General features: G+C 43.4%; 5 protein-coding genes across 7 annotated transcripts; 3 read left to right on the top strand and 2 right to left on the bottom strand.

The window, feature by feature from the left end:
- Nucleotides 1-27767: 27767 nt before the first annotated feature.
- LOC127335946 (GDSL esterase/lipase At4g16230) lies at nucleotides 27768-31508 on the top strand. Its single transcript, XM_051362680.1, has 4 exons — nucleotides 27768-28068; nucleotides 30101-30237; nucleotides 30327-30831; nucleotides 30921-31508. The coding sequence occupies exons 1-4, from the start codon at nucleotides 27801-27803 to the stop codon at nucleotides 31133-31135; spliced, it is 1125 nt and encodes a 374-aa protein (XP_051218640.1). The 5' UTR covers nucleotides 27768-27800; the 3' UTR covers nucleotides 31136-31508.
- Nucleotides 31509-33670: 2162 nt separating this feature from the next.
- LOC127335950 (uncharacterized) lies at nucleotides 33671-39166 on the top strand. Its single transcript, XM_051362685.2, has 15 exons — nucleotides 33671-33865; nucleotides 34914-35266; nucleotides 35534-35657; nucleotides 35748-35862; nucleotides 35992-36137; nucleotides 36228-36299; nucleotides 36764-36832; nucleotides 36910-36990; nucleotides 37055-37174; nucleotides 37265-37339; nucleotides 37514-37594; nucleotides 37994-38067; nucleotides 38166-38226; nucleotides 38435-38490; nucleotides 38709-39166. The coding sequence occupies exons 1-15, from the start codon at nucleotides 33749-33751 to the stop codon at nucleotides 38785-38787; spliced, it is 1623 nt and encodes a 540-aa protein (XP_051218645.1). The 5' UTR covers nucleotides 33671-33748; the 3' UTR covers nucleotides 38788-39166.
- Nucleotides 39167-39551: 385 nt separating this feature from the next.
- Nucleotides 39552-44220, top strand: LOC127335947 (sucrose synthase 7). The gene is made up of 17 exons (XM_071826668.1): nucleotides 39552-39787; nucleotides 39926-40058; nucleotides 40153-40307; nucleotides 40421-40613; nucleotides 40704-40822; nucleotides 40912-41128; nucleotides 41209-41304; nucleotides 41383-41559; nucleotides 41646-41762; nucleotides 41854-42020; nucleotides 42113-42337; nucleotides 42413-42734; nucleotides 42911-43155; nucleotides 43253-43391; nucleotides 43494-43600; nucleotides 43695-43718; nucleotides 43837-44220. The coding sequence occupies exons 1-17, from the start codon at nucleotides 39687-39689 to the stop codon at nucleotides 43895-43897; spliced, it is 2598 nt and encodes an 865-aa protein (XP_071682769.1). The 5' UTR covers nucleotides 39552-39686; the 3' UTR covers nucleotides 43898-44220.
- Nucleotides 44221-44903: 683 nt separating this feature from the next.
- LOC127335951 (uncharacterized) lies at nucleotides 44904-47375 on the bottom strand. Of its 2 annotated transcripts, none has more exons than XM_051362687.2 (4): nucleotides 46719-47375; nucleotides 45673-45792; nucleotides 45236-45289; nucleotides 44904-45157 (listed from the first exon to the last, which is right to left on the bottom strand). In XM_051362687.2, the coding sequence occupies exons 1-3, from the start codon at nucleotides 47289-47291 to the stop codon at nucleotides 45278-45280; spliced, it is 705 nt and encodes a 234-aa protein (XP_051218647.1). In that variant the 5' UTR covers nucleotides 47292-47375; the 3' UTR covers nucleotides 44904-45157; nucleotides 45236-45277. The 2 variants fall into 2 exon arrangements, with proteins under 2 accessions (XP_051218647.1, XP_051218648.1); XM_051362688.2 differs by having other exon boundaries at nucleotides 44904-45146.
- A 1540-nt stretch (nucleotides 47376-48915) lies between these two features.
- On the bottom strand, nucleotides 48916-53943 carry LOC127335949 (uncharacterized). Of its 2 annotated transcripts, none has more exons than XM_051362684.2 (10): nucleotides 53833-53943; nucleotides 51488-51979; nucleotides 51240-51405; nucleotides 50557-51153; nucleotides 50101-50481; nucleotides 49940-50015; nucleotides 49787-49850; nucleotides 49560-49707; nucleotides 49350-49463; nucleotides 48916-49218 (listed from the first exon to the last, which is right to left on the bottom strand). In XM_051362684.2, the coding sequence occupies exons 2-10, from the start codon at nucleotides 51976-51978 to the stop codon at nucleotides 49153-49155; spliced, it is 2103 nt and encodes a 700-aa protein (XP_051218644.1). In that variant the 5' UTR covers nucleotide 51979; nucleotides 53833-53943; the 3' UTR covers nucleotides 48916-49152. The 2 variants fall into 2 exon arrangements, with proteins under 2 accessions (XP_051218644.1, XP_051218642.1); XM_051362682.2 differs by lacking the exon at nucleotides 53833-53943 and adding an exon at nucleotides 53403-53673 and having other exon boundaries at nucleotides 48921-49218.
- Nucleotides 53944-70753: the final 16810 nt, after the last annotated feature.

The raw sequence follows: 70753 nt of genomic DNA, 5'->3' as shown, positions 1-70753 counted from the left end.
GAGGATTAGTGGACAATAAAAATTAACATGTTCAGAGGTGACACAATCATTCTTAACACTTCTGGACATTGCATAAAGCTACTGGACATTCATGGATCAAAGAAATTCATCCGACATAGCAAAAGAGGCAATGCGAAATAAAAGGCAGAATCTGTCAAAACAGAACAGTTCGTATTGACGAATTTTATCGAGGCACCAGACTTGCTCAAATGAAAATGCTCAAATTGAATGAAAGTTGCGTACGTATCTGAGGATCACTCACGTAAATTGGCATAATTTTCTGAGTTACCTACAGAGAAAACATCCCAGATTCGTGACAGCAAAGAAATCTGTTTCTGCGCAGTAATCCAAATCTAGTATGAACTTTACTATCAACGACTTTACTTGGCACAACAAAACACTAAACTAAGATAAGGAGAGGTTGCTACAGTAGTAAACAACTTCCAAGACACAAAATAAAAACAAAGTACTATAGTAAAAACCATGGGTTGTCTCCCATAAGCGTTTTTCTTTAACGCCTTTCAGCTAGGCGCAGAAAGTGTGTATCAAGTATTATCAAGAGATGGAGCATCGTTATCATAAGCTCCCCCATCCGTAGTGGTACTAAGGGCTTTGTCAATTTTAGGCCTATAATAATACTTCTTTGGTTTAGGCACTTTAGAGACATACATAAACTTTTGCTCCTTACCCACATAAGCTTTCTCCTTATATTTAAGAGAAGAAAAAGTTGAACTCAGGGTTCCCATAGCTTTTTCAAGTTCGTCAATCCTATTGGTTTGATTATCATGGACAACACAAGTTCCTAGGACACTAATTCTTTCATCAATTCCTCCTAAGGATTTATCAAGTTCATCAGTTTTATCAAGTAACATTTCGAATTTAGTTTCAATACTTGGAAAAATTTTCTCTATGGTTTCCAATTTTTTCATAACATCTTCAAGAGAGATTTCAGTTTTAACTTCATCAACAGGGGGTATTCCAAATAGACTCTCAATAATGCAACTAGCTTCTAATGCAGGAGTACTTAGGAAGTTACCTCCCGCGAGACAATCAAGAACATACCTATTCCAGCTAGAGATACCAACATAAAAATTCCTGAGTAAAATAGTGGTGGAGTGTTTCTTAGTGCACCTATTATGGGCATTACTAATTCTATACCAAGCATCTCTTAAACATTCTCCCCCTTGTTGCTTAAACGTACGAACTTCAACTTCAGGATTACTCATTTTAGCAATAGTAAATAAAGCAAACTAGATAAAGTAAATGCAAGTAACTAATTTTTTTTGTGTTTTTGATATAGAGTGCAAGATAGTAAATAAAGTAAAACTAGCAACTAAATTTTTTTTGTATTTTGATTTAGTGCAGCAAACAAAGTAGTAAATAAAACTAAGCAAGACAAAAACAAAGTAAAGAGATTGGGAAGTGAAGACTCCCCTTGCAGCGTGTCTTGATCTCCCCGGCAACGGTGCCAGAAAAAGAGCTTGATACGCGTACAGCACGCGTCCGTTGGGAACCCCAAGAGGAAGGTGTGATGCGTACAGCGGCAAGTTTTCCCTCAGTATGAAACCAAGGTTTATCGAACCAGTAGGAGCCAAGAAGCACGTTGAAGGTTGATGGCGGCGGGATGTAGTGCGGCGCAACACCAGAGATTCCGGCGCCAACGTGGAACCTGCACAACACAACCAAAGTACTTTGCCCCAACGAAACAGCGAGGTTGTCAATCTCACCGGCTTGCTGTAACAAAGGATTAGATGTATAGTGTGGATGATGATTGTTTGCAGAAAAACAGTAGAACAGTATTGCAGTAGATTTATTTTAGTATAGAGAATTGGACCGGGGTCCACATTTCACTAGAGGTGTCTCTCCCATAAGATAAACAGCATGTTGGGTGAACAAATTACAGTTGGGCAATCGACAAATAAAGAGGGCATGACCATGCACATACATATTATGATGAGTATAGTGAGATTTAATTGGGCATTACGACAAAGTACATAGACCGCTATCCAGCATGCATCTATGCCTAAAAAGTCCACCTTCAGGTTATCATCCGAACCCCCTCCAGTATTAAGTTGCTAACAACAGACAATTGCATTAAGTATTGCGCGTAATGTAATCAGTAACTACATCCTTGAACATAGCACCAATGTTTTATCCCTAGTGGCAATAGCACATCCATAATCTTAGAGATTTCTGTCACTTCCCCAGATTCACGGAGACATGAACCCACTATCGAGCATAAATACTCCCTCTTGGAGTTACAAGCATCTACTTGGCCAGAGCATCTACTAGTAACGGAGAGCATGCAAGATCATAAACAACACATAGACATAACTTTGATAATCAACATAACAAGTATTCTCTATTTATCGGATCCCAACAAACGCAACATATAGAATTACAGATAGATGATCTTGATCATGTTAGGCAGCTCACAAGATCCGACAATTAAGCACAATGGGGAGAAGACAACCATCTAGCTACTGCTATGGACCCATAGTCCAGGGGTAGACTACTCACACATCACTCCGGAGGCGACCATGGCGGCGTAGAGTCCTCCGGGAGATGATTCCCCTCTCCGGCAGGGTGCCGGAGGCGATCTCCTGAATCCCCCGAGATGGGATTGGCGGCGGCGGCGTCTCAGTAAGATTTTCCGTATCGTGGCTCTCGGTACTGGGGGTTTCGCGACGGAGGCTTTAAGTAGGCGGAAGGGAAGGTCAAGAGGCGGCACGAGGGCCCCACACCACAGGTCGGCGCGGCCAAGGGGCAGGCCGTGCCGCCCTAGGGTTTGGGCGCCTCGTCGCCCCACTTCGTCTCCTCTTCGGTCTTCTGGAAGCTTCGTGGCAAAATAGGACCCTGGGCGTTGATTTCGTCCAATTCCGAGAATATTTCGTTACTAGGATTTCTGAAATCAAAAACAGCAGAAAACAGCAACTGGCACTTCGGCATCTTGTTAATAGGTTAGTTCCAGAAAATGCACGAATATGACATAAAGTGTGCATAAAACATGTAGATATCATCAATAATGTGGCATGGAACACAAGAAATTATCGATACGTCGGAGACGTATCAGCTGGGTACCCCGTTGCCAGCTCTTTTTGCAAAATTATTGGATAAGCGGATGAAGCCACTAGTCCATTGGTGAAAGTCTGCCCAACAAGATTGAAAGATAAAACACCACATACTTCCTCATGAGCTATAAAACATTGACACAAATAAGAGATAATAACTTTTGAATTGTTTAAAGGTAGCACATGAAGTATTTACTTGGAATGGCAGAAAAATACCATGTAGTAGGTAGGTATGGTGGACACAAATGGCATAGTTTTTGGCTCAAGGATTTGGATGCACGAGAAGAATTCCCTCTCAGTACAAGGCTTTGGCTAGCAAGGTCGTTTGAAGTAAACACAGGTATGAACCGGTACAACAAAACTCACATAAGAACATATTGCAAGCATTATAAGACTCTACACTGTCTTCCTTGTTGCTCAAACACTTCACCAGAAAATATCTAGACTCTAGAGAGACCAATCATGCAAACCAATTTCAACAAGCTCTACGGTAGTTCTTCACTAATAGGTTAAACTACATGGTGCATGAAATTAAACATGATCTACTTGAGAGCTCAAAACAGTTGCCAAGTATCAAATTATTCAAGACAATATGAGGCATTTTCTGTTTCCAACCAAATAACAATGAACGAAGCAGTTTTCAACCTTCGCCATGAACATTAAAAGCTAAGAACACCAGTGTTCATATGAAAGAGCGGAGCGTGTCTTTCTCCCACATAAGCATAGATTTATTCAGAGAATTAAAATAACAAAAACGAAAATAAAAGCACACAGACGCTCCAAGTAAAGTACATAAGATGTGACAGAATAAAAATATAGTTTCACTAGAGGTGACCTGATAAGTTGTCGATGAAGAAGGGGATGCCTTGGGCATCCCCAAGCTTAGACGCTTGAGTCTTCTTGAAATATGCAGGGATGAACCACGGGGGCATCCCCAAGCTTAGACTTTTCACTCTTCTTGATCATATTGTATCATCCTCCTCTCTTGATCCTTGAAAACTTCCTCCACACCAAACTCAAAACAAACTCATTAGAGGGTTAGTGCATAATCAAAAATTCACATATTTAGAGGTGACACAATCATTCTTAACACTTCTGGACATTGCTCAAAGCTACTGAAAGTTAATGGAACAAAGAAATCCATCAAACATAGCAAAACAGGCAATGCGAAATAAAAGGCAGAATCTGTCAAAACAGAACAGCCCGTAAATACGAATTTTTCTGGGGCACTTAACTTGCTCAGATGAAAAAGATCAAATTGAATGAAAGTTGCGTACATATCTGAGGATCACGCACGTAAATTGGCAGATTTTTCCGAGTTACCTACAGAGAATCCTACTCAAATTCGTGACAGCAAGAAATCTGTTTCTGCGCAGAAATCCAAATCTAGTATCAACCTTACTATCAAAGACTTTACTTGGCACAACAATGCAATAAAATAAGACAAGGAGAGGTTGCTACAGTATTAACAACTTCCAAGACACAACAAAACAGTAGCAAAATGAAAACATGGGTTATCTCCCAAGAAGTGCTTTCTTTATAGCCATTAAGATGGGCTCAGTAATTTTAATGATGCACTCGCAAGAAATAAGAGTTGAAGCAAAAGAGAGCATCAAAAAGCAAGTATGGAACAAATTTAAGCCTAACCCACTTCCTATGAAAAGGAATCTTGTAAATAAACAAATTGATGAAGAGAAAAGTGACAAGCATAGGAAGATAAAACACGAGTAACTTCAAGATTCTCAACATAAAGAGGGGAAACTTAATATTATTAAGATGCATATAACTATGTTTCTCTCTCTCATAATAACTTTCAGTAGCATCATTGATGAAATCCACAATATAACCATCACTTAAAACATTCTTATCATGGTTCATATGCATAAAAGTATCATTAATTTTGGCATAAGAAGAATTCTTCTCATTAATAGTAATTGGAGCAGGATCATTATCAAGAATTTGAACATGGTAAACAAGTCGCATACTAAGGGAATTGTTTTTGGCAATCCAATCATAACTATGACAAGTTTCATAAGGATAATTATAACCTATGTCATAGCATTCTTTATAATAATTATCAAAGATTGGAGGCATAGTGTCATCATAAGAAATAGGATAGTTATCTTTCACAGTATCTTCATCTGTAACCATACCATCATTGTTACTAGAGGGAGATGTATCAAACATATAATCATCAGTAGCAAAAGGATTTTCAAACACATCATCCTCAAGCTTAGAGCTTTTTATATCATTATGGGAAGAAGCATGGATAGTACTAATACTATGGCAATTATTAACATCATCATTTTCAGAATTAGTTTTCCAGAGATTTTCAATATCAAAAGTAGTGTGCTCTTCTAAATCATGATCACTAATGTATGTAAAAGTCATAGGAAGATCATTGTATTCAGATTCATTATCATAATAATCATTAGGAGCAACATACTTACGGTTACCTATCGTTATCTCATACACGCGGGGATATGCTGTTACCTCTTTCTTTTTATTTCCCCTCTTCTTCTTCTTATTCTTTGTTCCCTTCTTCTTCTCATTCTCCTCGTTCCCTTCTTTAGGAGGGAGAGGCTTGATGGGAGGCACCTCCACATAACCTGTTTTATTTCCAGAAACAATAGAAGAAACTTGGGAGGATTCCTCCTTTTCATTAATAAGTTTAAAACACATAGCGGTCCTATCATATTTTGGCAAAGTGTCATCTTCTAAAATATTTTGTATGTAAGTATTTGTATGTCAATTATCAATGCAATAAGAAAGACACCCATGCAGGACATCATCAATATCAAGATCATTAATATCTAACAAAGAAATTTTTCTTGATAACTCTTCACACTTCAAAAATAAAGTAAGTTCATCATGCTGATTAGGAGTAATTTCATCATCACAATACAAATTTGCAGCACTCATGGGGTTCAAATTATCATTGGAGGAGCATTGAAAATTAAAATGACCCACTCTATGGCAAAGTTCACAAATAAAAGGATAGAGGGCACAAAAATTTTCACCAAGATCATCTAGAGCCCTAGACCACTTTCTAGTTTTTTTCATTCCTATGATGGATACAATATTCATCTTTGATTTGATTAATTCCACAAGGTCTATGCATTTCACAAAAATTAACATGCTTATAAGAAATAGCATTTTCAGAAGTTTGGGCATGTTTATTGCAATCATTAACAACAATTTCATCCTTCATGCAAGCATCTTTAAAAGGTTCATGATACTTATCAAAATTCTTCCTAGGCAATTCAAAATGAGAGGCAAAAGCTTTATAAAGATTTGCAACAACTTGAGAATCAAGACCATAAGTAGCACTCATATTTCGAATTTTATCAGTATCCATAAAAGTTTCAATGCATTCATAATCATAATTCATACCTGACTCTCTACCTTTGTCGTTCTCCCAATCTTCAGCGTTCTCCTCAATCCGATCAAGAAGGTCCCTTTTAAAATCTTCTTTGTTGCGCGTGAATGATCCAGAACAAGTAGTATCCAGCAAGGTTTTATCTTGAAAAGAAAGTCTTGCATAGAAATTATCAATGATGATATTACCAGGAAGCTCATGAATGGGGCATTTGAGCATTAAAGACTTCAACCTTCCCCATGCTTGGGCAATACTCTCTCCATCATAAGGCCAGAAATTGTATATGTGGTTTCGGTCTTTGTGAATTTCGCTTGGAGGATAGAATTTAGAATAAAATAGAGGCACAATATCCTTCCAATCAAGAGAATCCCCCATTCTTCAGCAATTTATACCAATGCGCCGCTTTACCGGACAGCGATATAGAGAATAGTTTCTTCCTCACTTCATCCATAGAGATACCTGCACACTTGAATAACCCGCATAATTCATGCAAAAACAATAAATGATCTCCAGGATGGATAGTTCCATCCCCTTCATAGCGGTTATCCATAACACGTTCAATAATTTTCATGGATATCTTGAAAGAAGTACTTTCAGTAGGTGGATTTAAAATATCACAAGCATCATTGGAGTTATCGCATATGGGAGATAAAGTATTATCAAAGAAAGTTTTCTCCCATAAAGGTGGGAAGCTAAAAAGATCATAAAAACTAGCTTCCCCAAGCTTAGACTTCTCCATAGCATTAGCAGTGATTGCGTCCATACTAATAACATTGCTACTAGCATGTAAATAAGGTTCCATAGGTTTTTTAATTTTCGCATCACACAATTCATGTCTTATTTCAGGAAATAGATTAAAAAGCTCACTGTTGTTTTCCATTATGCCTAACTAGTGAAAAATAAAAACAAGAAACAAAAAGATGCAATTGCAGGATCTAAAGGAAATAGCTTCGAGCACTCACACACCGGCAACAGTGCTAGGAAATAGCTTAGTAGTCGGAGGATGTGAATACCTTTTACCTTACTTCCCCGGCAACGGCGCCAGAAAATAGCTTGATGTCTACGCACGCTTCTATTTTTGTAGACAGTGTTGGGCCTCCAAGAGCAGAGGTTTGTAGAACAGCAGCAAGTTTCCCTTAAGTGAATCACCCAAGGTTTATCGAACTCAGGGAGGTAGAGGTTAAAGATATCCCTCTCAAGCAACCCTGCAATTAAGATACAAGAAGTCTCTTGTGTCCCCAACACACCTAATACACTTGTCAGATGTATAGGTGCACTAGTTCGGCGAAGAGATAGTAAAATACAAGTAATATGGATGATTGTAAGTAGTAATTGCAATCTGAAATAAAGATGGCAGCAAGCAAACATGGAGCAGAACTTGTTGGAAACGGTGTTTCAATGCTTAGAAATAAGGCCTAGGGATCATACTTTCACTAGTGGACACTCTCAACATTGATCACATAACTGAATAAATAAATGCTACTTTCTACACTCTCTTGTTGGATAACAAACACCATTCATTGTGTAGGGCTACAAGGGCACACCTCAAGCCGGAGTAAACAAGCTCCACAACATCCGGAGTTCATATTAAAGTAACCTCTAGAGTGCATAATAGACCGTTGCAATTTAGACCGAGTACTAACATAGCATACACACTGTCAACAATAGCTATGAAAGGGGGAATAGATCGCATCAATACTATCATAGTAATAGTTAACTCCATAATCTACAAGAGATTACAATCATAACCTATGCCAAGTGACAAGGTATCAACTTGTCAATGCCTATGGATTGTAGGCTAGGGTTTAGTTGGAAGTAGAGGGTAAGTAGATCTCGAAGGTTTCAGCCGAAAAGTACTCGACGATTGTGAAAACTAGGGTTTGTAGACAATGATTCGATTATCTCTTCGTCCCTCGACTCCCCCTTTATATAGGAGGTGGAGCCGAGGGATTCGTGCTATACAAGTTACAGAGTCCGGGACGGTTTCTAACTCATCCCGCCAGATTACAAATAACACTTCCTATTACAACTCTTAACTTTCCTTAATATATCTTGGGCTCCCGAATCTTCTTATTCTTCGGGTAGTGGGCCTTGATAAACCCGGGTACTATCTTCGGCAGGCCCATTTGGGATGCCTATGTCAGTAGCCCCCGAGATTTTGCTTGAATCGTAGAGTCAAGGAACATCTCCACTGATTATTTTTATTTAGAAAGCTTTAACCTTTTTATAATTATTCACAAAAAATTGTATATTGTACAGGGATAATGGTAGTTGGGGCTAGTTCATCTGACGGATCAGGTACTAGTTAACTGCTCTAGTGGCAATCCGCAAAAACCTACTTCAAGATCACGTCCCTGGACATGATCTCGGGATACTGGTGTAAACTTCGACAGGTGCCGCTTAAGGTCTTACCATTCTGTCGAGTCCCAGTCAAATTTATCGGGTACCTAACGCGTCCGTTAGGATTTTTCTTCGTATCTGTTGATACGGATAAAAGTAGCAGAGCGCAGTCTTTGGCGATGCCACGCCCAGCAGAACGGATCTGGGGTCTTACCTTCGCAAATTTGCGGCATTCAGAAATTGATCGCAACTTTGGCGTTCTGAGAATATATTGTCGAGTGCTTTTCCGGCTGTTGGAATGGCACATTTTATCGAGTCAAATATGACTTATATTGCTCTCCCGATGGGAGTATATGTAGAGTTAATTATAACTCGAAATATACTCTCTTGCTTTTCTATCTTTTATTTTTGAACTTCATCGGGTACGCGAACAGCGTTCCCGATGGGAGTAGCCCCCGAGGCTACAGCCAAGAACTTGTGCTTGGTTGTAGGCTCAACATTTTAGTCCACCTTGTCACTATATTGTCATTATGTTCCAATATGATCTTCTTTTTATCTCTCGGGTGCGCGAACAGCGCTCCCGATGGGAGTAGCCCCCGAGGCTACAGCCAAGGACTTGTGCTTGGTTGTAGGCTCCCGCAATTTCTATACTGCCATACTCGAAAGTTTACTTTTAGTCGAAGTAGCCCCCGAGCATTTGGGCAAAAACTTGTATTTGATCAAAGGCTCCCGAAGTATTCAAATAACTCCTCCTGTCGCCAATCTTCTTTTATTTTCTTGTCGGCATGCTTCCCTTAATCAAATTTACTTCATCTCTATTTAATAGTCGTGATTTTTCTGCCCTGTGGGTCCATTGCTTCTACCACGTTGACACGTCGTGCAAGTGGGGGACACACGTCCTCCGCTTTTCCTGGCGCACGTACGGTAACGCTTATCTCAGTAAAAATACCTTTTTACCCTTTTATTTAGAAGATTTGTTGTCACCACACGATTTCTTCATCCAACGGTGCATTGCTTCACCCGATTCTTATATAAACCTTTCTTCAACCTCCGTTCACTCCCTCGCTTGCGTCGCACATCTGTTCCTCTTCGCAAAAGCTTCCCCTGCGCCCAACTCTCTCTGATCTTCCGCACTCACGAACATTGCTTTGCCCATTGCCGTTGATGCCACCGCGTACGCGACTCACTCGCCACAAAGACTCCTAATCCAAGATGGCCGCCGAAGATCTTGAGTGGGAGAGATCTAAAATCTCCAACCAGGACGTCAACACTCTGAAGAGGCTTGGCCTTATGAAGAAGGAAGACGCCATCCGCTTTCCCAGCGAAGAAAGCTACCCCAACCCTCCAATGGAGTACCGGGTTAGTTTCGTTGATCACCTCATCCGCGGCCTTTCGGCCCCAATTCACGATTTCCTCCGCGGCCTTCTTTTTGTTTACGGGATTCAACTGCACCAGTTGACCCCCAATTCCATCCTTCACATTTCCATTTTTATCACACTTTGCGAATGCTTCCTCGGAATCCCTCCTAATTGGGCTCTGTGGAAACGCATTTTCTGCCTCCGCCGCAATGGCTCCCACAACGCCACTTATAACATAGGCGGCGTTGTTATCTGTGTCCGAACTGACGTTGATTATTTCGACGTCAAGTTTCCTGATTCTGTGCAAGGATGGCGCAAAAGATGGCTCTACATTCACGAAGAAAGTGCCAACTCTGTGGAACACAACATAATCCCTTTTGACGGAAGTGCCAAAATTCAGCGCCGCCGTTCCTAGGACGCTGAAGCTTCCGAAGAAGAGAAAAAGACGACAGAAGCACTTATGTCTCGTATTCATCAGCTTCAAAATACTCGAGGCAAAGAACTATCTGGTGTTCAAATCACTGCCTACTTCCTTAGGATTAGAGTGCAGCCTCTTCAGGCTCGCAAAAATCCCCTTTGGACGTATTCCGGAGAAAACGATGCCAATAGAATCTCCAGTGATCTTTCTGCAAAGGATTTGGAGAAGTTGATTCGAAGAGTTTCCCGCTTGGCGAAGAAGGATCCTATTCCCTCCTCTTGTCGCGTGGAACCATACAGCGCCGCCAATCCTCTCCCCGAGGTATTTTGTCTTCTCGAGTTTCTGTCTTGTTCCGAACTTTCCTTGCATCTTATTGTATTGAAATCTCACTAATTTTTTCTTTTATCGCTATTTTCTTGCAGAACCATCCTACTATGGCTTCCCTTCCTCCTCTTCCTGAGGATGGAGAAGTCGAAGAACAGGCTATCGTTGCCGAAGACACCCAAGGTTCTTCTATTCCTGAAAGTGAAGTCGCGGGTTCTCACAAATCTGCGGCTTCCCATGAAAAAGAAATTGAATCTGAAGCCAGCGAGTCGACGCAATCCCTTCCTCCTGCTGTTTCCCCAAGGAACAAAAGGAAAAGGAATGATGTCGAGGATTCTGGCACTTCTAAGGCTGAAAAAGTTGTTCCTTCTCATCCGAAGGCAGCTTATGATCCTTATATTGAATCCCTCGTCAGCTCGTAAGTCACCTTTATTTCTCCCTTTTTCTGTACTTGATGTGTTTATCTTGTCTTACTTTTTATGCTACCGATTTTTGATCGACAGTGATGACGAGGAAGAAGTACCAACTGTTGACGTGGCTCCTCGGACAAGCACGTCACATACTGTACTTGCCTCAGACACGCTAGTTGAAGGAGAAGAATCCTCGCCTCCTCAACAAAACGTCGTCACCACAACTCCGCCGTCAAGCCTCCTTGCTCCTTCACCAAAAAGGGCAAGGATTGAAACGTTTGTTGAACCTGCCCCTCAATTGGGCAGCTCGTCGACTCTGCTCTTAGATGATGTAAGTTTGTCGATATCTATATTTCCCCTATTTTGCTTTTTCATGCCTTCACTCTCTTTTTCATGCCGATGTGTCTCTTGCTGTGTTCTTCTTTAACAGCCCATGATCAAAGAGCTTCTCCGCATCGGATCCCAATTTATTGGGTATCGTGAATATGCTAGCAGAGCCGAAGGTAACAATTTTTATGCTTGCCGTTTTTCCTTGACTTTTTGCGCCTGTTGCTTGTCGTGATTTTTGATCTTTCTTCTCTCTTTTTTTTATCTCGACAGAGAAACTTGCAGAGGCCAACGAACGTGCCGACGCACTTGCTCAGAAACTTGAGCAAAGTGAAGCGGCTCGCAAGAAAGCCGAACTTGTTGCTAGCGAAGCCAAAGCCGAGGCTGATGAAGCCAAAGCAAAAGCTGCTAGTGTCGAGGAACTGCAGAAAAAACTTGAGGATGCTGCATCTGCCTTAAACGAGCACAAAGCTGCACAAGCTTCTCGTGAACAGGGGATCCTCAAGCGCCTGAAATCACAAAGTCGACGCACTTACAGTAATATTATTGATCCCTTCTATTTTTGTGAGAGTCGCTATTTCTTGTTGTTTGACCAACGTTTTGTTTTCTTGGCAGATCAAACAAACCAAGATTTTGATCTGGAGAATCCTGTCGATGACCCTCTCCTTGACGCACTTTCCTCCCCTACTTCTTCCCGAAGAAAGAGGAGCCCTCGACTTTCCTTAACCTTGCCAAGATGTTCAATTCACCAGAAGACCTTGGACTGAAGATGCGCCAAGAAAATATGAAAATTGCCGTCGAAAGCACTGTTGCTTTGGTTGCTGACAGTCAACAGGCTATTGATTGGACGAAAGTTGGCGACACCGAGCAGATAGAGCAATCAAAATGGAGGTCGCTGATTAAGGCAGCCAAGCCCAACACGAAGAAGATCTTGGCCTATCTCGGGATCAAACCAGCGTCGACTCCTAGCTCATCAAGGCCGGAGGTCTAGTTGCATGCCTCTTTATTTTTCTTTCTATGTTTCTTTTGCTCTTGTCGCCAAAGTAGTCATTTGGCGACATGTACTTCCTTAGCTCCACTGTAATGCTTTTGTAATTATTCCGAGAGATTAATGAAAACTCTATTTTTGCTTGTTGTTTGATGTTGTCTTGTCTAAATTTCAGTTGATATTTGATAACTATACTCCGTCTTCCGCTCCTTCCAATATTTCGCCTTCTTCTTCTCGCTCGAGGAGAGCTTTTGCTGATACTGCACCTGTCGAAGATACCTTGTCGCAAGAACTGGATGAACTTCGACAACAACTTCAGTATGCGAAGAAGCAAACACTTGTGATGATGGAGAAGTCTCATAAGTCATCTGAAGCTGAAAAAATTGCACTTCAGCAAGCTCGCGAGGCCGTGGCTGCTAAGGAAATTGCTGCTTCCGAGGCTGAAAAGGCGACTACTCGAGAAAATTTCATGCTCGAGTTAATGAATGAAGCCAGTGCAGATATGTCGGGTATGCTTGTTTCATCCTCCGATATCTTTCATCTTCATGCTATGTCTCTTAAAGGTTTCTACTTCGTTGTTTTGATAGGTTCCTTTATTGATGCTGCTGCCGAGGAAGAGAGGGTAAATACTAGGACGAACCTCCTTGTTAACCTTTCCCTTGACCATGGTTCTCTGTTTTGGGCTACTCCGGAGAGGACCTGCCAAATCGTCAGGTTTCAGGATCGCACCTCTCAAACTCGCGACTTCCTTGACTTCTGTACCAAGACCTTGTCTATGGTTTATAACTCCATGTTTCCTCGGAACATTCAACCAAAAACTCTTCCTGAGTTAATGGAGAAATTCAAAGAAGCTCACAGGATCCATGACTTCGTCAAAGCTCAATTGGTAGCCGGCGCGCATTTGCTCTTATCATGCTTCAGATCTGCCACTCAAATCTTGACCTTACCCAAGTTGTTGCGAAAGTTCATCAGAAAGTAAAGCGCCGAAGAGTTGGTGTCGACCGAATTAACACGAAGGTTTCGCCTGTAGCCGAAGAAATGATTGAAGATCTTCTTCGGATGGATGCCGACTTTTTTGCCGATGGTCATTATGCTGATTTTCTTGGCGCTGCTCCTGAGAAAACAGAATTACCCTTTGATGACATACTGAATCAAGACTAATTATCTTCCTTTGTAGATAACTCTTCTTTGTAACCCATGATTGTGATTATATTGTGAAGCAATCATTATATTTCTATATTTGTCTAGCTCCCGAGTGTTTCGTGGCTATTTAATGTATTTATATATTGCGAGGTTTTGAACCAAGGCATTTATTTAATATGTATTGATGGCGAATATCAGCCCCCGAGCTTCTTTATTGAGTACTATTTTGTATTTTCGTTGACTCACGAGGTACTTTAGTACCAAGGCAAGGCTTTTCTTTGTCGATGAACTATATTGAAATTCGTCGGGTCAGAGACTTTGAGCATGTCGATAAAGAAAAGTTATATTGACACTATCTTTATTATATTGCAGCACCGCGAGCCCGCCTCATTAAAAACCTTTCTCGGTCCCACTCGGTGCCCCAAGAAAGGAAAAGAGTGCGTCTGAAAACTCGCGGGCGTTTTCAAGTACATTGAAGTTTTACAAGGACTATATTTCGACTCTAGGCGTAGAACCGCCTGAGTTGCGCCACGTTCCAGGGGTTTTGCTCCTCCACCCCTGTCTTCTTGTCCTTTATCCTGTATGCTCCTCCTCCGATTACTTCCGTGACAATGTAAGGTCCAAGCCATGGTGACTCGAGTTTTTCATGACTTTTTTGCGTGAGCCGAAGAACTAGGTCTCCCACCTGAAAAGATCTTGGCCGCAAACGTCGACTGTGGTAATTCTTCAAGTCCTGTTGGTATTTAGTTACCCTTGATAGTACCTCGTCTCGAGCTTCGTCGAGTGCGTCGACGTCGTCTTCCAATGCTATCTTGGAAGTTTCTTCATTATACTTTGTGACTCTGGGGGAGTCGTGCTCTATTTCTATTGGTAGTACTGCCTCTGCTCCATGGACCAGGAAAAACGGTGTCTCCTGTGTCGCTGTATTTGGTGTTGTTCGGATGCTCCACAACACACTTGGTAGTTCTTCTGGCCAGGTATGTCGAGCTTTTTCCAGTGGTCCTAACAGCGTTTCTTGATGCCATTGCATATGATGCCGTTGGCTTTCTCGACTTGCCCATTGGTTTGAGGATGTGCAACTGACGCGAAGTGCAACTTGATACCCACTTCTTTGCAATAATCTTTGAATTCGTGGGATGTGAAGTTACTACCATTGTCTGTGACGATGCTGTGGGGCACTCCAAATCTGAAGACGAGTCCTTTTATGAATTTTACTGCGGATGCTCCATCTGGTGAATTTATCGGCTTCGCTTCTATCCACTTTGTAAATTTGTCGACAGCTACTAGCATGTACTCCTTTCCTCCTGGCCAGGATTTGTGTAACTTGCCCACCATATCAAGTCCCCATTGGGCAAAGGGCCATGACAATGGTATTGGTGTTAGTTCTGCTGCTGGAGAGTGGGGTTTTGCGGCAAACCTTTGACACGCGTCGCAAGTTCTTACTATTTCCTTGGCGTCCTCGATTGCTGTCAACCAGTAGAATCCTGCCCGAAAAACCTTGGCTGCGATAGCTCGACTACTTGCGTGGTGGCCACATATTCCTTCGTGTACATCTTTCAAAATTATCCTTCCTTCTTCGGGTGTGACACATCTCTGCAGGACGCCTGAAATACTTCGCTTGTACAATTCTCCTTTGACCACCGTGAAAGCTTTGGAGCGTCGAATTACTCGTCTTGCCTCAACTGGATCATCGGGTATTTCTTTCCTGAGGATGTACGATATGTACGTCTGCATCCATGGTATCTGTATCACCATGACCAGGTCCTGATCTTCTTCTTCTTCTTCCTCTTGCTTTTCCTTGGTAGCCCCCGAGGGTTTCTTCTCCTTCTTTTTTGATTTTATCGATTTTGTAGATCTCTCTGTTATCTCTTCCCAAAATACACCTGGCGGAACTGCAAGGCATTGCGACCCGATGTTTGCAAGGACGTCGGCTTCGTCGTTGCTCAATCTACTAATATGATTTACTTCGCATCCATCGAACAACTTCTCGAGCTCGTTGTACACCTCCTTGTATGCCATCATGCTATCATTGACTGCATCACATTGGTTCATAACTTGCTGAGCCACCAATTGTGAGTCGCCAAAGATTTTTAGTCGAGTTGCACCGTAGGCTTTCGCCATCTTCATCCCGTGTATGAGAGCCTCATATTCTGCTTCATTGTTAGATGCGTTAGGGAACGTCATCCGAAGGATGTACTTCAACTTGTCGCCTTCAGGTGATATGAGTACTACTCCTGCGCCAGCCCCTTCTAGTCTTTTGGACCCATCAAAGTTCATGGTCCAGGTTCTCGACAAGTCTGGAGGTCCTGTGTTTTGCAACTCCATCCACTCTGCGATGAAGTCTGGCAAAACTTGCGACTTGATTGCTTTTCTTTTTTCATACGTGATGTCCCGAGGGGAAAGTTCTATTCCCCAAAGGGAGACACGACCCGTAGCTTCTGGATTGTTTAGTATATTTGACAAGGGAGCTTCATTGACCACTATGATCGGGTGTGCCGAAAAATAGTGGCGCAATTTTCGTGCTGTTGTGAACACTCCATATGCTAGCTTTTGGTACTGAGGGTACCTTTGTTTTGAGGGCGACAAAACTTCGCTCACGAAGTATACTGGCCTCTGCACTCCATGGATTTTCCCTTCTTCTTCTCTTTCAACAACTAACACCGTGATAACCACTTGGGGTGTGGCTGCAATATACAGCAGGAGAGGTTCCTTTTCCTTTGGCGCTACCAAAATTGGTGGTGTCGAAATTGTGCGCTTCAAATCCTCGAAAGCTCTGTCGGCCTCTTCGTTCCATTGGAATTTATCTCCTTGCTTTATCAGAGCGTAAAATGGTAACGCTTTTTCTCCCGATCGCGACGAATCTGCTCAAAGCTGCGACTCGCCCAGTTAGCTGCTGTATCTCTTTCAACTTTGTTGGCTTCCTCATTGTTACTATAGCTTGTATTTTGTCGGGATTTGCTTCAATCCCTCTTGCTGAAACTAGGAACCCCGAAGTTCTCCTATTTGGGACGCCAAAAGAACACTTCGTCGGGTTCAACTTCAGGCAGAATTTGTCGAGGTTGTCAAAAGTTTCTTTGAGGTCCTCGATTAGCGTTGCCCCCTTTTTTGATGTTATGACGACATCATCGATGTATACTTGCACGTTTTTCCCGATCTGTGTCGCTAAACACTTCTGCATCATCCTCTGATATGTTGCTCCCGCATTTTTTAGACCAAAGGGCATTGTCTTGTAGCAGAACACGCCGTAAGGTGTAATAAATGCTGTTTTGGCTTCATCATCTTCTTTTAATCTGTTCTGGTTATAACCAGAGTATGCATCCAAAAAGGAAAGACGTTCACAGCCTGTCGTGGAGTCGATGATTTGATCGATCCTTGGGAGGGGAAAGTGATCCTTAGGACAATGTTTATTGAGACACGTAAAGTCGACGCACATGCGAAGGACTGTTGTGTGTTTCTTCGGCACCATCACTGGGTTAGCTACCCATGTGGCTTCTGTAGATATCTCTTTGATAAAACCAGCCTCCTCAAGTCGATTTATTTCGATAGCATGGCTTTGCGGTTTGGTTCAAAAACGCCGCAAAGGTTGTTTGATTGGTCTCGCTCTTTGGATCCAAGTTTAGGTGGTGCTCGGCAAGTTCCCTGGGTACTCCTGGTATGTCAGCTGGACACCATGCGAAGATTTTCCAGTTCTCACGGAGGAACTTGACGAGCGCGCTTTCCTATGCGATATCCATGTCGTTTGCGATAGATGTCGTCTTTTTTGGGTCTGTCGGGTGAATCTGCACATCTTTTGAATTTTTCTCGGTATTGAAAGTTGATTCTTTGTTTGGCCTTCCAACGTCTGGCAGTACGTCGTAATCAGTCATGCTTTTTGACGCCAAGTACTCAGCTTGCATCCCGAAAGTTTCTGACAGCCGGTGAAAGTCCTTATCGCACTTATCGGCTAAGGCAAAGCTTCCTTTGACTGTGATTGGTCCCTTTGGTCCAGGCAACCTCCACAGCAGGTATGTATAGTGTGGTACCGCCATAAACCTAGCATATGCTGGTCGTCCCAACAGAGCGTGGTATTGCGACGGAAAATCCACGACTTCAAATTCCAGCCTCTCGATTCTGTAATTTTCTCGGGTCCCAAACTGAACGTCGAGATTGATCTTCCCCAATGGATAACTTGGTTTCTCCGGTGTGATGCCGTGGAACCTTGTGTCTGTTGGTTTCAAGTTTGCTAAGGATATGTTCATCTTCCTCAATGTATCTGCATACATAAGGTTTAGCTCTTTGCCGCCGTCTATAAACACTCGGGAGACATCAAATCCTGCGATAACTACTGGCAGAATAAGTGTTGACTGCCCTGGTCGAGGGACTTGCTGCGGGTGATCTGCTATTGTGAAGCCAATATCTTGTCCTGACCAATTAAGGTACTCAACTGTTGGTGGAGGCATTTTTTCTGCCATAAACACCTGTCGTGAGATTACTTTCTGAGCTCTATTGGACGGCCTTCCCTTCTGAATCATTGACACCGCTCCGTTGGAGTTAGGGTCAACATAAGGTGGTGGTGGAGGTGCTGCCGCTATTCTGAGCTGATGCCGATTGTCGTCTGTAATCGCGGGAGGAGGCGGCAAGTGAATCTCGCTTCTAGGTTCCCGAGGATTTCTCTGTGTTGCTCGCGCGTTAGCGTTTTCTGCATACCGTAACATTGCCTGAAAATTTCGACAGTCTTTCTGCAGGTGCCCTGACTGTCTTTTACCGTTGCTATCGAGGAAAAAGTGCATCTGACACGGTCCATTCATCATCTCTTCAGGGGACACAAAAGGCCTTGGGAATCTAGGCCCGCTATTTTGCCTGTTGCGTGAATCATCCCTGTTATCACCTCGCTGCTCATTGCTTCTCTGATAATCATCTCTGTTGCTTCCTCCTGTGTTTGCCCGAAAGCCTGCCGAAATTTGCCCTGGAGCGTCATAGTTCGGATACTGCCGAGGAAATCGTCGCCTTGGTTGATAGTTTCGACCGCGGTCCTCCTCTGGTGACCTGTGCCGTTTGTTGTGGACAGCATCTTCTCCATCTGCCCATCTGTTTGCTATCTCCATTAACGTGGATACTGTCTTTGGATTGGTCCTTCCCAAGTCCTCGACAAAATCTCCACGCCTAATTCCTGCGACAAACGCATCTATTGCTCTCTCGTCAGATATATTTTCTGCCGAGTTTTTGATGATATTCCACCTTTGGATATACTTTCTCATTGGCTCGTCTGGCTTTTGTCGACATGCTCTCAACTCCTCTAACGACGCAGGTTTTTTGCACGTGGATCTGAAGTTCTTGACGAACACATCCTCGAAACTTTCCCAGCTGTCGATGGATCCTGGAGTGAGTTTCTTTATCCAAGTCGTGCGGCCCCACTCAAATGCACCTGGATGCTTTGCATAGCTGTTGCCCTGGTTCCTCCTGTGAGCTTCACCGTCTCCAGATAGTCGACTAGCCAATCCTCTGGATCTTGAAGGCCGTCGAACTTTTTGAAATTATCGGGTAACTTGAATCCTGAGGGGACTCGAGTTTTTCGGACTCTCCTCGTGAAGCATGGTAAGCCGCACATATCTTCGTCGTTAAGCTCTGGAGATTGCCGATGATCCCTTCTGCTTTGCCGCGCTCTGTCGACCCTTGCTTGTGCTGCTGTGTCTCTTGCTCCACTTGGTCTTTCAAAGCCGCCGCCTGTTGCTGCTGCAGGTCGTGGACTATTTTGCCTTGCCGCTCCTTCGGGAAGCGTTGATACAAACGCTGTCCCCATAGCTCCAACTCCTGCTACCGCCATATTGTACAATGTTTCCCTTGGATCACCTGGAGGTGGTTTAGATGCAAGGATAAAAGCATGTGTCGCAATATACCCAGCTTCTGGTGTCTTAGGGATGATGTTTCCTCTTGTATCTATCGACATGAAGGACATGTCGAGGTTTTGGACCAAGTGTTCTCTTTCTGCTTCAGGTATGTGTTGCAGCCTTGATCTTGCTCTGTTCCGCGCCTCCCTGTGGCTATCACCCGAAGTTCTAGATTGTCGACTTAGATCTGCCCTTCTCCTGCTGGATGCAGAAGCTGCTTCCTTTCTCCTGTTCAACTCAGCTGTCTGTTTTTCCAATTCCCTGGCAGCTCGTGCGAGCCTATATTGATATGCTTGTAATTCCTCTGGTGTGGCCGTGGTAGCCATTGGTTCTGTACCGTTCATAGCTCTCGCGGCCTCTGTCCCACGCTGCTTGTGAAAGTTGAACTCTATCTCGCGGCTCTGACCCGACGTATTTGTTGCCCAGGCCTTGTCGCAGATTGGAGGGATCGACGTATGGATTTCCCAGATCGTCGAAAGCCTCAGATGTTTCCTCTTGATCTTCAATGGCATAAATCTGATGATACTTTGTGCTCAGATCTATGTTGGGTTTGGTGACATCATCGTTGAGATTGATGAAGACCTTGCCCACTGTGATAGATTTGTCGATGAAGTCATAACTATCGACATCGCTTGAGCCATCGCTTATATATGAGTCCGCAGATGACTCAAACGACATGTCGTTGAAGATCTTGGCGAGTTTCTCTCTTGCTCTGGTGCTGACGTAGCGTGTCGCCGAAGTTTCTTCTTCTCCTGACTCGGTTGACGATGCATAGCTTGAAAAATCGGAATCGACCGCCGACGATCCCGATGAATTCGGAATTTTGACACGATACGATCCCTCCTTCTCGACGCGAAAGTGAAACCTTCCGAACGTCATCTCCATGGGCTCCGCCAGATACGCATATGCATCCAAACGGGAGGGTGGGTGAGGAACAAAATCAACAAGACCAGCAGCGATCTGTTTACCTCGATCCATTGTGTTGCTTGCGGTTGACGATGTCGAAGATCTTGAACGTGCCATCGAGATCAGATCCTTACACCTCTAGTTCCCACAGACGGCGCCAATTGACAAGGTATCAACTTGTCAATGCCTATGGATTGTAGGCTAGGGTTTAGTTGGAAGTAGAGGGTAAGTAGATCTCGAAGGTTTCAGCCGAAAAGTACTCGACGATTGTGAAAACTAGGGTTTGTAGACAATGATTCGATTATCTCTTCGTCCCTCGACTCCCCCTTTATATAGGAGGTGGAGCCGAGGGATTCGTGCTATACAAGTTACAGAGTCCGGGACGGTTTCTAACTCATCCCGCCAGATTACAAATAACACTTCCTATTACAACTCTTAACTTTCCTTAATATATCTTGGGCTCCCGAATCTTCTTATTCTTCGGGTAGTGGGCCTTCAGTAAACCCCGGGTACTATCTTCGGCAGGCCCATTTGGGATGCCTATGTCACCAAGTACTACATGATGCACACACTGTCAACATTACATCATGGAGGAGGAATAGAGTACTTTAATAACATCACTAGAGTAGCACATAGATTAATAGTGATACAAAGCTCATCATATGGATCTCAATCATGTAAGGCAGCTCATGAGATCATTGTATTGAAGTACATGGGAGAGAGATGAACCACATAGCTACCGGTAGAGCCCTCAGCCTCGGGGGAGAACTACTCCCTCCTCATCATGGGAGACAGCGATGGCGGTGGAGTCGATGGAGATGGCTCCGGGGGCAATTCCCCATCCCGGCAGGGTGCCAGAACAGAGACTTCTGTCCCCCGAATTGGAGTTTCGCGATGGCGGCGACGTCCCTGGAGTCTTTTTGGAGTTTCGCTAATCCGTCTCGAAGTTTTAGGTCACGAGGGGTCTTATAGGCGAAGAGGCGGAGTCGGAGGGGCCCTGGGGGACCCACACACTAGGGGGCGCCCCCCCTTTGGCCGCGCCGCCATGTGGGGTGGGGCCCCCTTGGCTCCCCTCTGGTCCCTCTTCGGTGCTCTGGAACCTTCCGTGGAAAATAGGACCCTGGGTGTTGATTTCGTCCAATTTCGAGAATATTTCCTGTGTAAGATTTCTGGAACCAAAAACAGCAGAAAACAGCAACTGGCTCTTCGGCATCTTGTTAATAGGTTAGTTCCGGAAAATGCATCAAAACGATATAAAGTGTGAACAAAACATGTAGGTATTGTCATAAAACTAGCATGGAACATCAGAAATTATAGATACGTTTGAGACGTATCAGTCCACAGCATCTCGCCGGAGTTGATCATGAAGTCGGCAATAGAGGCCACCCCAGGATCTAGGAGGTGGCTGAGCAGCACCGCCGTGTCTCAGAGAGCCTCCTGGCAGAAGGAATCGAAGAGGGGAGCTTCCTATCAGCGAAATCGACTCGATCCCTTCCGCTCGGTTTCGCCGGAATCCATGGCCTTGCCGTCGTCTCCAACCATCAACGCCTCCATCGAGCAGTCTACAAGCCTCAGGGTGAGCGTGCGCATCTTAGGGACGCTTTCTCTCGCTTTAGCATCAACCCTAGCCTCTGATTCGATTCTTCGCCAGCATCGCCACCGCGGTAGTGCTCGCCGGAGCTAGCTCCGGTGGTCCTTTCTGAAAAGCAACATCACCATCGAGTTTCGAATGTCGAGGAGGTCCAGAAACACGTAGCAGCCGACTCGGGATAACCCTAAATCGGCGGCGCCGTATCCATCTGGCCACCGGCATCAAGCCGCCACCGAGATCGACGTGTCCAGTAGGCCCCTCTCGTGGTTGTTGACCAGTCTTCGTCCGCGTGGCCTTCCACGTGGACTAGGCCCACCTGTCTGTGGCTAAGCCTAGCTCCAGACCGGTACATTTAGTTTTTTTCTGTTTAATTTAAAAACTAGTAAATTAGGGAAACTTGGCCAAAATAAATAAAATTCATTGTTGCTCAAAAAATATAAATAATATATCAAAATGCTCACAAAAATAAACTCTATTCAAATAAAATATAAAATAAAAATGTGTGTCAAAATGAAAATTCAATCATTTTAAACCTAATTAATTATGCTTTTCCATTTATTTAAAATACAATCTGAATCCAATAATTGGTTAAGTTTAAAAATTAACTTTGCTATACACTAACTAAGTAAAATGTTAAGATTAATATTCTTTATCATGTTTTCATTAACTTAAATATTAGTGGTAATTTATGAACCCTAATTTGCAAATTACTATTTCTCATTTTATTAATTAATAATCAAACAAGAAAATACTAAAACTAATATTAGTTTGGTAATTAAAAATTTGTTTACTTAAACATATTTAGTTAACAAGTTAATTATTTTAAAACCTAATAACAATTGTTAAACACTAGTTCTTAATTAAACCCTAAATAGTGATTATCTGAATTAGTGAATCTTTTAAAATTAATAAAATGCTAATATCATTATTAATTGTGTTTCAAGGTAATTAGTGACCACACCTCTTTTGTTAAGTATTAGTTCAAGAGTTGTACCATAATTTAGAAATCCTAGTTTTAATTTAAGTAAGATCTTGATTCCATTATTTTATGTGTTCATCCTTAATAGTTGCAACCCTAAAACCCTAGGGGTTTAGCCCATATGATTATATATGCTTCATCTATACCTATAGAACCCTAGTTAGAAACAAATGCATGCATGATCATGATCTACTAAAATAAAACAACATGACTTTACATGTGATCATCATTTCATATCTTTACTTTTGAACAATACCTATATGAACCACTAGAGTCACTTAGGGGAAAACCCTAGCTTGCTACCTTTAAGTTAGCACTATTGATCACCATTCTTAATACCACACCATTTGAATCAATCAACCATCATTACTTAATAGAACCATGGTGATCAACCATAATACACACTTGTGTAGTAATTCACATCATATGTTCCTATCCAACTAAAACCTACTTGGGGATAATAAACCACCTAGTTTAGAAACCTATTATTGATTGCTTAGTAAAGAAAATGTGAATCCATAGTAAACCCTAACTCATAGCATCACCTTGAACCATCTTTTGATATGATGTCTAGGATAAACCATGGTAATAAACCTGCCCATACTTGCTGCATATAGACCCATTCCAACTAAGAAGCAACTAGTCTCTATAACAAAACTAAATGAATCCATTAGTAAACCCTAGAAGTCCATAGATCCTATCTATAGTATTTCTTGTTAACCTGTTCTTCAAAAGTTATTCTTTTGAAGTACAAATGTCAATCAAACCATAGAAGCCATAGCTCCAATTTATAATAGCTCTTATTCTTAATTAAACATGTTCTTCAAAAGTTATTCTTTTGAAGTAGGTATCAAGCAACCCATTGAAGCCATAGTTCTTATTTGAAATACTTACTATCTCTTAATCAATATGTTCTTCAAAAGTTATTCTTTTGAAGTATAATATAAGTAATCATCAACAATGTCCCGTAGAACTTAAAATTGACAACTTCTCTTTACATATGGTTCAACTACAAGTCCTTTATGTGTATACTTGTTATGATGTCTTATATCACTTGTTTATGATGCTAATATAACCAAACACTAATAAGAACCTTGTTTGAGAACCATCCTAAAAGTGCAACACGCCCAAAGAAATCTTTACAACTCATCCATCCTAAATCATCGGGGTTAGGTGACACTCGGGACGATTGCATCTCATACTATGCATTATAGCATCTCTACCAGTTCTTTAAACATTGTCCTCACTGGACAATGATGGTATTTCAGAATTTGGAGTTCTCACGTATCGAAGCTTTTGCCTGCATAATCTTGTAGTCAAGAAAGGCAAGTTCATCGCTTGCTCATGTTATTTGATTATTTTTATCAAACTATATGCAAAGTACTATATTTATCACTCTTGCATTGAAAAACAAAGTATTATTTTACAATTATGAATATGACTATGTGCTGGGCAATGGAACCATGGTATGTGTTGATTTGTGGAGGTTTCATTGCAAGGGTGCTACTCATCTAGGACTAAGTACCAATGCCGTCCAGTGATTCTAGCGCCGTACATATCGCGTTAACCATAAGATCTATAATGGCTCTGGGGAAGTCAGCTGGATCTTTTCCCTCCTGCACGCCAACGGACTTGATAGAGCATGGCTGAGTGTTGGGATAACACTGCAGTAGGTTCGGAAATCCTTTAAAATCCCCATCCGTGTGGATGAGAGGCTCTACCGTCTATGAAGGATTGTCCGACGTACATCGGGGGTAAAGCCGTATGATCGGGAGATGTCTACCGGGGATGTATGGGTGGACAAAAGGGTGGGTTTGCAGGGTCGCGGAGAAGGCAGTGATTGGCTTGGATCTTACACATGGCCCCACACCAAGGAAGTGTGGACGGGAAAGTACACCCGGTTGGTATCAAGGATTAGTTCTCTTATGGGAAAAGTAACGCACCTATCAAATTGTGGTAGTCACTCCCTGTTCCGGGAAGGGAACTGCGAACGCGGCAGGAAAGGAACTCCATGAAGTTCTGTTCAACCTGTGAAGACTGACGGACATAGTTTTCAGAATAAAATAAACCTTTTGAAGAAATATTTATGAAAACTTGCATTGGCCCATGACTTTCTGGTCTATGGTTGTAGCTAGTGCATGATACACCTATTTCCTAATATGAACTTGCTGAGTACGCTCGTACTCATTCCCTCCTATTTGAACCCCCTTCTTAGATCAAGGCACCGAAGGAGAAACTACCGTGGAACTCGAAGAAAAAGGAGTCAACTGCAACAAGATGAAGAATCCAGTCAAAGAAGTCAATGGAGTCAACTTCTGCATCAGCTATAATAGAAACCTAGGCTAGTAATAAAAGGGAACCTTTCCCTAATCCTAGCACCTAAGTAGCTAGATTTCTATAGCAAGCCAAGTAGCTCTTTAACTTGAGTTAGCAATAAGTTAGACTAAGAGTCGTTCTTCTGGAGCTTTATTTGAATTTTTACCTCACTGTAAAGTAGGAGGCTGTGTTGATCTTTTATAAACAGTTCGTGTATCCTTCTATAGACATACCTTGGACTCGCATATGTTTCTGTTGTACCACTCTGAGGGATGTAATATGAGTGGAACGGTGTTTCACTTGTGTTACGTCAACGACTTGTGTACTACACCATGCAGTGGTACGCTAGGTCACCACATCGTCCGAGTTTCTTCGTCTTGGCCTCCGCTTTCTATGAAGTCGCAACGACTATGGTTTGTCGAGAGTCTTCATTTGAGCAGCGTACGATGACATGCATGGGTGACCTGTGTGGCGATGATCTTCCTCGGTGTTGTGCTTCTCCTCTTCGGAGCTCTTCATCAGAGTCGGAGCTTGAGTCACTTGTTTGGCATAGGCCGGCTTGAGCTACACGGTGCCGCTTCAGCGAGGTCTTGGTGGTTGTTTCTTCAGTAAAGTCGTTGTCGCTGCAGAGTGATGATGATGACGTTGACGGTCAACCGCAGCGACTTTTCGCTTCGGTGCTTTGTGTGTCTTGTGTGGGTTGTGAGGGTGGCTCTGTTTGCCCCGTGACGGTGGTCCTCCATGACGGTGGGCGCCTCCGCGGGGTACTTGTTTAGGTTTTTGGCTGATTTCCTGCTAATAAATCAGCCAATCTCTGTGTGTCTGTTGTATCCCTGTATTAATGAATATGGCAAGGATTATTTTGCCTCGATTTAAAAAAAAAAACTGACGAAAGCAGTCACGTACCTGAGCACCTCATAATTTTACATAGAAACACGCTAGCGGTTAAACTACAAGGCGACCAGCGAGGTCATGCCGACCACGTCCCGTTCTATGCACTTCACAATCACAGTGCCAGCTTCGCGACCCCGTGGAGACGTCGCGTCTCGATATCGCTTTTTGTACGCATGTACGCACTCGTATTCTGAACCATAATACGCCAACCGGCTCGCAACCGCGCACTGACTGAAAATCCAAGCTTGAACTTCCTTTTCCACTACTATACTACGCATTGTAGCTAGAGTTATTCACCAGTCACTGCCTTACATACTCTGGCATAAGAAAACGTATACGCTTCAGTCCAATGGCAAGTCGCCATGCATTGCGGATTTGCTCTTGTCAGGACGTTTACAGTAATTACAGTACTATGTTAGCTTGACTGAGATACACATGCAGAATGGTTAACCGCTTCTGCATTACAGAACAAGAAGCATATCACCTGCGTCGTTTACCGCGGCGAGGGATTCGACGATACTGTTTTTGTAGACAATTACTACGGTGAAGGATTTCTTAAAATCGAACAATGTACCGATGTAATCAAAAAAAAAAAAAAAAAGAAACCGTGTCTAGGAGGAATTTTGCGTGACAATTCCAAAATTCATCCATAACAGGAATTGAACTCTAGTCATTGGGGTGCGCCACTACGGCCCCAACCACTAGGCTAAGCCCATGTCGTTGTTCAGATATAATCATGCTACCGATGTAATCATGTAAAAGATGACTGGGCAATGCATATTTTACTTTACTATATATGGGCTCACCTGTTATAGTGAGCAGTATGATATAGTAATATCATCGTATTATACTACTAGATGATACTATCTTTATAATTCACGATTTCATGTTGATGTACGTCTCTCTCTCCCACAAAAAGATATTTTAATTTTGTCTAAATTTAAATGTATTTATATATTAAGTTGTGTTTAGATACGTCTAAATTTAGACAATGTTGAGACATCCTTTGTGGTATGGAGGGAGTACCAGTATCATAGTCTTATTAAATTTATTTATTTATAGAATCTCAATGTAAAATAGTGTACACGACTTATTTGTCATTATTTTTAAAATTATTTATGCTATGATGCAGTATCTACATATAACTATGATACCACTATGATCTATCTCATCATTAATTGCAGTGACACACTAATAGATGATACTTTCTCTGTGATATCATGTAGGAGTATTTGATTAGTGTATAACATCTATTTATCAGTAACTTTCAAATTCTAGGTACAATGGTACGATTATCTACCTATGAGATTATTATGATTTCTCTCGTCATATTATAATGGCAGGAAGTGCATGATAGTATGTACGATACATGTAGTCTTGTTGCTCGGGCAGAGTGTATATATACGCACGCCAGTGACACCTTCAAACGCGCGGTCAAGCTAGAACCAGAGCGGCAGAACACCGGATACGTACGTAGAAGAGGGCTCCAATGGCGGCGAGGCACGGCGGGGCATTCGCCCTCGTTGCGCTGTGCTTGCTGGAGCTCGCGCTGCTAGGCGCCGGCGCCGGGGACGGGGAGCCGCTCGTGCCGGCCATGTTCGTGTTCGGGGACTCCACGGTGGACGTCGGCAACAACAACTTTTTGCCGGGCTGCTCGGACGACTGCAGGGCCAACTACGCGCGCTACGGCGTCGACTACCCCTCCCACGCGCCCACCGGCCGCTTCAGCAACGGCTACAACCTTGCTGACCACATAGGTATTTCAGTTCAGGTCTTATATACAGAGGCTATAATTCTTTTGCTATATGTTAGAGGAGTTCAATACCAGTTCTGAACAAAACGCACTCGCCGAACACTGAAAATTCTATGTTATCGTGTATTATGAATACGATGCCACTTAGCTTCCATTGAAGCTAGGGAGCTTACTGGCCTGAATAGCGTATGGTTTTAGTCGAATTAGTTTCTGTCAAAGAGACCTTGCTAGAATAGCATATGGTTTACAGTTAAAATGCAACAAAGGACAGGAATTTTTTTTCTTCTTCGAGAGATGATAACAACTTTCTTGCTGAAAGCTGCTGTGTCCTTTCGGTCACGGGGTGACGATCTAGGCGCTGGGGGCCAAAGCCTCCCAACATGACTGAAAGCACAGCGCAGACAGAATAGTGAAACGTCGGAAATCTGGGACCGGTATTGTGTGTACGATTTGGAATTGGTGGAGGTAAACCTTTGAGGTCAAATTGTTTAGCCTACCTTTGAGAAAATAGAGAAGAAATGGGAATTTGTAAAGAATCAACGTTTGGATTTTGGAACGTGGAGCGAACGAGTTGCTAGTCATTGGATTTTGGAAGTGAGGGCGCAAGGTAACCGCCAGGATCTATTGTTGCCATGTGGCTATTATACTACGCAAATATTCACTCAATATAGGCGTAAAAGGAAAATTAGGGAGTGCTTTGCTGACATATATTTTGAATATTTTAATGTAAACTAACTACAAACCAATTGAAATGACTGAAGAGACACTATAATGCACCTATATATATATGTGATTCAAAAAAATAGCTAATTGGTCATGTTTTTAAGTGGTGTTCAAACAAACTCAAAGTTACCAATGTTTGTTATTTGCAAATTGCATCTAAAACAATTATGAAGTAAATACCAACTAAATTGTTTATGTTAGGAAACGAAACATCGCGCATGATGATCAACTTGGAAATCTGAATTTTCTACTCAACTTATAATAAGAACTTTCTAGAATAAGTTTAGTTAAACTCAGTTGATATCTTGAGCGATTCTAATCAATAAAAAAATTAAGTGACAAAACAAATTAGGACATTGATGTTAGATCGATAGAACTACTCGATCATGTATGCTCAATATGATTAATTTTGATAGATGTTCATTAGTCCAATTTTAGATATATCACTTCGTCCAATTTTGTACAACGCTAGTATTTTGTTGGGTACGACTAGAATTTAATCCTAATGCAATGGTCCATGTGGCCAAGGCATCCATGCTCAGAATTTCTTGAGCTTGTGATTTATTTTTCTAAATTTACATGATGTGCATGATTTTAGACATATTTTAGCTAGGGAGTAAATATTTCTCAGTTTCTTTGCAATATTCATTTCCCACTCTATATTCCTAGCCGTTAGATGGAGATCTTCTCACATGTTAGTACTTACACAAATCTAGATGTTTAGATAAAATGGTTTTCAACATCGACTTATAAATAGATATGAACGTCAATATCGCCCCGACAATATACGGAGCGGACCAATGGAAAGTTGCCATGTGGCAATTTGATTTGGTGGCTCATCCCTTCTAAAATCGAACGGCTGGCATCTCGATCACTATATATGTTCTAAAGTCTAAACACCCGGTCCTTATATTTTTCCATAGTTATTCTTCTACGAAATAGCAAAGCAGTTTAAAGTTTTCTTTCGATTCAGTTTCCCGAAATAATACTACCTTCGTTGCAATGAGTAAGGTGTAATTTGTTTTGTGAAAAAGTCAAACTATGTTAAGTTTTACCATGTTTTTAGAAAAAATCATTAAGATGTACAATACTAAATTAATATCATTAGATGCATCATGAAGTGTATTTCCATGTGATATATATATCAATGTAGTATTATAGTTGTTGATACTTCTTTCTAGAAGTTTGATCAAACTTCTACTTTCTTTTCAAAAAAGTCTTATTCATTGAACTGATGGGGAGTACCATTCGTAATTTCCCAGACCATAAAGCGAAAGCTAGAGGGTGACCATTTTGTTGCTTTTGGTGAACAGCTCGATTTCTTGGATTCGCCGAGAGCCCACCAGCATACGGATCCCTGCCGCCCGAGGGAATCATTGAACAGATGAGGAGCGGAATCAACTTCGCGTCAGGAGGCTCAGGACTGCAGGATGTAACGGGCAAAGCACTTGTACGTACGCAACACCAACACTTTGCTCTAGGCTAATTTCTCTCGATACACGCCCGTAATATACCACTTTATCGTCTTTCTTTGCGCAGTGTGGGCAAGTGCACAGCATGAGCGACCAGCTCGACAGTTTCGCGTCGGTCGTCCAGATGCTGGGGAACTGCTCGTCAGACCTCGTCTCCAGGTCGCTCGTCTTCATCAGCGTCGGCAGCAACGACCTGTTCGAGTACGTCGGCGGCAACGCCACCTCGTGCCCTAACCGCAACGACACCGCCTTCCTGCAAGGCCTCGTCGCCGCTTACCGGAGCTACCTGCAGGAGCTGTACGCAGCCGGGGCGAGGAAGTTCAGCATCGTGAGCCCGTCGCTGGTGGGGTGCTGCCCGTCGCAGAGGTCCGCCGGGTGGCTGAAGGACGACCTGGACGGGTACTACTGCTTCGGCACGGCCAACAGACTCTCCAGGCAGCTCTACCGCATGCTGCTCTCGATGCTTCAGGACCTGAGCGCCGGCCTCGCCGGCATGAACTTCTCCATCTGCGACTCCGCCGCCATGGCCGACTCCGTCTTCAACAGCACCGGCTCATCATCTAATGCTATGAGTAAGTCGACCGGCTGTAACACGCGCGCTCACATATGTCTGTCGCTGTGTCGGGATCGATCGTCTTTCTGACGGCGTCAATTTTGGCAGATGTGGTGGACACGGGGTGCTGCGGCGGCGCGGGGATCTTGGGACTGGCCAAGTGCGACAAGTCGGCGACGCTGTGCCCGGACCGCGCCGCCTACCTCTTCTGGGACGGCTTCCACCCGACGGAGACGGCGTCGGCGGTGGCCGCGCTGGCGCTCTTCGCCGACTCGGGGCGGTACGTCCACCCCATCAACATCACCAGGCTGGCGGCGCTGTAGCCTGTAGCCGTGGAGAAATAGCTGCAAAACGGTCTGGCCGGCCACCTGCGACGCCGTGTCTTGTTGGTGCCGGTGAAATAAGTAGTGGTGTCTGGTGTGGGACTACAGAGTGTCGGGATTGGGAGATGGGTTATACTGTAGATGAGGAGTTGAGGTGGCCTCGACAAATGTCGTGTATCGCTCGTTGTGTTCGAGATGAGCGTGGGTATCTTCTACAGTTTCGCGTGACTTTGGTTTTTTTTTTTTCCTTTTGAAAACAAATATTCGGGTATACACACAATTTGTACTAACCATTTCAAAATATGCAAGTTGCGTCCGAGGACTCCTACACTTTTATAAAGAATCAATACCATAGTATATTTATGGGTGTGACTATTTCAGTGGACCGAGAACTAAATTTCATTCTCATTTTGCAACACATGACTAGCACGAATTAAGATGCAAATCAAAAGGTGTAAGACTTGACTGAGCACTAAGTTAGCTGAGAACTAGCAAATCCCTATATTTATAGTAGCGAATAGTATATGATAAAAACACATGAGCTGTTTTCAGAATTATAAGTGGCATTCTTACGTGCTCCGACTGATCCCCACTGGAGATTATATGAGGGGTCTTGGGAAGTTTAAAAGAAACTAGAAAATCACTGACCTTTTAAAACTCCTTTCTTCTTCCATGACATAGCCCCGGACTTATAAATACCACGAGGGTTTTCCCATAATTTTGATTTTGAGCTGCAATATCAAGGTTTCGCGCGCGACGTACCCAATAAAACAATCAACCAACATCAACAAGAGTATCACCACCAGAATTCCAGGAAAGACGAACTTTAACAACATGGTTGGTATTAATGGGTTCCAAGAGCACGAAACAACATTGACGAGGACGTAGCAGTCGAGAACAAATTTGCAATGACAAACCTCCCCACGGCAACCATCAGAAACCATCCAAAATCGATCTGATAAAGTAAGATACGGAGTATGAAAGATCATACCTAGAAAAATTTGATCTTCCAACACCACCATTGATGTCAGGAAGGAACTATCGTCGTCGAAGGAGGGCCGAAGAACAATTATTGAAGAAGTTGTCGTCTCCATCGACACGATGGCCTAGATAAAGACAACCGCAAAACCCAAAACCAATCTGCTAATTTTTTATATTAAAAGCTCCATCGTAGATCAAGTTCCCCACCCCTCTCGACGTCGGGAAAGACCGGCCAAAGGGGGAGGGAGGGGAGAGAGGTAATTGCATATTTCACCATATCATGTTCATCACGTTGCCTAGATCACCACATTCATTTTCTTTGCACATTCTACCAAATTTTGTTATAATCGGTTGCAACAAGCCTAATTCTTGTGTTTACCTCCATTGACAACAAACCATCTCTGATCAAGTCGAACCAACTTCTAGGTTTAGCCTTCTAACAAATTATTATTTTCGTTCGAGAATTGGTTGTTTTTAGCTCAGGCTACATAGAGGCTATTTTTTAAACATTCCAAAATTGAATTCAAACATTTTAAAAGAGATAAAAAATACCAAGATGTTGACAATATCACAATCTACAAGCATGCAAATTTTTAGAATGAAATTTATTGTATTTTATTATCAGAAAAATGTTAAACCAAGATTTTGCGGTTGATGAACATTAATGAATAGTACACTTATATCTTGATTTTCCATTTTACCGAGGGACAAATAAAATTTATTTCGCTCTGAAAATTACGGATTGATAGAATGCAACATTTTCCACACCAAGCTTTTTTGGAATTTTTTGGAAGTTTTAAATCAAAAGTTTTAAAGTTTCAAAAGAAAAAGGGGCCAAGCCCACGATACACTTATGGTTTCCGTGTTCATCTTCTCTTTTATATAGTATCATACAAAAATATTTTCATATCATACGGTTATGTTGCCAATATATCATGACTTGGCTAAAACAACCTGGCATTGTACCGTTCATAAGGAAATTATACTTGGTTGCAACTAATTAAAGCAAAATGCGGTGGAATGTGCAAAAAATATTTAGCATGCACTTGATTAAAACAACCGTCTTGTACTGTTAATAGGGAATTAGACTTGCTTGCAATTAATTAGAGAAAAGCCTCGTAAAATATGCAAAATTTTCATCTATATGGTGATCCGTGCAAAGCTATGAAGAGAATATGGTGAAATGTGCAAATTCCCACATGGGGAACCAATTGATGGAGGAGACTGAGTTGCATTGGCTAGGGTTTCTGAGAGGATAGTACCTGGCGAATAAAAAAGCAATTTGAGTACTCCCTCCGATTCATATTAATTGACTCAATTTTGTCTATATATAGATGTACTTAGTCAATAAACGCGTCTATATCTAGACAAAGTTAAGTTAATTAATTTGGATTGAAGCGAGTATTAGTTTCACACAATTGAATCTAGTTGTTTACATGTTTTTTTCCTGAGGAAATATGCTTATTTTGTCTGAACACCCTCCTGCGTAACAGGCTCGGTTCGGCACGGTAGGGCCCAGCATCAGACTATCACTCTATCAGTATTCTGCTCCTCGCAAGGAAAAAAAATAGACTATCATTACTCCGCTGCACCGAGGGATTAGCTAGGGTTTAACGAGCCGCGCCGAGCACCATGACGGCCACATCGGCGGCGGCGGAGGTGGACGCGGAGACCAGGAGCATCCTCGAGCGGGCCGCGGCGTCCTCCTTACCGCCGCTCCCCGCCGTCCACCACCTCCTCTCCGTCGGGGTTCGGCTCCTCGCCCATCTTGTTTTTTTAATTCTCGAAATTATGCCAGGAGTGCCGCCTTTCTCGATTAGAAGGAATACCAAGTCTCAGCAGTTCCATAGATAAATGCTATGCTTATGGAACAGCATTCGGAGTACGTCTTAGGTAGGAGTACTATTTTTTCTCTGCGATGAAACTTAGCTGCTTGAAGCAGAGTAGAAGAAATCCCCAAATTCAGATCGTTTCTGGGGGGCTCTCATTTGGTGTGGTGCGTCAGCACTCGATTTTCATTGGTAGATATCTTGTCTAAACAAACCTGCTACTTCCCTGCTGCCCGAGCTATGCTGTTGAATTGTCACTGTTGTTATATTTAATGTTTGGTACTTCGTTTATCTCCCCCAATATCAATTTTATCTACTCCATCCATATCGGTTTATTAGTCCTGCTTGTGTACCTAGATCATCAATTTGACCTATATAACTCAAAAATTATACCATTAGAAAATATAACTTCTAAAGTTTGTAGTGATATGTTTTTTGCAATATATACCCATATTATGTTGGTCAAATTGACAACCTAGGACCATGCGTAGGACTAATAAACCGATTTGGAGGGAGTATGCACAAACCTTTTGTATTTGTGCAGTACTTATTGTCAAAGTTAGATTAATGCATATGTGTGTGTATTATTTGATCCAATGAGCATTTCCTAGGGAAGGGGTCAATTCTTTGAGCAGTTTTTCACGGATATTTTGGCCTCATGTTGATGGGTGGGGATTGAACTCCGAGAATTGTGTCCCCCCATGATTTTCTCTCTGTGTGTTAATTGTTTCTAGATGTAAGGACGGATATAGAAACGTTGGAGGAAATTTTGATTGTGTTCAGATAGAGTGAAGGAGATATAACCATTTTTTTCTTAGCTTGTTCAAAAGCATGCTTGATAGGTTGATTTGTATGGAGTATTTCTGTCCAGTGGCTTGTCTGTTCGTTGCATTGTTCAGTGTGATCTGCCTGTTAATACATATAGTCACAACTGGAGAAAAAATCATCAACATTATATCATGTTGCAGGTCTGTGTCCGATGCATATTTCGCATGTTTGGATCCTTTAGCCATGCCTGCTCATGCACCTCTCTTACGGTGTCAGTCTTACATTCATTTCTTGAAGAGCATGATGATTCCGTGAAGAGTGGGTCTTGCTCGTGTTTGTCGACTGATGAAACATGTTGCTCTGTTTGCTTTGGAATATTGCTACCCACCTGCCATCAGGATGATGGTGTAACACCATTTGATGACACTTCTTGTATTGACATCATCACTTCAATGGTATCTCAAGCAGTCCAGAGAGAGGGCTATCAAATCGATGAGTTCTCTTTAGAAATTTCACTGCCTGCAGTTGTAGCAGCTAATGAACGTGCCATCAGGTAAACCATCTTTACTTGAGAATCCCTGCCTCAGTTTTTTCTTACCACCTTTAATTCATATGTGACAAACTGACAATGGCAATTCAAGGAAATGACATCACATAGTATGATACCGGGTAGTTACAATGTAAGACCATGTCTTACCTGCTCTTAATATACATGGACTTTTTTGTGCGTTTCATTCTAACCTTTATGTTCTTATAATAAATATCTGATGATTCTGAACTGTTGTTTTCATAATGTAGTTTGCTTTTTGCCTCTTAATAGGTTATACATGAAACAAAAATATGGCAATGAAAATTGGTTCAAGGACGAAATATTTTCTCAACAAACCATGCCAGTGAAGGAGGCCCTGAGATTTTTGATAGTGCCATCACTTGAGAAACAACTGGTAAGTGCTTCTGTGACTGTCTTTTGCTTGGACTGATGATGAAAATATCTTCTACAATCAATAATTTCTTGACTAAATAAATACATGCAGGGTGTTAAGCATAGTAACAATTCATTTCGAATCCGCTTAACATATACTCATGATGATGCTTCGCTGAAGCTTCATAGTTTATTGCCAAATGACCGTAGTCATAAAAGAAAAACTGGTAAGTACTTACTGCCAAAATACAATAAATTTCTTATAACTGGTTAGTTCCAACAAGTAATATCATCCTCTTGGATTCATCCGAAATTTTATTTTCATTCATATGATGATTTGACTAATGTCCTAACAGAGTCAAGAGGAGGAACTGACACTAGACGGAATTCAACATATGATGATAAACAGATATTAAGCGAGACAGATTCATTCATCCATAAGACCCTTGACGGTATTCAAGATCAAGAGTTCTGTAGTTTATTTCAGTTGCCTCCTGAGAAGGTGCCATGTTCTATTACATTATTGCTTTATCCAAGAAATTGGCCATATATTGTACTGCTTCTTAGATCAATTTACTTGATTTCCCCCCAGCTGGTCAAACCATGCAATCTTGTGATATCCTGCCTAAGGTCACCCATATATATTGGTGGAAGATACTTGAAGGTATCTTCAAGTTATCCTTGGTTTTAACCTCTGAAATTCATTACGCGAATGCCAATCAAAGCAGAAAGAACCTTTTGTAGCAAGGAGCTAAGGACTAATTCCCTAATTATGAACTTATGGCCTTCTTAAATAATCAATCTCACTGCTTTATCGAAGAGTTACTTCATCAAGAGTTATGCAGTTCTGTAAATTAACCGTCCAGCCTTATTAAAGGTGATGCAAAAGATTCAACTCTTTGTTGTTATGAGTAATGCAAAATGTTTTAATCATTTCAAAATCAAACATCTTTCTTGTAAAGAGGGAATGGTTTCCTTTTCCACCATAATATCAATTTTATACCACTTCGTATGTGTTTCACTATTCTCAGTAGAGAAAAAAATTTGCATATATGTTGCTCTTCAGTTGAACCTGTTGGTATTCAAAATAGGTTCTGAATCCCTCGTGATACTGTTCCCCATTCTCAGCTTTCAAGAAATGTGAGTCAGTCATGTTGGATAATTGATGATGAAAGAATGGGTGAAGCATCAGTTGAGGTGAAACACACTGTCCGAGAGTCAAGTCCCAACCCAACAAAGAGAAATACATCTGAACAGCATTCACCTTTTTGTAGGAGATAATTGGAGAGAATGTCCGTGCCATCTGCAGAGGTGATGGCTGCAAGTTCCATGCTGCTGGAAGAGAAGATATCGATGTAATGTTGTAGATTGGAACTGTATCCATCAGTATTTACTATGCTAAATGTCTCACATACACAGGTACGGATGCTTGGATCTGGTCGTCCATTTCTAATTGAAGTCTTGAATGTGCGGTCTATCCCATCTGCGAATGAAGTTCAACAAATTGCTGAGAAGATTAATAGCTCCGAAAAGAAATATGTAAGGAATCAAACGGATGCTAGATTGACATTGTAGGTCATAGTTGCACACACGTTGCATATGATGTGCTCATGACTTGACATTTTATAGGTCAGAGTTAGAAATCTCAAGTTGGTAAACAGTGAAATATGGTCCATGATGCGTGAAGGAGAAGCGGAGAAACAGGTGCTCTATTAATCCGTGGCAAGTGTCATTTTGCTGAAATGATATTGTCAGTTCTTATCTTTAACATCTGTTGTCACATTACATTATTGCCTGAAGCCAATACGTTGCCTTGTCTTGCAAAATTATGCTATCCTTTCCTGATTACCAAGGCTTACTCTTACTTTATGTGTACAGAAGCAGTACGCTGCCCTCATATGGACTTCTAGGCCTCTGACGGATAATGACCTGCAGAAGATTTCTGTTGTTAAGGATATGGTACATATTTGCTTACTAGTAAATGTAGAGCAATGTTGATTCTATTCTTTTGCTGTTTTGTCGACAAGTTTGTGTTTTGCATGTGACCATGCGTCACAGTAAGCTTTGGGTTACTTTGATTTAACCAGATAGGGTCGAAGCAGGTAGCTGGGAATAAGTGTGCTGAAATATGAGATGAACTTTGCCATGATTTCATTTTATTTTTTGTGTGTCGGGATCAGTATTCTTGATGCATCTATGCATTTGTTTGTCATGGATATATATATGTGACAAATTGACTGACTTGCGACTGTACCTGAGTTTATTCAGCTATTTTTTGTTCATGTCTTGCTACTCATGGACTAAGCCAACACTATGTGAAATACACATGATAACATCTTTTTCTTATCTGCCTTGTAGGAAATTGTACAAAATACCCCAATAAGGGTTCTTCATCGAAGAAGCCCATTAGAGCGGAAACGGATTATACATTGGTGAGAGTTCAGGCAGATTCCAGCTTTATGTAATCCGTTTCATATTTTTTTTATTTGTTGCAAAAATCAACTTCGTATTTCATTTATCTGTCAATCAGGATGGAGATTGAGAAAGTTGAGGGCAGCTCAAACTATTACTTGCTGCATTTGTGCACTCAGGTACCATCTTACCGATTTTAGTGGGGTTATTTGTCTTTGTATGTTTTGGTTATATTTTACCTGCTCTATACATTCTGATTTTGCATGTCGTAAGTCGTAACTGGTAGGAAAATGCACCATTTTCTGGATACGTGTGTTACCATCCAATGCAAAATGCAGGTTCGATAGTTTCTCTCTCCTGCTTGATTAACTGTTGGTGTGTTTACAGGCTGGAACATACATTAAGGAGTTTGTGCACGGTGATCTTGGGCGCACAAATCCAAGGTGTACCCATATTTCTTCTCTATATTTAGGTTCCTTGCTATTTATCAGGCATGTGGCACCCTATTGTACTCAGAGAAACATGCAATGCATGCTCAACAGTGCATGCCTCCTGTCAAGCTCCATTTATCTGTGTATAAATAAAAATATTGAGCTTACAATATCAGTATACGGTTTTATTAATTTCTGATCAGCTTCTTTGCGCATGTCTGCTATTGCAGTATTGGTGCCATAGTAGGTTGCAGGGCCGAGATACTGCAACTCGATGTCACTGATGTCAAAATGGACTTGCTGCAATAATATGCTATTGGTAGAGGAGACGTACTCATGTGCCAAGATTCCTGTGGAAAAGACAAGTGGCCGATGGCCAGTGCGCAAGGAATGACAGACTGATTCTTTTCATCATTTGGAAAATCTACACCAACCAGGCAGGGAACCAGCAACAGTTTTGAGAAAATTGAGGACTGTGACCCCATTTGGCTCCTATGCTTTCCCCAGCAACAATTTTGAGAAAGTTGAGGAACTGACCCCCATTCGTCTCCATTGTTTACCTTGTATGTCACCTTGTGCAGTTGTACTAAAAATCACCTGCCCCGCAAGAGAAAGTACGAACATCACATGGGAAGCTTGTAAGCTTGCGTAAAGTCGGATTAACGGCGAATAAATTTAAATTTGAGAATTTACTGAGTGAGGGTGATAGCCGGACTCGGTTGTAGTTTGGTTTTCCATTTCTTCTAGTTTCGTTTGACAATTTTTTTTCTTTTTCTTAAAGTGTTGAATTATTTCAACTGCTATGTGTAGACCATTATCCAACTGCCGTGACCCACAGCATCTTTCTATTCTAAAAGTGGCTAATATAACAGTGGTTCTAGAAAGGAAAGCTCAAACCCTCGATCGGAAGCACAAGACATCCTATGATGAAGTGCCTTTCTTGCTTTGTGTGTTTCGTTGGAATAACTTCTCCCAGGCAATGTGCTTTCTCCTCTGAGCTTAGCCTCATATGTCTTGCAAATTGCAATCTCCAGCTACGTCCACGTTAAAGAAATCTTTCTCCAGGGAGGAACGTATGGGTGCTCCTCTTCTATAAATTATCGTGCATCAACACCCAGACAATCACACAACATACTTTCTCAGTTGCCTTCCCAATAGAGTTCGTGGACCTTCTCCACCAACCTTAACAAGCCTGGTAGCCTCTCACCATGGCCTCCAAGCTTAGCTTCAAAAGAATGGATAGTGTTGCCGAGAGCATGCCCGATGCACTGCGGCAAAGCCGGTACCAGATGAAGAGATGCTTCCAGAGGTATTAAAATCCAAACTTTGGATGTTGCATTAGCTGGATCAAAATTATTTGTGTTGTATTGCATGTAAAAGCTTATTCTTCATGTGATGTTGCTGCTGTGTAAGCTTCCATCCTGAAATCTGAGCAAAAATATTTCAGGTACATATCGAAAGGTAGGAGGCTCCTGAAGAATCAGCAGCTCATGGAGGAGCTGGAAAAATCACTCGATGACAAAGCCGAGAAGGAAAAGCTCGCTGAAGGGTTTCTCGGTTACATTATTTGTTCGACCCAGGTTAGTTCACTTCAAAATTAACCAATTTCCTTCTGCATCTTGAATAATGTTTGAACGATGGAGAGTATTAAATTGTGTATCCTTATGTTTGCAGGAAGCGGTAGTGTTACCACCATTTGTTGCATTCGCTGTTAGAATGAACCCTGGCATCTGGGAATACGTCAAAGTTCATGCCGATGATCTGTCGGTCGAAGGAATCACACCATCGGAATATCTGAAGTTCAAAGAGACATTATATGATGAGAAATGGTATTAATTTTCTAATATAATATAAGCGTCACAAGGATGAGAAATGATATTTGATTCTATGTCATGAGTATAAGTGTGAAACTGAAAAAGATGTATGTTCATGTGAATTTCAGGGCCAAGGATGACAATTCACTGGAAGTTGATTTCGGCGCTCTTGACCTCTCAACGCCTCATCTCACACTTCCCTCATCCATAGGGAATGGGATGCAATTCGTCTCTAAATTCATGTCTTCAAAGTTGAGTGGCAAGCCTGAAAGCATGAAGCCATTGCTAGACTACTTACTTGCCCTGAATTACCGCGGTGAGGTAAGGATGTCAGTCATTCATACCACAGAGATTATCAAAGTATCAAGAATAAGATACTGGTTGGACTTATATATCCTTATAAACATGCAGAAGCTGATGGTTAACGACACAATTGACACGGTGGAAAAGCTTCAGACAGCACTGCTCCTTGCAGAAGTTTTTGTTAGTGGGCTGCCAAGATACACACCATATTTGAAATTTGAACAAAGGTAATGTGCCATCACATTATGTAGCTATAAAATTCATGGCGCCAACAATGTGCAACCATGCCTAAGGTTTCTTTACATTGGTCTTGCAGATTTCAGGAGTGGGGATTGGAGAAAGGATGGGGTGACACTGCCGAAAGGTGCAAGGAGACGCTGAATTTCCTATCTGAAGTGCTCCAGGCACCGGATCCTATCAAGATGGAGAAGTTCTTCAGCAGGGTTCCATCCATATTTAACATTGTTGTCTTCTCTATCCATGGTTACTTTGGCCAAGAGAAGGTTCTAGGCTTGCCAGACACTGGTGGTCAGGTATCAATATCATCAAATATTAGGAAAATGGTACTCTGGTCAGGTTATCATACTCTGAAGGCATGGTTACTATGTAACAGGTCGTCTACATCCTAGACCAAGTCAGGTCCATGGAAGAGGAGCTGCTGCAAAGAATCAAGCAGCAGGGTTTGCATATAACACCAAAGATTCTTGTGGTAAAGCATATTACACTGTGATCTTATTGCTATGTCATTTGTCGAACCGGTGGACTAATGGCTACTATTGTGCTGCAGCTAACAAGACTGATACCAGATTCCAAAGGCACAAAATGCAATGTGGAGCTCGAACCAGTTGAGAATACAAAATATTCACACATACTCCGCGTGCCATTCAAGACCGAAGATGGGAAGGATTTGCGCCAGTGGGTTTCCCGGTTTGACATTTACCCTTACCTAGAGAGATATGCTCAGGTTTGCCAGCTACGAGTTGTTGATTATCAGCACTCTTCTGTTAGTGATGTTGTCTTGAGTAAAATTTTGTCCCGGCATAATTTCAGGATGCCTCTGCCAAAATTCTTGACATTATGGAGGGCAAGCCAGACCTCATCATTGGCAACTACACCGATGGCAACTTGGTGGCATCCCTCATGTCGAGCAAACTAGGAGTCACACAGGTGATGTTTTTTTAATCAAATAGGATTACTCAGGATTTCTCTTGTTAACAATCACAGTTGATATGACATCCCTAAATGGTCTTCCTAACAGGGAACAATTGCACATGCTCTGGAGAAGACTAAGTATCAGGACTCAGATGTCAAGTGGAGAGAACTCGACCAGAAGTACCACTTCTCCTGCCAATTCACTGCTGATATGATCGCCATGAACACTACTGACTTCATCATAACTAGCACATACCAAGAAATAGCTGGAAGGTCTGTATACTGAACCATACTGTAACTTCAGTGCTCTAAGAATGCTTGAGTACTTGCTCCTAGATTTTTTTTAACATGAATATATGATGCAGCAAAGAGAAGCCTGGTCAATATGAACACCACTATGCATTCACAATGCCCGGGCTTTGCCGCTTCGCCACGGGCATCAATGTCTTTGATCCAAAGTTCAACATTGCTGCACCTGGTGCCGATCAGTCCGTCTACTTCCCCTTCACGCAGAAGCAGAAGCGCCTGACAGCTTTACATCCACAGATTGAAGAGTTACTGTACAGTAAGGAGGACACCGATGAACACATGTGAGTCCCTTGGTAAACCACATACTTTTATTTGATCAGACCAAGTTACTAACTGTTGTGATGCTACCAAATCAGAGGCTATCTGGCAGACAGAAATAAGCCAGTCATCTTCTCGATGGCAAGACTGGACAAGGTGAAGAACATCACTGGACTAGTCGAGTTGTATGGCCAGGACAAGAAGCTCAGGGACCTTGTGAACCTTGTCGTCGTGGCAGGCCTCCTGAATGCTGCACAGTCCAAGGACCGAGAAGAGATAGAGGAGATCAACAAGATGCACAGTTTGATTGACAAATACCAACTGAAAGGACAGATCCGATGGATTAAGGCACAGACTGACCGTGTCCGTAATGGCGAGCTGTACCGTTACATCGCAGATACGAAGGGTGCATTTGTTCAGGTATGCAATAACCTACAAAACTAGCTGCTCGGTTTAAACAGCATATGCCTCCGTCCTCTGAAATGTATGCTATGGGGTAACTAACCAGTGCATAATACCTCAACTCTAGAATTTTCTTTATTTCTTGCAATGAAACCTCAAATCTAGGCTCATAATCCTCTTGTATCTGGTTTCAGCCTGCTCTCTATGAAGCATTTGGGCTAACAGTCATCGAGGCAATGAACTGCGGGCTGCCAACCTTCGCAACAAACCAAGGAGGGCCAGCCGAGATCATTGTCGACGGGGTCTCGGGTTTCCACATAAACCCAATGAATGGCAGGGAGGCAGGCACCAAGATTGCAAACTTTTTCCAGACGTGCAAGGAAGACCCAAGCTACTGGAACAAGGTGTCCACTGCTGGACTTCAGCGCATCTATGAATGGTAGGCACCAACTCTCATGCTGCTTCATGAATGGTAGGCACCAATCTTCCTATCACCTGGTAAGAAAATATTAACCACGTGTTATACATGATGGCAGCTACACATGGAAGATTTATGCAACTAAAGTGCTGAACATGGGATCAATGTATGGCTTCTGGAGGACGCTGAACAAGCAAGAGAGAGTGGCCAAACAATGCTACCTGCAGATGTTCTACAATCTTCAGTTCAGGAATCTGGTGAGTTTATGCTGTGATTTATCTTGTGCCATGGCCAATGCACAATGTAAACAAGACGATAAAAAAAGGTCTGATCATTGATCATGTCATCTTTTCTTTCAGGTGAAGACCGTCCCCAGAGTAGGCGAGCAGCCTCCAAGAATCGCACCCTCAACGTCAACAGGTGTGGTGGCACGCCGTAACGAGATCGTAGCAAGGCCGAAAGAAAGGCAAGTGTGCCCACTCTTACGAAATTTACTGAAGAAAGACCGGGGAAGCAACAACTGACTGACATGTTTGTTGTTTGGGATTTGGGTGCTGCAGAAAGCCGCAGGGCAGGGTCCAAAGGTTAGTGTTCGGTTCTTCCTTCCAGCAATGAAACTAGCTGCGAAACAGCACGACGATGAGTGCTAGATTATACATCATGCATGCATACTGATCTTTGAAAGCTTCCTTGTGTGCGCAGGATGATGACCAGCCTACTAGGGCCGAAGCCGCCAACATATGAGGAAAACAGCTACAGATGAACTATGATTGTATTCTGAAATAACCAATATCCGATACCATAGTGTGAAGTTGATGGATGTGGTATTTGTATACGTGTGTGATTTTTATTGTTGTACAAGTTGGACGATCACATCAAACTGCTGGTTCATGGTGACAAGGATGTAAAAATTAGTGAGATTCATCGCAGCAAACCGTTGCAAGTCATGAGCTTGCAAAGTATGGTCCGAGTTCATGAGTAGACGGCATGCTGAGATTGGTGCTATTCTACTTGACTCGACTACTTGGACAATGTGGCTGTAATCTCTATTCATGATTAATGAAATCCATATTTCATCGTAAACAACTCGACTACTTGCACGAGATCTCGGTTGTGGCTTCTCCATCGAGTCACGCAATTGGCTTTGAGAAAATTGGTGTTGTTGAGTCTCTCGCTCGCATGTTTCTAGCATGCGTTTGGTTCCTATTGTTGATGGGGTTGTTAAGTCAAATATGCCCGGAGATGTTGTTGCGGTACCCCTCATGCCATAGTGCGGTGTTGGAGTGTTCGTCGTCTTGTGGTTATTTGTGTTGGTCTTGTCGTTATTTGTGTTGGCTAGAGTGGGTGCCGCCTGTCCTCTTGTGGTAGTTTGTTGTTTGGGTCTATGTTAGGCCTGGTTTTGGGTGTGTGTTGCCCTGTTGTTGTATGTTTTCACACGATTTTCTCCTAAGAACTGTTTGCTCTTTTCTTAATTTTCTTAATTGATGGATGAGGCAAAGCTATTGCCTCCGTTTCAAAAAAAGAAAAGGGCTGAGGTTGTCTAAGACCACAACCACCTCACAACCCACAGTCGCTCGCGGTATTGCCTCATTGACACCTCCAAGTTGAGTCATGCAAGACCTGGTGGAATCATAATTACCTGTGGAGAGCCACCATTGTTGATAGGGTCTCTCAAAAAAAAAATATTCACGCCAGTGCTACTTTCTCTACAATCACTATGATCAGATGAATAACTCAGAAGGATTATAAAGACATGGGCAGAGAAAATAACATAATTATCTCATATTATCCATAATTCCGATATGGCAACTGTTGAATATTCAAGTACTAACATACCCAAACATATCTAAGTACAAGAGAAAATTGGACAAAATCTCAAATGAGAAGTAAGCCTCACAATATACACTGCATCAATTCATTGATTATTAGCCAAGAAGCTCCAGTGTTTGGTTCAAGCTCCGCCACACAATCCAGTCCACGAACAAAGATATCGAGGCAGCTGCAGTTCAGTTCTGTTGGATGCCTGCGTGTTAAGGCGTGTTATTGTTCCACAAACAGTAAACACCAGTAACATGTGCCCATTTATCCCATGAAAACTCACCATAGAGATCATATCATTAAGTAGGAAACTAGGAGTGCATCCTCACTCAGCCGCCTGCACATGATAATTAGTCAGAACTCAGGCAAGACAACAAACCCTAGAATATCATACACCACCACTTCTGCTCTCCAAGTTGAAAAGCATGGAATGTCCAGAATCACTTGTGAGATAAATACTACTAATGGAATTTTTTTTTCATTAAATACATTAAACTTAATGTGATGCCATGACCTATTGTCAAGGTTTGCCCCCATTCTCTTTCTTATCCATTGATAGATCGCCACAAGGTCCTTGTGGACTATAATTATGCAACATATAATTACAAATTGCATGCTATAATGTTAAAGGCAGTATAACTTGACAAAACCAAGAAAATCTGGGGCGCATATAGGAAATATAATAGGAAAAAACAGTAGCATATAACATTAAGAGCAAACCTTGTTCAAAGGGTTGTCTGGCGATTTCTTCCATAGCTTCCATATCATGTCTTTGTACTGTTTCAGTGTTAGGCCTGGCTTTTCTTCCTTCAGCCTAGGAAGTTCCGCCTCTTCGAATGCCTGTCATACAGATAATTCAAATGTGTTTATAAGAAACAGATGTCTAGTGACCATGAATATTCCACCATAGCATACGACAGTAAAACTAAATGACCCACTATGAGTAAACTAAATAGCATTCAATGTACGATGTTGCAAAGTAACATGAAGGCATATAGTAATACATAAAACTGTTGTAAATGACATGAAAAAAAAAAATCTACCAATCAGAAGTCAGTGTTGAAGTTGGAACTAAAGTGACAGCAAGATCATAAGACTAAATGTATTGCTCACACACAAATACATGTCCTTCTTTGATATGCAAGCCATGACTGACAGTTAAAGGTACAGTAGCTGGTCATCGTCTCGGACCATCTACTGGCCATCACATTGGTAAGCTATTGCCTCGCTGGCTAGCTAATCAGATGCGAGACCTCCTTTCGATAAACTTCTCCTTTTTGGCCCTCAGCATATGCGTTGTTAGCATACAAGAAATAAACCAATAAGTAGCATACAAGATACTGCACTCATTATGTTCAAGGAGCAACTGGCACTACAATATCCGATATGAACTCATGTCATCCTGTCTTAGGAAATTATACAAATTTGATATTTCATACTGTCTCTAATGGTGTTCATGGAGCATCGAAACAAATGCAAACAAGCACCATCTAGCACACCTGTGCAGCTCGTACCAGAAGAAGTTACTTTTGCGCATCCTCACAATTCACCTCTAGATAATACTTGTCACTGTCAGCAAACCAAATGTCCATGGAACGATAAAATCCTACCGTGTTTTAGTTGTTCCTAAACTCCTAATAGCGTAGAAATACCTTCTCTTTGTGATTATATAGTATATATCATCAAATTTCAAACTTACGCAGCAGTTGTGTTGAGTAGACATCTACTATAAACTTTGGACTAAGAAGAAGCACATAGGAATATACCTTGAAGGATGCCTTGAGGCGACGCTCGGGATGCCTGTCGGCAGGCAAGGGTGACTCGGAGTTGACGAGCGACATCCGGGCGATGGCCTCGCCGACGGAGGACGCCTCGACGATGGAGTCGTCCCTATTGGTGTTGGGCACGACGACGACGCGCTCGTACTCCTCCTCCTCGCTGACCCGCGCGGCGCGCTTCTTGGCGGCCTCGGCGTCGCGCTCGAGGCGGAGGCGCTCCTCCTCGCGGCGGCGCAGCAGCTCGGCCTCGGTGACCTTGGCGGCGGGGGCGGCGACGCGGTTGGCCTTGCGGGCGTCGGTCTTGGAGGCGGCGGCCCTGGCGAGGGCGGCCTCCTCGGCCTCGGCGAGGCGGCGGTTCTCGGCCCTGCGCGCGGCCGCCTCGGCCTTCTTCTCGGCCTCCTCCTCGCGGCGGCGCGCGGCGCGGGGCTTGGACCCCTCCGCCTCGCGCCAGTACTCCTCCTCCTTGGACCGCTCCGCCTTCTGGCGCCGGTCCGACTCCTCGGCGGACCGGCGCTCGCGCGCCGCCTCCGCCTTGGAGTTGACGCCCATCTTCTTCGGCATCGCGGCGGCCGATCGGCGGTGGGAATTGGGGGAAGCTGAGGTCTGGATTGGGATTCCGGTAAGATGCCCGGCCCGGTCAGTCTAGGGCTCGCGTTTGGGTTATGTCTGTGCGAGTCGCTTATTGTGTACGCGTGCGTGTTGCTTTTCAGGTTCGTTCCGGCACGAAACACCTTCTAGAGTCTTCTGGTTGTACAACAACTCGTGTGGACGCTGGCCGTGGAGGATCAAATACGTGGAGTCTGACGTGAAGATCTTATTATTTTTTCCATTGACACACCTCTTTCTCATATTACATCAGTAACCCATTGTCAATTGAGGTCATGCAAAAAAAAAGTGTTTTAAGTGTTTTTGATTCAACGGGAAGAGAGGTCTTCCGTTTCGTGGCGGTGGAGGGGTCTTTCATTTCATCGGGCGGTGGAGTACATTTTACATAAAGGATCTCACGGGAGAAATAAAATTACAACTTGAACATAAACTTTTGCACTTGAGATCCTAGAACCAAAAAAATGAAAGAACAATCCGGTCCAGACCTTCCTCCAGCTCCTCGACCATGATCTTGTCAAACCTTCCGAGCACGGACAACCGTGACCACTTGGAGTGCTACGGCGGGAGCACACTCTCCCGGAGACAAATGCCTCCAACAAGGCACAAACACGTGGAGGTTGAACAACCGTGTTTACCTGTTGCCGGTATCCAAGGTGGGAGTAGCTACCTTTCAGCCAGAGATGTCGATGGCAAAAGGTCCATTGAAGGATTTACTCCGAGATTGAAATGGAGCGGCCGCTTCACCAACATCTGATCCACAAAGGGATTCCCCACTACTAAGCATGAACTCCACCTCGCACTCAACCAAACCTCCCTAGAAGCTCCTACACCGTCTAGACTGCTCCATTGCTCTCCACCGTAGCAACCAGGAAGAACATAACTAGCTAGAGCTGGAGCTCCACACGCCATGTCTTTATTGAAGGAGACTCCTAAATGCTCTACTCGGTCCTGCTGAATTACGATCTCCAAAGCATTAGCAAGACGAAGAGGAACCCTAACCTGCGCTAGATCTAGCCGACCTCCTGCGCATAGCTCCAAGACACTGACATAACATCGAACTAAGACCTCCAAAGAATCAACATGACAAAGAGGAACCCTAACATGCGTCAGATCTAGCCGACCTCATGCGCGTAGCTACAAGACACTGGCATAAAGTCAAAATAGAACAAAAATCTAGCCTAGAAATGTACACGGAGGGGTCTCTCACCCGTTTTGTCACCGTGCACCGTCGAAGAGGGGTGGGGAGGGGAGGGGCCGACCGTCGAGCACAAGGAGAGCGAATGAGGGGCGATACAAGTGGGGATGGGAAAGTGAAGTCGGTCGATTGTAATTACTGTCTACTAGCAGTAGGGGAGGCTCCTCGAAGGGCTTCTTTGATTCATATGATAGGTAAGTGTAAGAATAGAAAAAAGATATGATTCTTAGCAAGACGAAGAGGAACCCTTTGTGACTATGCAAGTCGGGTAGGAATCAAGCATGCACAAGCGTGTTGACACGTATATGCCCACTCGGTGCACCAAGCAGAAAAATTAATCTTCTGTCAAGGCCATTTCTAACCCGTACTTGATTCATGCAACATGTGTGATACGCGTGGCTATGTGAGCGGGAGAGGAGGAGAAGCACCCATGAACATCTCCTCTTACTCCCTCGCTTAGTGAAGCGAGAAGAGCTGCCTTTATGAACCACTTCAATTTTTTCCCAACTAGTAATATAGGCGGATCGAGTAATGCCTCATGGAATTAGAGCTCGAATTGCAATAGTTAATTGCAGTTACAATCGTGTAGCTGCAGTTATCAGGTATGCGCAGAGATCCAACTCAATCGATCCAAGAGACCCCCATCATCTTTGCTGCGAACGCGTAACGATCCGCAGCCTCGTCGATCTGCAGTCCACGCAACGAATATACTCCATATGCATGAGAAAGCGATTCAGTCACAAAACAAATTTCAAGGCAGAAGAATGAAGAAGACGATGGTTTTCCGGCGCAAATCAGTAAATCGCGTGCGTACGTACAATTTTCTGCGTGGAGCGGCCGCAGCCGTGGCCGCTCTTGCGGTCGATCCGGGCGACGATCGGGTTCGTCTGCGGGCTCTGCTCCACGCTCCTGCACAGCACGTGTTGCATCGTCTGACGGATGAAACCGAACAGATCGTCAGCTGGTGATACGGAAAACGGCCGATCTCGTTCAAAAGCGTCAAAAGGAAACAGGAAGCTTTTACGTACCGCGAGGAATTTCAGAGTGTGCGACGGCACGACGCGGTCGTCGTGGTCCGCCGTCAGCAGCATGGTCGCAGGGTACTGCTGGCGGCGGCGGTGGTCTCCGGCGGCGCACTTCTCCCACGGCCGCCTCACGTTGTGCAGCGGGGAGTACCTGCGTTCGTGGTCGTCTGAAAGATTAATTCGAGCCGAGAAAAGACAGAGACTGTTATTTCGTCAGTTCAGTTCCATACTTGATCAGCCACTGGAATTCCTCCTCCTTCTCCGAGCAGCCGAAATCGCAAGTCCATGCACGACCTGCATCAATCAAGTTCATAACATGAAAAACTTACACAAGGAAACGAACAAGATGTGATTCTCAGGAGGGGACAGGCCCAAAAGCAAACCTATGGTGAACTTGTGGAACCGGAGCATGTCCATGACACCGACGTGAGCAAGAGCACACCCAAAGAGATCAGGCCGCTGCAACAGCAAAACAACCCCGCTGCAGCATAAGCGACCAATCTTCTGTTGCTGCAACGACGCGGCACAGACCAAGAAAACTAACCTGGTTGATGCAGGCGGCCACCAGGAGCCCCCCGTTGCTGCCGCCCTCGACGCAGAGTCGGCTCGGGCTCGTGTACCCAGCGGCCACGAGGAACTCGCCGGCGGCGACGAAGTCGTCGAAGCAGTTCTGCTTGTTGGCGAGCGAGCCGGCCTTGTGCCAGCCTTCGCCGTACTCCCCGCCGCCCCGGATGTTGGCGATGCAGGCCACGAAGCCGAGGTTCCTCATGAGGACGACGCGCGCGGCGCTGAACTGCGGCGTCACGCTCATGCCGAACCCGCCGTAGCCGAAGAGCAGCGCCGGGTGCGACCCGTCGAGGTGGATGCCCTTCCTGGACACCACGAACATCGGGATCTTGGTCCCGTCCTTGCTCGGGTAGAACACCTGAAAAAGCAAGCAAAGGTTAACTGAACCGCAAACACCTTACGCATGGTTCATTCAGCTAAGCTAATGTATTACCTGCTTGGCTTCAAAGTCCGTGCGATCGAAGCCTGGAACCGAGATTTCTCTGTAGATGCTCATCTCAGGAACCCCACTGCTCAGATCACACCGGTAGACGATCCCCGGAGTAAGGAAGCTCGCGAACTCGACGAACACCTCGGAGTCGGCCCGTCGGCCGGAGATCCCGTTGACGCTGCCGATGTCGATGGGTATGTCGTGCAGCAGCTCCCCGGTGGCCAGGCTCCTCATCTGCAGCACGTACTTGACGTCCGAAAGGTAGTTCACCAGTAGCTTGTCCCCGTGGACGGCGCATGCCGATTCCAGGACGGCCTTGTCGTCCTCAGGGAGAACGTCGGTCCACGAGGACTGCGGGTCACCGACGTCGACCCGCGAGAGCTTGTACCTGGGAGCGTCTTTGTTCGTGAGGATGGTGAATTGGGTGCCGTCGTTGGCGATGACTCCGTAGTAGGCCTCGAATTCGTCGATGAGCTTCACGAACGGAAGCATTCCGTGGGTTCCCTTGAGGCCTGACAGACCGTGGGGAAGGGATGAGAGGTCGCAGTAGTAGAGCTTGTTCACCGGCTCTGAAGTTTCTGCAACTGACAGGAGCACGTACTGCAGCAGAGTAGCAAAAGAAAAGATATCAGCTACTGAATAATCTCTCTGTTTCTGTCAATGTTAAGGTTCAATGCCTAGTGTACCTTGCCGTCCTCTGTAACTTCAGGGGTGTAGATGTACTTTGGATGTTCGGGGTCTTTCCAACACAGCACGTCGTCAGACTGCTCCGTTCCAAGGAGATGGTAGTAGACCTCGTGGTTGAGGTTGACATCAGTCCTGATCCCAGAATCAGACGCCCCATCGTCGTCTCTGCTCATCAAAACCACACCAAGCATGAAGCACAAGATACTCCATTTTTATCACACTTGTAGTACAATCTACAGCAACTTACTTTGGAGCAGGGAAACGAGAGTAGAAGAACCCTTTCCCGTCGCGCGTCCACGCGACGCGGGAGAACTTCACCCAGGAGAGGGTGTCGGGCAGGAGGTGCCTGTCGCGGACGCGCATGACCCTGATGGTGACCCAGTCGCTGCCGCTGGCGCTGGTGCCGTAGGCCAGGTGCTCGGCGTCGTCGCTGACGCCGACCATGGACAGCGACACCGTGGCGTCGTCGCTGAGCGCACTCGGGTCGAGCAGCACCTGGGGCTCGCCGCCCAGCCCGTGCTGGACGTAGAGGGCGGCGTGGGGGAGGAGGCCCGGGTTGTGGAAGTAGAAGTAGCTGCCGGCGCGCTTGAACGGGGCGCGGTGGCGCGGGTGGTCCAGGAGCGCCGTCAGCTGCCCTCGCAGGCGGCCGCGGTGGTCGCAGGTGGCCAGCACGGCGTCGGACACGGCCGCCTGCGCGCGCACGAACTCCTTCACCTCATCCGACTCCAGATCCTCCATCCTGCACGTACACAACGGCGAGATGTGCGTCACTCACGGAATTTATTACACAACGTGCCGCCATCGCTACAAATATCATTGGCTCTATGCCTCTATCTAGGAAGGAAACTATCACTTCCTCTGTTTTTTAATTACAGTGTGTACTAACTACTCTATATAAAAAATATCAGTATTTATAATACTCCTTCCAACCCAAATTACTTATCATAGATTTACGCAGGGCCGGCTCTAGAATTTGGAGGGACCTAGGGCAAATTCTATAAATGGACCCAATTTAAGTTGCGTGCATGCTAGATGGGCTTAAATTTTTCTCTTCTATCTTTTCCTATATATACACTGTGACAGAAATAATGGGCCCTCGTTTTGGTTGGGCCCCGGGCCGTCGCACTTCTTGCCCTGGGCCAGAGCCGGCCCTGGATTTACGCAAAATATTGACGAAAGTAGAAGGAGAAAATTTGCCACAGGACACCGTTATTTTTTGGCATTTGCTCAAACACACCGTCTAATTGTGTCTTTGCTAGATACCATTACAATTTTGTGACACATTTGCCAGAACACACCACCTGGCTAAAAACGAAAAGTTTTGCACTTTTACGGGGATGGTTGGTTTTGAAGACAAAGGGCAAAACTTTCTGTTTTCAGCCAGGTGGTGTGTTCTAACAAATGTGTCACGAAATTGTTATGGTACATAGCAAAGACACAATCGAGCGGTGTGTTTCAGCAAATGCCAGAAAATAACAGTGTCCTATAGCAAATTTTTCCTAAGAAGTGTGAGTTCTTATGTAGCAGATTAAAAAGTGCGGGTGTCGGCAGTTCTTCAGTCTACTGCATACAATCCACAATCCAGAGAAGCACGTGGCGTACAGTGCAGATTACAGATAGATACAGGGGGCGCATGCGTGCCACGAGCTCGGTGTATTTGCTGCAATGCAACCACAGTGAAATGAATGAATGGAGCAATGATCCTCTTCCGGCGTGGTGAATGCAATCAGCAAGTGCAATTACTGTAGTGCCCAAGGATATTGCGTCTTCTAGTATAGCAGAAGCTGTACTTTGTGTGCTAAAATGGCTGACCAAGTGACTTTTCCTTGATCTAGAACCGTACTCCTTTCATGAAAACGAACTATACATTTTTTCCACAAAATTCGGCATTTTTAGATATACCTTAGCTGAAAACGTCAAACAGTCTGAATCTTGGATGTGCTAATCGACTGCTTCTCTCCGGTCTATACATGTATCAAGTTGGGCAAAGGTCATGGACGCAGAAAGAACCGAAGAACTAACATTTCCGTGGGCCGTAGGAAACATATATGCGGAAACGAACATGCATATACTATGTAGTGCTCATCGAAAAAAGAGAGCAAACCAATACGAGATTCCCTGAAGAACGAAAGAATCAGGCGGCAAACATTCGAATCACTCACCATCTGTAGGGGTCCGGGACGAGAACTCCATGGTAGTCGTCCACAATGTCGCCGTCGCGGCGAGCCGGAGGGTACCGGAGCGGAGGCAGTGGCTCGTCGGCGGCGGCGAGGGAGCCCATGGCGATTGGTGAAGCAAATGCAGCGACCTAGGTTTGGTGGTGGTGCTAGTATTGAATGAAACTGAACTATCGCAAGCGGAAGCTCAAAGAAGTCCTATGCACGAATGCACGATGACCACACAGCACGATACAATGTGGTATAAATAGATAGTTTCAGAAAACATTTATATATATAAACAGGTAGGGGTCATAGGGAAGAGAGTGTGTGCAGGATGTGATCACGTGGCGACCATTTTTCTCACTCCACAGGCAAATTAGTTCGGCAACTTGCTATATTCAAACATAAATAAATATTAAGACAAAACACTTACCTAGGACAGAGTAGTATAAAGTTATTTTCGATAAGTGAGTGCTAGAACCAAGTTTCCTGCGAAGTTCGATTGCGTGACAGCTATGCTGAGCACTTATACGAGTATGTGGGCAGGGAAAGAATCGAATTTTAGGCACTTTCGGAGTACATAAAAGTGGATATTTTCTGGGAGTTGATAAAAAACGGAGGTTGGATGTCGCCATGGAGATGTAAGAATGTTGCCATGGGCGAGGACCAGTCGCTGTCAGCCTGTCACGCGCGAGGCACGCCTCTGACCAAACAGCTCTGCCTTCTGCCTTCGCATTTACACATTTTTGGATGCGAAGGCATCTCCAGCGGCGCGACGCATTTCGTTCAAACAGACCGTTTGCGTCAGGTCAAATGGTCGAAATCGTCCGGGCGTCCGTTTGCGTCGGGGGTGGCTCCAGCGGCACGACGCATAATTTTTTTTTTCATTCATGAAGCCATAATTTACATTAATAAAAAAACATAAAAAAGCCAGAAAGGCGTGCTAAAAGTAGGTGCTGCCTACTGGTCGTCGTCGCTGACGAGGTCAATCAACTCCGGCGTCGGCCATGGAAGCTCGTACGCCGGCGGTGGAGGAGGTACCGCCGCATGGGCAGGAGGTTGTGGCCAGGGATCCCACGCTGGAGCAGCATGCGGAGCGCGTTCGTTGGAACGCGTCGGCGCGGCCGGAGGAGTCGCCGGCCTCCCCTGCGCGAGCGCTGACTCGCGGAGCTGGATTGCGAGCCCGTCCCACAAAGCGAGCTCGTTGAGCTCGTCCTGCTCGCTGTTGGCCAGTGCCATGGCAATGGCCTCCTCCTCGGAAATGTCCGGCGGCTGGGTCTCCGGATCCCACGCTGGCCTGCCGTCGTCGTGGTCGTACTGTGCCATGGTCACGTCCTCGTCCTCATCGTCGTCCTCGTCCGCGTCCTACTGGTCGTTCTCTTCTTCTTCTGTGGCGCTCGAAGTAGTCTACGTCGGCGAGGTAGCCAGCGTGGCGGCGCGCGTCGAACTCCCACGTCCCGAATGAAATCCAGTTGTAGGAGTTCAGCGCGTAAGTCGGATCCTCCCGCGGATCCGGCGGCAAGATCGCTCGGCGGCGGCGCACCTCGTCCCGCCGCTCTCGGCCCTCGCGCGGCACGGGGGACCGGCACGCGCCTCGAGTTGAGGTACCAGCCCCTCCCGTCAAGTTCGCGTCCAGCCATGGTACCGGCCGGTTTTCCTCCCATAGCTGCCGCACGAAGTCGACGCGGACGTACCGGCCGACCCGTGCCTTCTTGCCGGACCGCGAGCCGCTAGACTCGTGGTCGTTCTTGGTCTTGCGGAACGGCTAGCATTTCTTCCCCATGGCGTCGGTGGGGTGGATAGTGTGGGATGTGGCAATGGTTTGGTCGGGGAAATGGCCGCCGGCAGCGTCCCTTTAAGAGGCTCGAACGCCATCTCGCCTTCAATGGCCTGCCACTACAACGCCGCCTCGCTGCGCACGCTCGCGGAAGCCGAGGCGCGCCATTAACGCGGCCCTGCAAAGGCTGCAGCGCGCCGCTCGCAAGTAATGCCGCAGAAGACGATCCAGTTGTGTCCCTGCCAGGCGGGCCCGTGCAAGGACCGAGCAGACACTTTGCGCGTCCGCTCAGCATCCGCACGGACGGCCCGATCACTATGCGTCGCGCCGCTGGAGGTAGTGCCAGACGCATTTTCGGTCACGGTGGACACAAAAGGTCGCTCAGCGTCCATTTGCGTCGCGCCGCTGGAGATGCCCTCATGCAAAAAACTTTAGCTCCGTTCGAAGGATGAATGTGGATGGATTTGGTGGGAAGGAAGAATTTAGATGGGTTGTAGCCTGATAACCCACAAGTATAGGGGATCGCAACAGTCTTCGAGGGAAGTAAAACCCAAATTTATTGATTCGACACAAGGGGAGGTAAAGAATACTTATAAGCCTTAACAACTGAGTTGTCAATTCAGCTGCACCTGGAAAAGCACTAGTAACAGGGGTGATGTGAAAGTAGCAGTAATATGAGAGCAATAGTAACAGTAACACAGCAGATATAAAGAATACGTAGGCAATGGCACCCGAAAATAGTTGATACTACTTCCAATGACATATAGAACGAGTATATGATGATGAAAGATGGACCGGGGTTCCCAGCTATCTACACTAGTGGTAACTCTCAAATAACAAGTGACAAGTGTTGGGTGAACAAATTACAGTTGGGCAATTGATAGGATTGAAATAGCATTAAGACAGAACATCAAGATTATTAATCATGTAGGCATGTTTTCCATATATAGTCATACGTGCTCGCAATGAGAAACTTGCATAACATCTTTTGTCCTACCAGCCGGTGGCAGCCGGGCCTCTAGGGAATCTACTGGAAATTAAGGTACTCCTTTTAATAGAGCACCGGAGCAAATCATTAACACTCCGTGAAAACATGTGATCCTCATATCTAAGCCTTCCCCTCCAGTTATCCCGATTCTTTGTCACTCTGGGGCCTCGGGTTCCGGACATAGACATGTGCAAACAACTTGTAGATACAATCTAAGCAATAAGTATAGAGCTTAAATCTAAGATCATGACACTCGGGCCCTAGTGACAAGCATTAAACACAAAAAGATTGCAGCAACAATAACTTCACAAACTTTATAGATAGACTAATCATAATGTAACAATCCATCGGATCCCAACAAACACAACACCGATTACATCAGATGAATCTCAATCATGTAAGGCAGCTCATGAGATCATTGTATTGAAGTACATGGGGGAGAGAGTACCAACTAGCTACAGCTAGAACCCGTAGTCCATGGGGGAACTACTCACGGAGCATGATGGAGGCGGTGGCGTCAATGGAGATGGCTTCCGGGGGCACTTCCCCGTCCCGGCGGCGTGCCGGAACAGAGATTCTGTCCCCCGAAACGGAGTTTCGCGATGGCGGCGGCGCCCCTGGAGTCTTTCTGGAGTTTCGTCAATTGGTATCGCGTTTTTAGGTCGAAAGGGGTCTTATAGGCGAAGAGGCGGCGCGGGGAGGTGCCTGGGGCCTCCTCACCATAGGCTGGCGCGGCCAGGCCTGGGGCCGCGCCGCCTTATGGTGTGGTGGCCCTCTGGCCCGCCTCCGACTCTCCTTCGGTGTTCTGGGGTCTTCCGGGAAAAATAAGATGTTGGGTCTTCGTTTCGTCGAATTCCGAGAATATTGCCCGAACAGCCTTTCTGGAACAAAAAACAATAGAAAACAGGAACTGGCACTGTGGCATCTTGTTAATAGGTTAGTTCCGGAAAATGCATGAAATCATTACAAAGTGTGAGCAAAACATGTAGGTATTGTCATAAAACTAGCATGGAACATCAGAAATTATAGATACGTTGGAGACGTATCAAGCATCCCCAAGCTTAGTTCCTACTCGCCCTCGAGTAGGTAAACGATAAAAAAGAATAATTTCTGTAGTGACATGCTACTTACATAACCTTGATCATACTATTGTAAAGCATATGAGATGAATGAAGTGACTCAAGGCAATGATCTATAGTTGCTAACAAATAGATAACATATAGCAAAACTTTTCATGAATAGTACTTTCAAGACAAGCATCAAAAAGTCTTGCATAAGAGTTAACTCATAAAGCAATAAATTTAAAATAAAGACATTGTAGCAACACAGAGAAAGATGTAAGTTTCAGCAGTTGCTTTCAACTTTCAACATGCATATCTCATGGATAATTGTCAACACAAAGTAATATGATGAATGCAAATAAGCAAGTATGTAAGAATCAATGCACAGTTGTCACAAGTGTTTGCTTCTAAGATGGAAAGGAGTAGGTAAAATGACTCAACATAAAGTAAAAGAAAGGCCCTTCGCAGAGGGAAGCATGGATTAAATCATGTGCTAGAGCTTTTTAAGTTTTGAAATCGTATAGAGAATATAAAATTAAATTTTGAGAGGTGTTTGTTGTTGTCAACGAATGGTAGTGGGCACTCTAACTACCTCATCAACCAGACTCTCAAGAGCGGCTCCCATGAAGGACGTTATCTCTACCAGCAAGGTAGATCATCCCTCTTCTCTTTTATTTACACATGTATTTTAGTTTTATTTATGGTTGACACTCCTCCCAACCTTTTGCTTTCACAAGCCATGGCTAACCGAATCCTCGGGTGCCTTCCAACATTCACTTACCATGAAGGAGTGTCTATTTGCAAAATTAAGTTGCTTACTGATAGATCAGGGCAAAGCATGTGAAGAGAATTATTAATGCAAGTTAATTAATTGGGGCTGGGAACCCCGTTGCCAGCTCTTTTTGCAAAATTATTGGATAAGCGGATGAGCCACTAGTCCATTGGTGAAAGTCTGTCCGAAGTAAATGACAAGATCAAAAGATAAAACACCACATACTTCCTCATGAGCTATAAAACATTGACACAAATAAGGAGTAATAAAGTTTTGAATTGTTTAAAGGTAGCACATGAAGTATTTACTTGGAATGGCAGAAAATACCACATAGTAGGTAGATATGGTGGACACACATGGCATAGGTTTTGGCTCAAGGTTTTGGATGCACGAGAAGCATTCCCTCTCAGTACAAGGCTTTGGCTAGCAAGGTTGTTTGAAGCAAACACAAGTATGAACTAGTAAAGCAAAACTTACATAAGAACATATTGCAAGCATTATAAGACTCTACACTGTCTTCCTTGTTGCTCAAACACTTTTACCAGAAAATATCTAGACCTTAGAGATACCAATCATGCAAACCAATTTCAACAAGCTCTACGATAGTTCTCCACTAATAGGTTTAAACTACATGATGCAAGAGCTTAAACATGATCTACTTGAGAGCTCAAAACAATTGCCAAGTATCAAATTATTCAAGACAATATGAAGTATTTTCTGTTTCCAACCAAATACCAATAAGTGTTGCGGTTTTCAACTCCGCCATGAACATTAAAAGTAAAATGAAGAACACAAGTGTTCATATGAAAAGCGGAGCGTGTCTCTCTCCCACACAAGGATTGCTAGGATCCGAATTTATTCAAAAGCAAAAATAAAAGCACACAGACGCTCCAAGTAAAGCACATAAGATGTGGAAGAATAAAAATATAGTTTCACTAGAAATGACCTGATAAGTTGTTGATGAAGAAGGGGATGCCTTGGGCATCCCCAAGCTTAGACGCTTGAGTCTTCTTGAAATGTATCCCCAAGCTTAGACTTTTCACTCTTCTTAATCATATATCATCCTCCTCTCTTGACCCTTGAAAACTTCTGCCACACCAAACTTCTCATAAAGTTCATTAGAGGGGTTAGTACTCAAAGAACTTTAATCCACTTTGGTCTTGTAGTGAAACATTGCAAGAACTCAATAAAACATTAGCTACAGCTCTCCACGTCTAGAAAGCCTTGTTTAAAGTCCACAAGAGACAATGCAAAAAAACAGAGACAGAATCTGTCAAAACAGAACAGCCAGTAAACACGAATTTTTAAGAGGTACTTCCGTTGCTCAAATCAGAAAACTCAAAACTAATGAAAGTTGCGTACATATCTGAGGAACACGCACGTAAATTGGCAGATTTTTATGAGTTACCTACAGAGAGCCCTGCCCAAATTCGTGACAGATAGAAATCTGTTTCTGCGCAGAAATCCAAATCTGGTATCAACCTTCTATTAGAGACTTCACTTGGCACAACAATGCAATAAAATAAAGATAAGAAGAGGTTGCTACAGTAGTAACAACTTCCAAGACACAACAAAATAGTAGCAAAATAAAGACATGGGTTATCTCCCAAGAAGTGCTTTCTTTATAGCCATTAAGATGGGCTCAGCAATTTTAATGATGCACTCGCAAGAAATAAGAGTTGAAGCAAAAGAGAGCATCAAGAAGCAAATTCAAAACACATTTAAGTCTAACCCACTTCCTATGCATAGGAATCTTATACACAAATAAATTCATGAAGAACAAAGTGACAAGCATAGAAAGATAAAACAAGAGTAACTTCAAAAGTTTCAGCATATAGAGAGGTGTTTTAGTACCATGCAAATTTCTACAACCATATTTTCCTCTCTCATAATAATTTTCAGTAGCTTCATGGATAAACTCAACAATATAACTATCACATGCAGCATACTTTTCATGATCTACCAACACATAATTTTTATCAAGCTCAAAAATAATGGGATCAAAACTTTCGAATCCACTTTTATCAATAATATAACAAGATGATTGATCATTCTCAAGAGATATGGGACTCCTAGATAAAGTCAAGACCTTTTCAATCCCATTTTCATTAGTAGTACAATTAATATTATCAAGTAACATAGGACCATCATCTAGAGATTTATCATTAACATTTGCCAAGCAAAACTCTTTAGTACCATGCATTTCGATATCAGGCATAAACAAAGCATTATCATAAGATTTATCAAAATAGCATGGATTATCATAGATAATAGTAGCATAATTATTCTCACAAGTTTTACTCATAGGGAATATTTCAAGAGAATCCACAGGAACATAACATTCATCCTCCTTTGGTAAGCATGGAGGACAATTAAATAGTGTAAGAAATAAAGAGTTACTCTCATTAGAAGGTTGGCATGGGTAGCTAATCCATTCTTCCTCCTTTTGTTCATCACTCTCCTCTTCTTTTTCATCCAATGAGCTTTCAGGTTCATCAATTTCCTCCTTTTTTTCATCCAATGAGCTTTCAGGTTCATCAATTTCTTGTTCCACAGGTTCCTGCAAATTGTGAGTGCATTCTTGTGCATTAATGAGTCTCTCTTTATAATCAATGATATAAGGATTATCACTGTAACTTTCTATGCAAAAATTAAGGATAGAAGAGACATAATCTTTAAGGTCCTTACAAACAACACAAGTTTCATAATTTTTAGACATGAAGGATTCGATCTCAGAAGCTCCCATAAATAAGACAAATTGTTCTACCTCTTCGAACCCAAGATGAATATAGCTATTCCAATTATAGTTCTTAATTAAAACTTCCTCACTAAATCCACATTGAAATTTAAGATGTTTAGTATCCTGTTTAGAGCAACAGTTTATATCATGGCGTTTAAGAAAGATTTTAGCAATTGTATTCAATTTTTCTATCACAGCACTCATAACTTTTCCCGTTCTTGATTCTCTATAATTATTATATAATTCTATAAGCTCCAAATAGGTTGTGGGTTTTTCCATAACAACAAATTTTAATTTTTCGGTTTTTCAAATTTTTATGGATTTTCGGGTATATAGGAAAAATAAAACAAAACAAAAACAAGCTAAACAAAAGTAAACTAGGCAAAATAATACTAGACAGAAATAAACTAAGCAAAACAAAATAAAATAAAAACAGAGAGAGAGAGGTAGAGTGTACTCCCCAGGTGAACTTATGAGTAGAGCTATGCCTCCCCAGCAACGGTGCCAGAAAATAGTCTTGATAACCCACAAGTATAGGGGATCGCCACAGTCTTCGAGGGAAGTAAAACCCAAATTTATTGATTCGACACAAGGGGAGGTAAAGAATACTTATAAGCCTTAACAACTGAGTTGTCAATTCAGCTGCACCTGGAAAAAGCACTAGTAACAGGGGTGATGTGAAAGTAGCAGTAATATGAGAGCAATAGTAACAAGAATACGAGTAATAGTAACACAGAGGCAATGGCACCAGAAAATAGTTGATACTACTTCCAATGACATATAGAACGAGTATATGATGATGAAAGATGGACCGGGGTTCCCAGCTATCTACACTAGTGGTAACTCTCAAATAACAAGTGACAAGTGTTGGGTGAACAAATTACAGTTGGGCAATTGATAGGATTGAAATAGCATTAAGACAGAACATCAAGATTATTAATCATGTAGGCATGTTTTCCATATATAGTCATACGTGCTCGCAATGAGAAACTTGCATAACATCTTTTGTCCTACCAGTCGGTGGCAGCCGAGCCTCTAGGGAATCTACTGGAAATTAAGGTACTCCTTTTAATAGAGCACCGGAGCAAAGCATTAACACTCCGTGAAAACATGTGATCCTCATATCTAAGCCTTCCCCTCCAGTTATCCCAGTTGCTGTCACTCTGGGGCCTCGGGTTCCGGACATAGACATGTGCAAACAACTTGTAGATACAATCTAAGCAATAAGTATAGAGCTTAAATCTAAGATCATGACACTCGGGCCCTAGTGACAAGCATTAAACACAATAAGATTGCAGCAACAATAACTTCACAAACTTTATAGATAGACTAATCATAATGTAACAATCCATCGGATCCCAACAAACACAACACCGATTACATCAGATGAATCTCAATCATGTAAGGCAGCTCATGAGATCATTGTATTGAAGTACATGGGGGAGAGAGTACCAACTAGCTACAGCTAGAACCCGTAGTCCATGGGGGAACTACTCACGGAGCATGATGGAGGCGGTGGCGTCAATGGAGATGGCTTCCGGGGGCACTTCCCCGTCCCGGCGGCGTGCCGGAACAGAGATTCTGTCCCCCGAAACGGAGTTTCGCGATGGCGGCGGCGCCCCTGGAGTCTTTCTGGAGTTTCGTCAATTGGTATCGCGTTTTTAGGTCGAAAGGGGTCTTATAGGCGAAGAGGCGGCGCGGGGAGGTGCCTGGGGCCTCCTCACCATAGGCTAGCGCGGCCAGGCCTGGGGCCGCGCCGCCTTATGGTGTGGTGGCCCTCTGGCCCGCCTCTGACTCTCCTTTGGTGTTCTGGGGTCTTCCGGGAAAAATAAGATGTTGGGTCTTAGTTTCGTCGAATTCCGAGAATATTGCCCGAACAGCCTTTCTGGAACCAAAAACAACAGAAAACAGGAACTGGCACTGTGGCATCTTGTTAATAGGTTAGTTCCGGAAAATGCATGAAATCATTACAAAGTGTGAGCAAAACATGTAGGTATTGTCATAAAACTAGCATGGAACATCAGAAATTATAGATACGTTGGAGACGTATCATAGCCATCTGCTTAATCACCCTCCTTCGGTCGACATGTTTTGCTGGACAATAGGTGAATAAGGTGTGACTATAAAATGTGGGCCGGATGCTGTTACTGTATTATATACTTCCTCCATCTAAAAAAGATTCTCAACTTATAAAATAAATAGTTAGTAAACCATATAACCAAAAATAGTTGATAAAACGAGTTTAACAAAACCCTTATAAAATAAATATGGTTCCACCCATCAACTTCACTATCTCTAAATAATCAACTAGCCAATCCACAGGATCTTGCAATCCGTCGAACTTTTTGTAGTTGTGAGGCAACTTGAATCTAGAAGGCACTCAAGTTATGCGAACACGTCGGGTAAAGAAAAGGAGTCCACACAAGTCCTCATCACTAACTTCTGGTGAGTGCTGACGTTCTCGTGTTCTAGTTTGGCGGTTCCTCTCCTCTCGTGCTCTATCGACTCGAGCTTGGGTCACCGTGTTCCTTGTGTCACCATCTCTTGGGGATCTCGCGCCGCCACCGCAGTGGGTCGAGGACTATTTTGTCTTGGACTATTTTTGCGTGGAGCACTTTCGGGTTGTGGCGCAACTTCTCTTCCTACTATTGCTGCCCCCATAGTACAGACTCCTGCCATAGTCATCTGGTACAATGACTCTCCGGGATCTTCTTGAGGTGGTTTGGATGCCATTATGTAAGCGTGTGTCGCCATATACCCTGCCTCCGGGGTTTTCGGGATGATGTTCCCTCTCGTATCTATTGACATAAAATATATGTCGAGATTCTGGATCAAGTTCTCCCGATTTGCCTCGGGCACGTTTGCTAGTCGAGATCTTTCTTTTGAACGGGTGTTCCTGTGACTATCTCCCGAAGTTCTCGATTTTCGACTCAGGTTGGCCCTGCGCTCACTTGATGCAGTATATGCAGCTCTTCTTTCATCAAGTATCACCATTTGTTTTTATAGCTCCCGTTTAGAACGAGCGATTTTATATTGATAAGCTTGCAACGCCTGCAGCGTAGCTGTAGTGGTCATCAGCTCCTATCCATCCATGGCTTTCTGAGCTCTATCCACGCTTCCTGCGGCAGCTGCACTTTTTCTCGTGGCGTGGTTTTGATGTACTTGTTGCCGGTTCCACGCGTGAGATCTGCGGGATCCATGTAAGGATTTCCCAAATCATCGAAAGCCTCAGACTCTTCATCCTCTTGTCTACTTGTTCCACCGATTGCATAGACTTGGTGATATATTGCAGTTGTGTTTTCATCATCCTCAGGGTCGGTGACACCATCGTATAGATCGGCGAAGACCTCCCTACTATCAGCAGAGGTGTCGATGAAGTCGAAGTTGGTGAAGCCATGGTTGTTGAAATTGCTGTTGAAGCTTTCCGAGTCGCTTTCCAGATCGGAATCCGTGAACGACCCGAAAGTCATGTCTCCGAACAGATCGGTGATTGCCCCGCCGTCGGCTGGCTTGGTGAAGCGTGGCGGCGAAAATTCCTCGTTGCCTGACTCGATGGATGATGCTGATGATCCCGAGAAATTGGAATCGACCGCTGACGGTCCAAAAAAAATCGGTGCCGCAAGACGATGCGATCCTTCTTTCCCGACGAGGAAGCAGAAGCTCCCGAACGTCATCTCCGTCGACTCCTCCAGATCGGCATATGCATGAAAACGAGCGAGAGGGTGAGGAACGAAATCGGCGAGATCAGGTTGAACTCGTTTACCTCCGACAATCGCGTTGCTTGCAGTAGATGATGATGTTGACGATGCCATCAAAATCACGACCTTGCAACCTCCAATCCCCACAGACGGCTGATGCGTGCAGTTAACACACGTCCGTTGGGAACCCCAAGAGGAAGGTGTGATGCGTACAGTAGCAAGTTTTCCCTCAGAAAGAAACCAAGGTTTATCGAACCAGTAGGAGCCAAGAAGCACGTTGAAGGTTGATGGTGGCGAAATGTAGTGCGGCGCAACACCAGGGATTCCGGCGCCAACGTGGAACCTGCACAACACAATCAAAGTACTTTGCCCCAACGTAACAGTGAGGTTGTCAATCTCACCGGCTTGCTGTAAACAAAGGATTAAACGTATTGTGTGGAAGATGATTGTTTACGAAGAACAGTAAAGAACAATTGCAGTAGATTGTATTTCAGATGTAAAGAATAGGACCGGGGTCCACAGTTCACTAGTGGTATCTCTCCCATAAGATAAACAGATGTTGGGTGAACAAATTACAGTTGGGCAATTGAAAAATAAAGAAGGCATAACAATGCACATACATATATCATGATGAGTACTATGAGATTTAATCAGGGCATTACGACAAAGTACATAAACCGCTATCCAGCATGCATCTATGCCTAAAAAATCCACTTTCAGGTTATCATCCGAACCCCTTCCGATATTAAGTTGTAAACAACAAACAATTGCATTAAGTATGGTGCGTAATGTAATCAACACAAATATCCTTAGACAAAGCATCGATGTTTTATCCCTAGTAGCAACAGCACATCCACAACCTTAGAACTTTCTATCACTGTCCCAGATTTAATGGAGGCATGAACCCACTATCGAGCATAAATACTCCCTCTTGGAGTCACAAGTATCAACTTGGCCAGAGCCTCTACTAGCAACGGAGAGCATGCAAGAACATAAATAACATATATGATAGATTGATAATCAACTTGACATAGTATTCAATATTCATCGGATCCCAACAAACACAACATGTAGCATTACAAATAGATGATCTTGATCATGATAGGCAGCTCACAAGATCTAATATGATAGCACAATGAGGAGAAGACGACCATCTAGCTACTGCTATGGACCCATAGTCCAGGGGTGAACTACTCACACATCGATCCGGAGGCGATCATGGCGATGAAGAGCCCTCCGGGAGATGATTCCCCTCTCCGGCAGGGTGCCGGAGGCGATCTTCTGAATCCCCCGAGATGGGATTGGCGGCGGCGTCTCTGGAAGGTTTTCCGTATCATGGCTCTCGGTACAGAGGGTTTCACGACGAAGGCTTTAAGTAGGCGGAAGGGCGGAGTCGGAAGAGTCACAGGGGACCCACACGGTAGGGCCGCGCCGCCCTAGTGTGGCGTCGCCTCGTGGCCCCACTTCGTTTCTCCCTCGGTCTTCTGGAAGCTTCGTGGAAAAATAAGCCCCTGGGCATTGATTTCGTCCAATTCCGAGAATATTACCTTACTAGGATTTCTGAAACCAAAAACAGCAGAAAACAGCAACTGGCTCTTTGGCATCTCGTCAATAGGTTAGTGCCGGAAAATGCATAATAATGATATAAAGTGTGTATAAAACATGTGAGTATCATCATAAAAGTAGCATGGAACATAAGAAATTATAGATACGTTTGGGACGTATCAAGCATCCCCAAGCTTAGTTCCTACTCGCCCTCGAGTAGGTAAACGATAACAAAGATAATTTCTGAAGTGACATGCTATCATAATCTTGATCAATACTATTGTAAGCACATGAGATGAATGCAGCGATTCGAAGCAATGATGAAGATAATGAGTAAACAACTGAATCATATAGCAAAGACTTTTCATGAATAATACTTTCAAGACAAGCATCAATAAGACTTGCATAACAGTTAACTCATAAGCAATAAATTCTTAGTAGAAAGCTTTGAAACAACACAAAGGAAGATATAAGTTTCAGCGGTTGCTTTCAACTTCAACATGTTTATCTCATGGATAATTGTCAACACAAAGTAATATAACAAGTGCAATAGGTAAACATGTAAGAATCAATGCACACAGTTTACACAAGTGTTTGCTTCTAAGATAGAAAGAATAGGTAGACTGACTCAACAATAAAGTAGAAGAATGGCCCTTCGCAGAGGGAAGCATGGATTACTATTTTTGTGCTAGAGCTTTTCATTTTGAAAACATAGAAACAATTTTGTCAACGGTAGTAATAAATCACATGTGTTATGTATAAGACATCCTATAAGTTGCAAGCCTCATGCATAGAATACTAATAGTGCTCGCACCTTGTCCTAATTAGCTTGGATTAACACGGATTATCATTGCATAACATATGTTTCAACCAAGTGTCACAAAGGGGTACCTCTATGCCGCTTGTACAGAGGTCTAAGGAGAAAGTTCGCATTGGATCGCTTTTGATTATTCTCAACTTAGACATCCATACCGGGACAACATAGACAACAGATAATGGACTCCTCTTTAATGCATAAGCATTTAACAACAGATAATATTCTCATAAGAGATTGAGGATTTGCGTCCAAACTGAAACTTCCACCATGATTCATGGCTTTAGTTAGTGGCCCAATGTTCTTCTCTAACAATATGCATACTCAAACCATTTGATCATGAAAATCATCCTTACTTCAGACAAGACAAACATGCATAGCAACTCACATGATATTCAACAAAGGTAAAAGTTGATGGCGTCCCCAGAAACATGGTTACTGCTCAACAAGCAACTTATTAAGAAATAAGACACATAAGTACATATTCTTCACCACAATAGTTTTTAAGGCTATTTTCCCATGAGCTATGTATTGTAAAGGCAAAGAATAGAAGTTTAAAGGTAGCACTCAAGTAATGTACTTTGGAATGGCAGAGAAATACCATGTGGTAGGTAGGTATTGTGGACACAAATGGCATAGTTTTTGGCTCAAGGATTTGGATGCATGAGAAGAATCCCTCTCAATACAAGGCTAGGCTAGCAAGGTTGTTTGAAGCAAACTCAAGTATAAAATGGTGCAGCAAGACTCACATATGAACATATTGTAAGTATTATAAGACTTTACATCGTCTCCTTGTTGTTCAAACACCTCAACCAGAAAATATCTAGACTTAGAGAGACCAATCATGCAAACCAAATTTTAACAAGCTCTATGTAGTTCTTCATTAATAGGTGCAAAGTACATGATGCAAGAGCTTAAACATGATCTATATGAGCACAAAAATTGCCAAGTATCAAATTATTCAAGACATTATACCATTTACCACATGCGGCATTTTCCGTTTCCAACCATATATCAATGAACGAAGTAGTTCAACCTTCGCAATGAACATTAAGAATAAAGCTAAGAACACATGTGTTCATATGCAACAGCGGAGCGTGTCTCTCTCCCACACAAAGAATGCTAGGATCTGATTTTATTCAAACAAAAACAAAAACAAACAGACGCTCCAAGTAAAGCGCATAAGATGTGACTGAATAAAAATATAGTTTCACTAGAGGTGACCTGATAAGTTGTCGATGAAGAAGGGGATGCCTTGGGCAAAGGCATCCCCAAGCTTAGATGCTTGAGTCTTCTTGAAATATGCAGGGATGAAGCATGGGGGCATCACCAAGCTTAGACTTTTCACTCTTCTTGATCATATTGTATCATCCTCCTCTCTTGACCCTTGAAAACTTCCTCCACACCAAACTCGAAACAAACTCATTAGAGGGTTAGTGCATAATTCATATATTCAGAGGCGACATAATCATTCTTAACACTTCTGGACATTGCACAAAGCTACTGAAAGTTAATGGAACAAAGAAATCCATCAAACATAGCAAAACAGGCAATGCGAAATAAAAGGCAGAATCTGTCAAAACAGAACAGTCCGTAAAGACGAATTTTCCAGGGGCACTTAACTTTCTCAGATGAAAATGCTCAAATTGAATGAAAGTTGCGTACATATCTGAGGATCACGCACGTAATATGGCAGATTTTTATGAGTTACGTAGAGAGAACCCTGCCCAAATTCGTGACAGCAAGAAATCTGTTTCTGCGCAGTAATCCAAATCTAGTATCAACCTTGCTGTCAAAGACTTTACTTGGCACAACAATGCGATAAAATAAGATAAGAGAGGTTGCTACAGTAGTAACAACTTCCAAGACTCAAATATAAAAAAAAAGTACTGTAGTAAAATAAACACATGGGTTATCTCCCAAGAAGTGCTTTATTTATAGCCATTAAGATGGGCTCAGTAATTTCAATGATGCACTCGCAAGAAATAGAAGTTGAAGCAAAAGAGAGCATCAAAAGCAAGTATGAAACAAATTTTAAGCCTAACCCACTTCCTATGAAAAGGAATCTTGTAAATAAACAAATTCATGAAGCATAATGCAACAAGCATAGAAAGATAAAACAAGTGTAACTTCAAAAATTTCGGCATATAGAGAGCTGTTTTAGTAACATGAAAATTTCTACAACCATATTTTCCTCTCTCATAAAGATTTTCAGTAGCATCATGAACAAACTCAACAATATAACTATCAAATGAAGCATTCTTATCATGAGCTATATGCATAAAATTATTACTCTCCACATAAGCATAATCAATTTAATTAGTTGTAGTGGGAGCAAATTCAACAAAGTAGCTATCATTATTATTCTCATCAAGTGTAGGAGGCATAGTATAATCATCACAAAATTTACTCTCCATAGTAAGCGGCACTGATACGTCTCCGACGTATCGATAATTTCTTATGTTCCATGCCACATTATTGATGATATCTACATGTTTTATGCATACTTTATGTCATATTTATGCGTTTTCCGGAACTAACCTATTGACGAGATGCCGAAGGGCCAGTTCTTTGTCTGCTGTTTTTGGTTTCAGAAATCCTAGTAAGGAAATATTCTCGGAATCGGACGAAATCAACGCCCAGCATCTTAGGATTGCATGAAGCTTCCAGAACACCCGAGAGCCGCCAGAGGGGGGCCACAGGCCCACCAAACAGTAGGCCAGCGCGGCCAAGGGGGGGCCCGCGCCCCCCTGTTGTGTCATCGCCTCGTTGACCTTCTGACGCCGCCTCTTCGCCTATATAAAGGTCCCTGACCTAAAACACGATACGGAAAAAGCCACGGTACGAGAAACCTTCCAGAGCCGCCGCCATCGCGAAGCCAAGATCTGGGGGACAGGAGTCTCTGTTCCGGCACGCCGCCGGGACGGGGAAGTGCCCCCGGAAGGCTCCTCCATCAACACCACCGCCATCTTCATCACCGCTGCTGTCTCCCATGAGGAGGGAGTAGTTCTCCATCGAGGCTCGGGGCTGTACCGGTAGCTATGTGGTTAATCTCTCTCCTATGTGCTTCAATACAATAATCTCATGAGCTGCCTTACATGATTGAGATTCATATGATGATGCTTGTAATCTAGATGTCATTATGCTAGTCAAGTGGATTTTACTTATGTGATCTCCGGAGACTCCTTGTCCCACGTGTGTAAAGGTGACAGTGTGTGCACCGTGTGGGTCTCTTAGGCTATATTTCACAGAATACTTATTCACTGTTATGAATGGCATAGTGAAGTGCTTATTTATATCCCTTTATGATTGCAATGTGTTTTGTATCACAATTTATCTATGTGCTACTCTAGTGATGTTATTAAAGTAGTTTATTCCTCCTGCACGGTGTAATGGTGATAGTGTGTGCATCGTGTAGTACTTGGCGTAGGCTATGATTGTGATCTCTTGTAGATTATGAAGTTAACTATTGCTATGATAGTATTGATGTGATCTATTCCTCCTTTCGTAGTGTGAAGGTGACAGTGTGCATGCTATGTTAGTACTTGGTTTGGTTATGTTGATCTGTTATGCACTCTAAGGTTATTTAAATATGAACATTGAATATTGTGGAGCTTGTTAACTCCAGCATTGAGGGTTCGTGTAATCCTACACAGTTAGTGGTGTTCATCATCCAACAAGAGGGTGTAGAGTCTAGCATCTATCTATTTATTCTGTTATGTGATCAATGTTGAGAGTGTCCACTAGTGAAAGTATGATCCCTAGGCCTTGTTCCTAAATACTGCTATCGCTGCTTGTTTACTGTTTTACTGCATTTATACTGCCTGCAATATTACTACCATCAACTGCACGCCAGCAAGCACTTTTCTGGCGCCGTACTACTGCTCATATTCATTCATACCACTTGTATTTCACTATCTCTTCGCCGAACTAGTGCACCTATTAGGTGTGTTGGGGAC

The sequence above is a fragment of the Lolium perenne genome, chromosome 2 (assembly GCF_019359855.2).
Source record: "Lolium perenne isolate Kyuss_39 chromosome 2, Kyuss_2.0, whole genome shotgun sequence".
NCBI classification, from domain to species: domain Eukaryota; kingdom Viridiplantae; phylum Streptophyta; class Magnoliopsida; order Poales; family Poaceae; genus Lolium; species Lolium perenne.
This window is presented reverse-complemented; position numbering and strand designations above follow the sequence as displayed.

Coding starts and splice junctions, on each gene's coding strand:
- LOC127335946 (XM_051362680.1), top strand. CDS start 27,801: ATGGCGGCGAGGCACGGCGGGGCATTCGCCCTCGTTGCGCTGTGCTTG. Junction 28,069..30,100: donor CAACCTTGCTGACCACATAG/GTATTTCAGTTC, acceptor TTTGGTGAACAG/CTCGATTTCTTGGATTCGCC. Junction 30,238..30,326: donor ATGTAACGGGCAAAGCACTT/GTACGTACGCAA, acceptor TTCTTTGCGCAG/TGTGGGCAAGTGCACAGCAT.
- LOC127335950 (XM_051362685.2), top strand. CDS start 33,749: ATGACGGCCACATCGGCGGCGGCGGAGGTGGACGCGGAGACCAGGAGC. Junction 36,991..37,054: donor CTGGAAGAGAAGATATCGAT/GTAATGTTGTAG, acceptor TCACATACACAG/GTACGGATGCTTGGATCTGG. Junction 38,227..38,434: donor TGCTGCATTTGTGCACTCAG/GTACCATCTTAC, acceptor GTGTGTTTACAG/GCTGGAACATACATTAAGGA.
- LOC127335947 (XM_071826668.1), top strand. CDS start 39,687: ATGGCCTCCAAGCTTAGCTTCAAAAGAATGGATAGTGTTGCCGAGAGC. Junction 39,788..39,925: donor ATGAAGAGATGCTTCCAGAG/GTATTAAAATCC, acceptor AAAATATTTCAG/GTACATATCGAAAGGTAGGA. Junction 40,308..40,420: donor ACATTATATGATGAGAAATG/GTATTAATTTTC, acceptor TGTGAATTTCAG/GGCCAAGGATGACAATTCAC.
- LOC127335951 (XM_051362687.2), bottom strand. CDS start 47,291: ATGCCGAAGAAGATGGGCGTCAACTCCAAGGCGGAGGCGGCGCGCGAG. Junction 45,793..46,718: donor GCCTCAAGGCATCCTTCAAG/GTATATTCCTAT, acceptor TCTGTATGACAG/GCATTCGAAGAGGCGGAACT.
- LOC127335949 (XM_051362682.2), bottom strand. CDS start 53,521: ATGGGCTCCCTCGCCGCCGCCGACGAGCCACTGCCTCCGCTCCGGTAC. Junction 51,980..53,402: donor GTCCCGGACCCCTACAGATG/GTGAGTGATTCG, acceptor GTGTACGTGCAG/GATGGAGGATCTGGAGTCGG. Junction 49,708..49,786: donor GAATTCCAGTGGCTGATCAA/GTATGGAACTGA, acceptor CCACGAACGCAG/GTACTCCCCGCTGCACAACG.